Below are 55,870 nucleotides of genomic sequence, written 5' to 3'. Positions count from 1 at the left end.
CATAATGCAGAGGTTCTCAAACTTGGGGTCCCTTATATTGAAATGGTGTCCCTTGAGAAAGTCTTAAATCTTATTAAACAAAAAGGCAAGAAAACATTTCACGTGGGATCCCCTATATTTTTCTATGGTCAATTTGGGTTTGCAAGCAGAACAAGATTGTAACCCCTGGCCTAATGATTGCTGTCAGAATACACTATGGTCCTTTGCTCTGAATAATGCAGTAGGCCTACTATTCCTAATGCAAAATACATTTTCCTCCTAATTATATAACTTTATTTTTCCTACAATTTTTGAAATATGAGTGAGGATTGTTAAGAACAAATGACCGGAAGAGGTTCAAGAAGGTAACAGTATATTTAATGGAGTTTATTTCAGTCTACATGTTGAGTTGACCAGATTTGACATAATACAAAGATAAAGATAGCAGTTACAAAAATAGCTTAATTATTTTACAACCAAATACACAACCAAATAAACAAACTCATAAAATCGACCTAATACTGTAATATTTTTGTTATAAAACACGCTAAACTGTACTGAGACATTGTGTCACCAATGGATGGCAATTATTCCTTAATTAAATGAGAAACTGAGGATATCTGCCAAAGAAATAAACCTGTAATATTGCAGAGAAACACCAGTTTGTTAAGGTAGTGTACCACACACATTGCTGCATATATCCAACATCAAAGGCCCAATGCAGATGTTTTTTTAATCAATATCAAATCATTTCTTGGTAACAATTAATTACCTTACTGTAATAGATTTTAATTAAAATGGGGAGAGGTTTAAAGTCTACTTTGTATTGGTCTATTAACCAATTTACCAACCTCCCGCCCATGAAAACCTGCTAAATAGAAAGGTCCTGTGTAGATTGTATTTTCAATCAGGAACTATTAGGAAATAACACTGATAAAATGTGTTCACACTTTCACAGTGACTGCACTGGGCCTTTAAATGAGAGGGTTGAAGGAAACAACAAATATGATTGTGCACTACATCCCAGTTTCAAATATAACACTTTGTGAATTAAAATACTGAAAATGGTACATTAATAAAGTACAATATAATGAACTAGTTGTTTATTATCTTATCTTATAGCATAAATGTGCTATAGTGAAACCCACAAGACAAGTTACTTTTATCTGCCGTGTGCTCTTGACATTGAAATTGAGGTGTGTGTGTGTGTATGTGTGTGTGTGTGTGTGTGTGTGTGTGTGTGTGTGTGTGTGTGTCTGTGTGTGTGTGTGTGTGTGTGTGTGTGTGTGTGTGTGTGTGTGTGTGTGTGTGTGTGTGTGTGTGTGTGTGTGTGTGTGTGTGGACCATACAGGAAGACTTGAGAAAAACAGAAACGCAGAGTGATCGAGCACCAAGTAGATAGATTTCCAAAAGAGAATTCATAAAGTCAGAAAGAGTGATCGAGCACCAAGAAGATACATCTCCAAAAGACAATCCATAAAGTCAGAAAAGAAACATGTAAATCAGAAAAAATGAAAAAATGTCATTCATGATGTGATAATGTATAAAAAAAAAAAACAAGTAGGTATAGTTAAACCAACCGTCAATGATGACCTTTTTGTCATGGTGTGTCAATGTGGATCAATGAGTAAAACTATTATTAAATCAATGACTTTGGGTACATTATTGTACTTCAGTCTGTGAACTCTTGTCTTATATGACTAAACTCGTTGGTTAAGAAAAACAAACAATACAATTTTAAGTCAGCAGCAAGAATTCATACTGTTGTTGAGAAAACAGTATTTCATCTAAATGTCTCTTTAGCTAAGGTTAAGTGATAATACTTAAATATACGTCTTCAACACTGTACTGTCAACGCTGTCAGAAAATACTGATGTGATATTTCTCATTGGCATCTGATGAATGCCAAATACAAATCACAAAGTGACTTAATATTCAAATGAACTTCATATTCAACTTCATTGATGGATTACTCCATATTTGTTAATACTGCAAATGGCTCCTTCAGTTCTGACTTTGAATTGAACACAATGAACTTAGTATGCATCTGTATATTATACAAACACGTCCATGCACAGGAATGCAAAGGTAACTGAACTAGATAAAATCAAATAAAACATCACACTTGTCATCACTCCCAGTAGTGTCACCCACTCACAAAAAAGAAACATCTGCATAAAGAAACAATGCCTTGTGGCATTTTACATGGAAAGACTGTTAGAGATTGTTCTTTGCAAAGTAAATACCTCAGTAACTTATTGCCTTTGTGTGCTGGTATGGGGGAAGCTACTATATATAATGATGTGACTTGTTGATCATGCACTTTATTAAATGGAAACACTAAAGTAAAGAAGAGCAACAAATTAAATTGTCATATTCCATATCATAAAAACACTTTCATCATATCCGTCGGGTGAATCCACAGACATCATATATTATTATTATTATTATTATTGTGTAATCATAGGTAAATCCTTGCCTCTATAGCCCAGAACCAACTGTGAGTGTGGTAAAAAACTACAACAGCCAATGGGTGAGATTCCTCTTCAGGTGAAAGTGTAAATGAAGTGTTCTGTGTCGCCCTCTAGTGGTATTTTTCCATAATGCAGGATCTCAGTATTCTTCAATGAACTGAATTGCACGGAACTGTTTCATGACTCTCTCAATAGAGGTTGTCTGTCCTCTTTGCTCCCATGACTGTCTGTCCTCTGTCCTCCAGGCCCTCTGGGTAGAGAGAGAGCGAGACGCTTGCGTTTGAGCTTCTGTCTCCTCCTCTCCTCCTCCTTCTCCTCCTTTAAAAAACAGAGAGAGGAGAAGAGCACTGACCAACACTCCTCCATTTACCACACCAGGAGGTCTGTCCATCCGTGGGGTTGAGCAGGGCTGCGCGAGCACACACTCCCATGCAAAATTAATGACCAGGCAGCAATATGGCAGACGAGACTCCATTAGTAAGACCACTCTCCCTATCCATCCACTTTCCAGCATGTGTCTGTATGTCCGTTAGGTTGGGAGTCTGTTTGCTGCTTTATTTCTCTGTCTTGATGTTTCTCAAAGATGTCTGTGTCTCATTGACTCCATTTTACTTTATATCCAGAGTCTATGTTTACAAAAAATATCTGTATCGATCGATATATGCGGTCTGGTTAATATTGTTGACTCAAAATAACAAACAAAAAAATCTCTATATATTATATAAAACGTTTCCATAAAAAGGCAAAAAAGAACATAAATGCGATGTAGTATTCAGTTGCAATATATACCATATCAATATGTACAGTGGCCATGCTTGATGTTAGTCATCACTGCAAGAGAAGGAGAGTAGGGATTAGTGGGGGTCACAGGTCAAGAACAACACTAATGTTAGCAAATCACTACAGCTCTATAATACATGCTTCATTCGTCATCTTATAATCACACTCATAAGATGATGATTATATAACATACATATTATAATCATACTCACACCCCAATAACATTTATATATTGGGTTTAATACATGCTTATTGGCACAGTAAAAATAATCTAAGTTGGGCAATGAACATTGCGTTGTTCATTGTTGTTCATTGTTTATTATCTTGAAGCTCTGGTTTGATAGAGAATGTACCCTCATCACATTGCATGTGGTTTTGAATGAATGTACTACATAACTCAGGCAGGTATTAAGCAACCCTGGGTGTTAGAATCTACCCCCACTCACCTTGTGCCAACATCCTGGTATGGGCAGTCCATCCTGTCCCTGGGAATAAGAGAACAAGAGAGAGGGGTGGTCAGTGGGGCAGTTTCACGTAATGTAGGGGGAAAACACTACATTTTAGTTGAGTTTATTAGGATCCCCATTAGCTACTGCACATGCAGCAGCTACTCTTCCTGGGGTCCACATAAAACATACAAATAACATGACAAAGTACAGAACAGTTATAGCCAAGGACATTAAATTCAATATACACTGTATATACACGGTATATATACAGCATAGGAGCAAATAATAATAATAATAATAACACATATAATGAAATAAGAGTTATATCGTGGAAAGACACCAAGAAACAACAAAAATACTATTTACACACGGTTCGTACTGTACATATTCATATATACAGTTAAATTAGATATTTAGAAAGAGGAGAGCTGCTGTGATACAGTATTTTTTTAATCTGTTCTTTAAAGCTAAACTTGCTTTTTGCCTCTTATGGCAGAGCATTCCAAGATGACATGGCTATAGATAACTGAGTGACACATTAAATCTGTTTACGGTTTGGGTACAGTGAAGAAACCCATAGTGGTGTGTCTGGTGAGGTATGTATGTCTGTTTGAGGTGTATGCAAATAGGTTATACAAGTAGTTCGGCATTTTCAACACACACATGTCTCTTAAAAAGACTAGAAGAAAGGTAGTCCATTTCTCCTCAACCGTCAGCCATGGAAGACTATCATGCATGTTGTTATTGTTAGATCTATGTGTGCAGTTAAGGCCGAGGCATGCTGCTTTATTTTGAGGCAGCTGCAACTTCGCTAGGTCTTTCCTTGCTGCACTTGACCATATTACTGGACAGTAATCAAGATGGGAGAAATCAGAGCCTCAACAACTAGTACAGGTGGTGTTTGTGTAAAAAAACAGACATACCTCACCCCATCTTCGCAACAACTTTGTCAATATGTCTTGACCATGATAGCTGGCTATCCAATGTTACTCCTTGAAGTTCAACTTTTTCAACTTCTTTCAACGGTCACACCCTTTATGGACCGCTCCAGTTGAGGTTTAGGTCTAAGAGAATGCTTTGAACCAAATACAATGCTTTTGGTTTTTAGATGTATTTAAGACCCGTTTTATTGGTCGTTACCCATTCGAACACTGACTGTAACCCCTTGCCAAGAGTCTCAGTGAGCTCACTGGCTGTAGGTGCTGATGTGTAGAGTGTGCAATCATCAGCATACATTGTTTTTTTAGCTTCTAAAAGCACAATACCATCCCACATGCAAGTCAGCACATTAACAACCAACAACCACACCAAGACAACAACACAACTCAGCACAATCTTTATAAGAAAAACAACAATATGGAGCTGGAATTATACTGATCTATGGATTCCTGTGACCATCCTGCCTACTGATGTAAAAAAAAATAATACAGAATTCAGATAGCAAACACACAATGGAATAGGACAGCGGACTAAGGGAAATAGTGCATGTGATAGAAAAGGGAAAAAGGCAGACACACAATGCAGGAAAGAGGTGGAAAGGTGGAAACAGGTAGAGATACTGTACCAAAGGACAGGAGGCCTCGAGGCCAGAAGGAGGAAGAGGGGGAGGAGCGGACTGTACCTCCTCGTCAGAAAGTCCTTTAGTCCCACTAGAACCCTGTCAGCAAGAGCCAACCTAGTGTTACACACACTCTGAACGTACATTACCCCCATAGACACAGAATAGCATATACAGTGCCTTCAGAAAGTAGTCATACCCCTTGACTTATTCCACATTTTGTTGTATTACAGCCTGAATTCAAAATGGATTAAAAATATATATACACACACTACACGATAATGACAAAGTGAAAACATATTTTTATACATTTCTGCAAAAAAAATAAAAATGTAATACATAAATATCTAATTTTCACAAGTATTCACAACCATGAGTCAATACTTTGTGGAAGCACCTTTGGCAGTGAGTACATCTGTGAGTATTTCTGGGTAAGTCTGTAAGAGCTTTCTACCTCTGGATTGCGCAACATTTGCCCATTAATCTTTTCAAAATTCTTCAAGCTCATTCAAATCGGTTGTTGATCATTTCTAGACAACCATTTTCAGGTTTTGCGATAGATTTTCAAGTAGTTTTAATTCAAAACTGTAACTCGAGCCACTCAGGAACATTCACCGTCTTCCTTGTAAGAAAACTCCAGCGTAGATTTGGCCTTGTGTTTTAGGTTATTGTCCTGCTGAAAGTTGAAATGATCTCCCAGTGTCTGGTGGAAAACACACGAGTAGCGGACTACATTGCAACTGTTCGCCAATCCTCTAGGATTTTGCCTGTTCTTAGCTCCATTCCATTTATTTTTTATCCTAAAAACTCCCCAGTCCTTAACAATTTCAAGCATACCCATAACATGATGCAGCAACCACTATGCTTGAAAACATGGAGAGTGGTACTCAGTAATGTGTTGTATTGGATTTGCTTCCTTCTTTTCACTCGGCCAATTAGGTTAGTATTGTGGAGTAACTACAATGTTGTTGATCCATCCTCAGTTTTCTCACAGCCATTAAACTCTGTAACTGTTTCATTGGCCTATGTTGAAATCCCTGAGCGGTTCCTTCCTCTCTACGACAACTGAGTAAAGAAGGACAGCTGTGTCTTTGTAGTGACTGGGTGTATTGATACACCATCCAAAGTGTAATTAATTTCTTTCTTTACCCATCTAGCAATAGGTTCCTTTTTTTGTGAGTCATTGGAAAACCTCCCTGGTTTTGTGTTTGAATCTGTGTTTGAAATTCACTGCTCGACTGACGGACCTTACAGATAATTGTATGTGTTGGGTTCAGAGATGAGGTAGTCGTTCAAAAATCATGTTAAACACTATTATTGCACACAGAGTGTGACTTGAGTGTGATTTGTTTAGCACATGTTTACCCCTGAACTTATTTAGGCTTGCCATAACAAAGGGGTTGACATTTCAGCTTTTCATTTTTGAGTCATTTGTAAAAATGTCAAAAAACGTAACGTTCCACTTTGACATTTTGGGGTATTGTGTGTACTGTAGGCCAGTGGGGGGAAAAAATCGCTATTTAATAATGCTTTTTAAATTCAGGCTGTAACACAACAAAATGTGGAAAAAGGTCAAGGGGTGTGAATACTTTCTGGAGGCACTGTAGTAAGAAATCATAGAAATAGAGATGGAAATGAAAAAAGTAAATAGTAAAGTATCTACAATTGTAATTACATAAAGTTGTTGCATATTTTATCAAGTCTGGGTCAAAGGAGCTAAATGTCCATAGGCTCATGGATGAAAGGTCACGGTTGAGTGTGACATACCACAGGACAGGGCTGGTCCAGTCCAGGAGGACCCTGCTCCCCCTTACCGCCCTTCAGACCTCTCTTCCCCACCGTCCCCCGGTCACCCTGTAGAGAGAGAGAGAGAGAGAGAGAGAGAGAGAGAGAGAGAGAGAGAGAGAGAGAGAGAGAGAGAGAGAGAGAGAGAGGGGGGGGGTCAGACATGCAGTGTTGGGGAGTAGTTCCACTAAATACAATTCAACTAGTAATTCAACGACATGTTGCAGTACCTTGGTTGAAGTTGAACTAAATTATAATCTTTGTAGTCTTTTAAGTAGTCAATAATTTTTTTTGCCTGCAATGGTGAAGGGAACTACTGGAACTAAACACTTGTCACGCCCTGGCCTTAGTATTCTTTGTTTTCTTTATTATTTTAGTTAGGTCAGGGTGTGACATGGGGAATGTATGTGTTTTTTGTAGTGTCTAGGGTGGTTGTAAGGTTTAGGGGGTTTATTAGAGTAGTTGGGTTTATGTTTAGTATAGTAGTCTAGCTGTGTCTATGGTTGAGTGTAGGTATCTAGGAAAGTCTATGGTTGCCTGAATTGGGTCTCAATTAGAGACAGCTGGTTATTGTTGTCTCTGATTGGGAGCCATATTTAAGGCAACCATAGGCTTTAGCTGTTTGTGGGGAATTGTCTATGTCGAAGTGTTTTGTGTCAGCACTGATGTTTGTATAGCGTCACGGTGTTCTGTTTGTTGTTTTGTTTTTTCCTTCTTTAAAATAAAAGAAGATGTACTTTCCACGCGCTGCGCCTTGGTCCTCTCTCAGTCCCGTTGACGATCGTGACAACACTATATTTTCAACCAAAAATATAGGCTTTTCTCGCAAAAACCCCACAACATTTGTATTATATGACATTTCAGATTTAGATATGATAATTTTTCACGAGGTAGATTTAATGTAGTGAACTACTTTTTCAAAGTAACTTCAGCTAACCAACTATATTTCCCTTACTGTAGCTCAACTTCTTCCAGTGTGAAGTAGTTGGTGGCTTGATAAACTATATTTTCAGAGTACCTAACCCAACACTACTCTGACATGTCTACCTCGGATCAGCCTCTCAGAATATCACTAAAAATAGCAACCCAGAAAAGGACAAAGAAATTGCCATATTAACATATGTAGCCTGAGAAACAAGGTTCATAAAATTGATAACTTACTAACATCAGAAAACATACATATTCTGTCCATCTCTGAAACACACTTAGATAATTACTTAGACGATGCAGTAGTAGCTATACATGGTTATAGAATATATTGGAAAGATAGAAATGCAAATGGAGGAGGTGTTTGTATGTATGTCCAGAGTCATATTCCTGTTAGGCTGAGAGAGGATCTCAAGTCAGATGATGTAGAAGTAATATGTCTACAGGTTCATCTGCCTCACTTAAAATCTATTCTTGTGGGAAGATGCTATAGACCACCGAGTGCTAACAGTCAGTATTTTGGACTATACGTGTGAAATGCTCAATAATGTATGTGATATTAACAGAGAAGTATATTTTGGTTGGTTGTCATCAAGCTGTCCACTCAAAATAAGTTTCAAGCTGTAACCAATGCCTGCAATCTGGGTTAGGTTATCAGTCAACCTACCAGCGTATTTACAAATAGAACAGGAACTAAATCATCCACGAGCATTGATCACATCTTTACTAATGTGGCAGAAATCTACTCGAAAGCAGTATCCACACCCATTGGATGTATTGATCATAATATAATAGGCATATCTAGAAAAAACTAAGTTCCGAAGACTGGACCTAAAATTGTGTATAAGCGATCATGCAAGAGGTTTTGCGATGATTCCTATGTCGAAGATGTGAAAAATATTCGATGTGTAATGAGGAACAACCTGATGCTGCACTTGAAGCATTTATGAAACTGCTTCTTCCGGTTACTGATAGGCATGCACCCATCAAGAAACTGACTGTTATAACTGCCAAATTCCCATGGATAAATGATGAATTGAAAAACTGTATGGCTGAGAGGGATGAGGCAAAGGGAATAGCAAACACAGCAGACTGGCAAACTACAGCAAATTGAGAAATCACGTATCTAAACTAAACAAAAAGAAGAAGAAACTATACTATGGAACAAAGATCAATTATATAAAGAAGGATAGTAAAAAGCTCTGGAGTATTTTAAATGAAATTCTAGGTAAAAAAGCGAACTCAGTTCTATCCTTTATTGAGGCAGATGGTTTGTTCATAATAAAATATTATATTGCCAATTACTTGAATAACTTTTTTATTGACAAGATTAGCAAACGTAGGCTTGACATGCAAACAACAAACGCTGAGCCTTCAAATTCAAGCATAACTGACCAAATAATGAAAGACAAGTACTGTAGTTTTGAGTTCCGCAAATTGGGTGTGAAAGAGGTGATTCTTTTTTTTGCTATCTATGAATAAGGACAAGCCACCTGGTACCGACAACATGGATGGTAAGTTGCTGAGGTTGGTAGCGGAATACATTTCAACTGTTTGCCACATCTTCAATTTAAACCTAGAAGATGGTGTGTGGCTCAGGCCTGGAGGGAGGGAAAGGTCTTTCCGCTGGCCAAGAATAGCAGAGTACTCTTATTGGTTCAAACAGCTGACCAATCAGCCTCTTACCAGTGCTTTACAAACTTTAGAAACAAATTGTGTTTGATCAAATACAAAGTTATTTTTAGCCAGGTCACCCATGATACAAGTCAGTATTCGACATCCATCCGTGTCTGAGGACTTCAGGAGATGACATGGAAACCGACCACTAGGGGCAACAGTGAGCGCTGTTACCGTCAAGTAGGTTTAGTTTTTTCTAGCGCATTGTGGACGGGGATGGCAGATGGGCGTAAGCCTCTGCCTGTGATTCCAAAGGTTGCAAGTTTGAATCCAGCGATAGAAAATTGTTTTTGAGACCTTAACCCTTACCTTAACCATTCGGAGTTAATGCCTAACCTTAAGATTTCAGAGTTAAAATGCCTAAACTTAACCCTAACTTAAAAAAAATACCTAAACTTAACCTTAAACAACTTTGAAATTTGACGTTTGGGAAACATGGATGAATGTCTAATTCTGATGTGAGACTGTGAGAGCTGGTTGGTTATTTTACAGAAAACAAATTAACAACAGACTTTCAGCATGCTTATAGAGAAGGGCACTCAACATGCTTGGCACTGACACAAATGACTAATGATTGGCTGAAAGAAATTGATAGTAAGAAGATTGTGGGAGCTGTTATGTTAGATTTTAGTGCAGTTTTTGATATCATTGATCATAACTTATTGCTGAAAAACTTGGGTGTTATGGATTTGCATCCTCTGCCTTATCATGGATTGAGAGTTACCTATCTAATAGAACACAGAAGGTTTTCTTTCATGGAAGCCTCTTTAATGCACATTTGGTTGAGTGTGGTGTACCGCAGGGCAGACGGCTTGGGCCATTATTGTTTTCTGATTTTACTAATGACCTTCCACTAACCTTGAATAAAGCCTGTGTGTCTATGTATACTGACACTGAGTTTACAAAACATTAGGAACATCTTCCTGATATGGAGTTGCACCCCCTTTTGGTCTCAGAACACCCTAAATTTGTCAGGGCTCTAAAGCAGTATCCACACCCATTGGATGTATTGATCATAATATAATAGGCATATCTAGAAAAAACGAAGTTCCAAAGACTGGACCTAAAATTGTGTATAAGCAATCATGCGAGAGGTTTTGCAATGATTCCTATGTCGAAGATGTGAAAAACAATTGATGTGTAATGAGGAACAACTTGATGCTGCATGGACTCTACAAGGTGTCATAAGCATTCCACAGGGATACTGGCCCATGTTGACTCCAATGCTTCCCACAGTTGTGTCAAGTTGGCTGGATGTTTTTTGGGTGGTGGACCATTCTTGATACACGGGAAAATGTTGAGCGTATAAACCCCAGCAGCGTTGCAGTTCTTGACACACTCAAACCGGTGCGCCTGGCACCTACTGCCTGTTCAAAAGCACTTTAATCTTTTGTCTACACCATCGGGCCCCATCCAGAGTGTCCAACACCACCCTGCACCATCGGGCCCCTTGCAGAGTGGACAGAACCCCCTCACCCCACTACCCCCCATGCTAACAGCACAACACCTGAATCAGAAGAGACCAACAGTCCAGCAAGACAGCTATGCAGAAGTGCCATGTAGAACAGAGCACCATGCTGTAGCTGAGCTAAACCAGTTTCTAATAGAAAGAACAATTGGTTCAAAAGAAAATAACCTAATTAATGAAAAAGCATCTAATCAATTGCATTGTTTCAATTACCTCCCCAAATCATCCGACTATTATCTTTTTTCACAACTGCCGCCAGTTTGACGCCAAAACATAGACAACAAATACATATTGACATAGTAAAATAAACAAGTGTTAAAAAATATATAAAGGATATTTCATGCTGAAACTCTCATATTATCACCAAAGGTATTCACTAAGGGTGCGTTCATAAATTCACTCTGGCTATTAACTCCAATTTCAGGGCGCTCTCGTCTGAGTATGCCAGAGCGTAGAATAACTGATGAATTTACAAACGCTGAATGCTCAACACCTGTTGAATATGGCCAGCGTCAGTAAACGTTGCCAGCAGCACAGTTACAGACACCAATGCTCTGGATGACATGAAAACATCCTAACCAGCTCTGCTAGGGTGAGAGAAATGGTCAGAGTGAGGTGTTCTCTCATTTGTGTCTGGAAGTAGCAAGCAAGCTAGCCAATGTTAGCCAGTTCGATTAGGTGCTTGACTGCCGATGTGAGGTCAGAACGCTCGGATCAACCCTACTCCTCAGCCAGAGTGCGCTCTGAACACTCCGAGAGCACACTAAGTGCGCTCTGGCACTCCAGATTGAATGTACGGACACACCCTAAATTGACGGTTTGTATTTAGCATAATGTTTAGCAGCTTTGTCATTTTCTATTTAAAATCAATTCATATTTCATATATTTTTACATGTGATGAGGCCAGAAAGAGGGCCAGAGTAATTACAGACTCCTCTGATAATCTGAAGTACCCAAAAGGGCCATTAGATGTCTTGTGATAGATTACATAAAGTATTTGAAAGATACCGAAATTCTGGTAGTTTACTGGTAAACTACAGTAATATACCCTCCCTTTGCAACCCTAGTTTTATAAGAGCTACCCTCACGAAAAAGGTTTAAACTAGCTCATATAAATATATGTAGCCTTAGAAACAAAGTTCATGAGATTAGTAATTTGCTAACCTTAGACACTCATATTTTCTTCATTTATCTTTATTACTTGCGTTAAAGGCATAGCTTACAAAGGCAAATGGTTGTTTATTGGTACTTTGGGACTTTGACCCCAGATTGGGAGGGTGAATGATGTAGACTAGCATAGTGGTTGTCACATCACAGAGACTTCAAATACTGATGAGGGAAAACGGGATTTCGAACATGTATTGGCTAACCCACCAACTTTAAATTGACAAGACCTGCTTCAATGATGGCAGGTAAGCATACAGGTGCAGCAACACTGATTGTGATGTGTATGCATAATAGCAGAACTGTGGGCTAGAGAAGGGAAGAACATGCTCCTCTCACCTTGTCTCCTCTGTCTCCCCGGTCTCCCTTCTCTCCAATCAGGCCTGGGAAACCCTGTAGAGGGAGGAACAGGTTAGTGTGGGCTGCAGTGAATTCCCCAGTCACATAGTCTGGTAGGTCAAAGTTCAAAAACACTATTTCATACTTACATCCATTCCAGGCTCCCCAGACTTGCCCTGTCAACACACACATCATTGAACGCATCAGTACCACCATGACCAAGACCATGAAAAACCATGACATGCAATGATCGTAAGCCTAATATGCTAAGGTTATTTGATAATGAGGGCGTCACCCACCTTCTCTCCTTTGGTGCCTGGGAGACCCACCAATCCTGTGGAGCCGGGGGGACCCTGAGGGCCATCAATACCCTGGGGAGGACAGACACGTTAGATATCATCACCATCATCATCACCATCATCAGCAGCTGCAGCTCATAATCTATGATTCTACAGTATCACTCACCCTCAGTCCAGCAGGTCCAATGTCTCCCTTCTCCCCTTTAGCTTTGTCTCCAGGCTCTCCCTGCAGGGGAACACATTATACTCAGTACACTCTACAACACTCAAGAGCACGTACAGATTATCTATCTTGTTGCCTAGTCATTTTATCTCTACCTATATGTCCATATCAACCTCAATTACCTTGTACCCCTGCACATAGACTCGGTATAGCCAAGTTATCATTACTCATTGTTTGTTTCGTTTGTTTCAATTATTTTCTCTCTGCATTGTTGGGAAAGGTCCGTAAGTACAGTGGCTTGTGAAAGTATTCACCCCCCTTGGCATTTTTACTATTTTGTTGCCTTACAACCTGGAATTAAAATAGATTTTTGGGGGATTTGTTTAATTTGATTTACACAATATGCCTACCACTTTGAAGATGCAAAATATTTTTTATTGTGAAACAAACAAGCAATAAGACAAAAAACAGAAAACTTGAGCGTGCATAACTATTCACCCCCCCAAAGTCAATACTTTGTAGAGACACCTTTTACAGCAATTACAGCTGCATGTCTCTGCAAGCTTGGCACATCTAGCCACTGGGATTTTTTTCCATTCTTCAAGGCAAAACTGCTCCAGCTCCTTCAAGTTGGATGGGTTCCGCTGGTGTACAGCAATCTTTAAATCATACCACAGATTCTCAATTGGATTGAGGTCTGGGCTTGGACTAGGCCATTCCAAGAAATGTAAACGTTTCCCCTTAAACCACTCGAGTGTTGCTTTAGCAGTATGCTTAGGGTCATTGTCCTGCTGGAAGGGTAACCTCTGTCCCAGTCCCAAATCTCTGGAAGACTGAAACAGGTTTCTCTCAAGAATTTCCCTGTATTCAGCGCCATCCACAATTTCTTCAATTCTAGCCAGTTTCCCAGTCCCTGCCGATGAAAAACATCCCCACAGCATGATGCTGCCACCACCACGCTTCATAGTGGGGATGGTGTTCTCTGGGTGATGAGAGGTGTTTGGTTTGCGCCAGACATAGCATTTTCCTTGATGGCCAAAAAGTTAATTTTAGTCTCATCTGACCAGAGTACATTCTTCCATATGTTTGGGGAGTCTCCCACATTCCTTTTGGCGAACACCAAACGTGTTTGCTTATTTCTTTCTTTAAGCAATGACTTTTTTCGGGCCATTCTTCCATAAAGCCCAGCTCTGTGGAGTGTACGGCTTAAAGTGGTCCTATGAACAGATACTCCAATCTTTGCAGCTCCTTCAGGGTTATCTTTGGTCTCTTTGTTGCCTCTCTGATTAATGCCCTCCTTGCCTCATCTGTGAGTTTTGGTGGGCGGCCCTCTCTTGGCAGGTTTGTTGTGGTGCCATATTCTTTCCATTTTTTAATAATGGATTTAATGGTGCTCCGTTGGATGTTCAAAGTTTCTGATCTTTTTTTATAACCCAACCCTGATCTGTACTTCTCCACAACTTTGTCCCTGACCTGTTTGGAGAGCTCCTTGGTCTTCATGGTGCTGCTTGCATGGTGGTGTCCCTCGTTTAGTGGTGTTGCAGACTCTGGGGCCTTTCAGAACAGGTATACTGAGATCATGTGACAGATCATGTGACACTTAGATTACACACAGGTGGACTTTATTTAACTTTTGAAGGTAATTGGTTGCACCAGATCTTATTTAGAGGCTTCATAACAAAGGGGGTGAATACATATGCACACACCACTTTTATGTTTTTTATTTTTTATAATTTTTTGAAACAAGTTATTTTTTAAATTTCACTTCACCAATTTTGATTTTATTTGTATGTCCATTACATACAATGTCCATACAATGTCCATACAATAAAAATCCATTTAAATTACAGGTTGTAATGCAACAAAATAGGAAAAATGCCAAGGGGGATGAATACTTTTGCAAGGCACTGTAAGCATTCCACTGTTAGTCTACACCTGTTGTTTACGAAGCATGTGACAAATACAATGTGATGACAGACATTACCTCTATAGCCCTCTTTTCTTACCTTAGGGCCAGGCGTTCCATGATGACCCTGGAACGCATAAAGATATAATTTCATGTCAGTCTTATGTATCTGAAATGATTCAGCCACATCATATTGGGGAACAGAGGGGTGAAACTCTTTAGGTGACACACAGACACTCTCGTATAGTGACACTCACCATGTACCCTGTAGGTCCAGGGGGTCCTGGGGGGCCGGGAGGGCCCGGCTGAGAAATCATCTGAACCTGAATAACAGAACAACAAACACATTAAAGATGATGAACATATCAATGGTTGTATCTCAAATGGTGTCCTTTGAGACACAGACAATATGTAATTCAACTGTCTGCCAAGGTATGCTCCACATGAAGCAGTGTTCAATGCCAATATGATACAGATTCAAAAACAACTATTGAGTGTGTGAATACCGTATACACCAGTGTGCTTTACTTACCAGGTTATCTTCCAGCCTGGAGTCTCCCTTGTCCCCCTTCTGTCCATCCATCCCCTGAGACAGACAGAGAGGGGGATTTAAATCTCTTTACAGTAGGCTACTCAACAATATGTATACACCTCTAATGAAAGGGGTTATTACTTTGGATTCCCGTCTATTTACTTACCCCTGGCCCAGAGAGACCCATCTCTCCTTTCTCTCCTTTCTCTCCGATCGACCCCGTCTCCCCCATATCTCCCTTCGGACCGTAAGAGGAGAGAAGGTTAGAGGTCAAAGGTGAGAGGTGAGAGATTCAGGACAACTGATTAATCATGTTCATTATCATTCCAGATAATAGGTGAATTAAATATATCACGTGCAACATTTCTAAACATTGGAGTGATACAGTGATTCAACGTGGGTTATAAAAAAAACTGTCAAAGGGACATTAGAGTGTCTATACCTTCTCCCCATCTAGTCCAGATGTCCCAGGCAAGCCTAGCTCTCCCTGGAGTAGTGAGGAAAAGACACAAGTTCAAACTGACAATTTACCTTCAAAGAGTATTGACTTCCATTGATTCAGACACAATGGATAGAAGAGATGGCATGTGTATATAAATAAGACCCTACCTTTCCCCCTGGGGGTCCTGGGGGCCCCGGTAAACCTGGTGGGCCCTAGGAAGGGACAGACAGACAGAGAGGTCACACAAAATACAAAACATCAGCCAGGCAAGTCGATCTGTCTCAGTAGTCTGTTAGTAGAATTACAATAAAATCCATGGATAAATCTACGTATATCCAATTTCATCACTCTTCATCAGGCAGTCAAACAGTGATTGTTTGTTGAGTAGGTCCGCTCAGACAAGCATAATAACTCAGAGTCAGTGGATTATGTATGTATTATCCTTAGAGTAATTGTGGGATTCAAGACGCCAGTGTAGGGCAAAAACAGAAAAACATTGTGGATGGATGGTGGATTTCACAACACAACACTCTCAGTAAACTAACGGATCATTATTCTCCTTTCTCTGATGAGGACCAGCTTTGCTATGGATGCTTTGGTGCAAATCGGCAATAAAATTGATCTATTGGGTCAGGTTATGCGGTTGGCTGAACACAATACCTTGGCATCATGTCACACTACATGGCTGGTATATTATTAACCCCGGGTTGAACTCTCAGAGAAGGACTCTGGAGTCTTGAGCAAACAATAGGAAAGTGGATCAAGTCCAGCAAGGAGCTGGGGATGGCACACACACACACACGCACACACGCACACACGCACGCACGCACGCACGCACGCACGCACGCACGCACGCACGCACGCACGCACGCACACACACACACACACACACACACACACACACACAGACCAAAGACCTCCAGCACCCACCAGCAGTAAACCTAAAAGAGCCTGATACAGCCCTATTGACCTAGCCAGAGCTATTACCATAGCATCCATAGCATCCTAACCTCTTCTAACCACATAGTTAATGGGGCAGGATGGAGTCAACCTCTCAGGGCAGGAGAATGGAAAGCCTGGACTCAGACTGACATTTTCTCACTGCAGCATGGACGGTTCCTGGGTTAGGGCTGAGAAGGCTGACCCTAGGCCTTGGAGCTAATACATGGTTCTATTTCTGTATGCTGTATGTGAGGGACATGGAGCCATTGTGCCTCCTGTGGTGGTGCTTCGCCACAAAGCAGAGGTTGTGTGTGTGACCTCTTGAAGCAATAAAAGATGGAAATCAGATTAATTCCCAGAGATGTATTATACATGTTGATTTCTCCATGCCCTCTCTTCCAGGTTTTTGTTTTGTGTTCTGGCAAAACTATGGCAACGGGAAAGGGTTTACAAACAACTATTGTTCCAAGTTACTCCATCTCCTGAAACGATGGCCACCCACGCGGATCATTTGAACGCTGTAATAAACAAATGAATGAATTCTGAAGCGCCAATTTCATCACCCAAACGTGGATGGAATCAATATGGCACATCATGAAGCAAGTGAAATGATTCAAAACGGATTTGGGTTTGTTCAATAGTTCACCAGTATGTAAACTGATATAGATAGGCTTCAGAACACTGATAAGATCTCAGGTCTATGTTGTGACCAGCTCATGTGTAACTCAGTCATGTCTAAAGCATAGCATGTGCATGGGCCTACTCTAAACCTGGGGACCCCTGTAGATAGTGTCGATGAATCCGAAGCACACGCCAGTGAAGAGATAGGGATCTCTTATTAGCATGTAGCATGGGGCACAGCATGAAGAGCAGATGTTTGTGCCTTGACTGTGAAATGAGTTAAAAGACATCTCCCTCTCTCTTTACTATGCGTCCCGACTGGAGTGAGCAAGAAAAGTGCAAATCGGATATTATATCATTCTAGTTCTTTCAACCCAAGCAACATCACAGATCACACCACCACATAGCAGGGTTAACGTCAAGCCGCATATCATGTGAGGCAACAATAACACAGCATGGAACAAATACATTTGAAAAGTGAAATGAATGATGTTTTGATTCTGCATGATTGAGAATGTCACTATGTAATATCAGAGGTTGTGTTCCAGCTGTGAGGTATTTACGGTAGCTTGGTGTTGCATCCTGTGTATATATATGTATGAGGGGACAGTGGCTGGTTGCAGGACACTTTGGTTTTATGTCTCTGGTTAGTTGGTGGTTGTGGGTGATGGAGTAGTGATATCTAATATGTCTGATGTCAGGGCTGTGGGATCGAGTGTCCTCCTTACACAAAACACTCAGGGATTGTTCCACTCTGGTCTTAGAAGCTACATGTGTACACGGGCACCCGTGTGTATGCTCACGTGTATGAGTGCATGCGCCTATGTCTATGCATTAGTGTGTGTGAGAACACACTGACTACACAGACCACATCGACAAAGCCGTGATGTGACAGTGGTTTACCCCAACACTGATGGTCTGGATGGCCTGTCAGGAAGGAAGAGCAGCATGTTAAGTCTGTCGGGATAACTCTATGATACTCTATGGGCCTTCAAACACATTGTCTAAGTCTCTGACTGGGTGGTCTCACCTGGAAGGCTTCTAGTAGCTTCCCATTGAAGTCAATGACCTCAGTGGAGCCAGGAACCCCCTTTTCACCAGGATAACCCTAAGAGGAGAGGGGAAGAAAAGAGAGAGAGAAAGAGAGAGAGAGAGAGTCATCGAGGGAAAGAGAAAGAGAGAGATAGAGAGAGATATATTGAGAAAGAGAGAGAGAGATAGAGATTGAGAAAGACACAGAGGTATTGAGAAAGAGATACAGAGAAAGAGAGAGAGATATAGAGATAGAGATATTGAGAAAGAGGTAAATATATTGAGAAAAAGATAGAGAGAGATATTGAGAAAGAGATAGATATTGATAAAGAGATACAGAGATAGAGAGATATTGAGAAAGAGATAGAGAGATAGATATTGAGAAAGAGATAAAGATATTGAGAAAAAGATAGAGAGAAATATTGATAAAGAGACAGAGAGATAGATATTGAGAAAGAGATAAAGATATTGAGAAAAAGATAGCGAGAAAGAGATATATTGAGAAAGATATATATATATATAGAGAGAGATTGAGATGCTCATGAGGATCAAATAATCACACAAAAAAGTACATAAAAAGGTAGCCTCAGACAACTGTGAACATGATCTTTGGTGGTGATTAGGCTGTGTACACATACCAAGTCTCCCTGGGTGCCTTGCTCTCCGATATCTCCTTTGTCTCCCTACAAAATACACACAAACACAAACAAAAGCCTTTGTTTGAACAAAAGCCTTTGAATTGGCTGTGTCCATACAGGAGAAACAACCTCTCATGTATTTATTTATGTGGAGGTGACAGGATATGTCTCACCTTAAACCCTGGGAGTCCGTCCATGCCCCTCTCACCCTTCTCTCCCAGCAAACCAGCCTCCCCCTGTTAAACAGAAAAAAACACAAAGCTTAGGTGTAGCTAAGCCACTTCACAATAATGTGTTCAGTACAATATCCTATAAAAGTGTAGGCCTGCTATAGTCGGTCAGTTCCATCTATGGTGGTATAGCTGGAAGGAGGAAGTGGTGAAAAACAACACCAGAGGAACCGAGAGGGATTAACACCATAGAACAGGCCTGTGTTACAGACTGTAGAAAGGCCAGGCCAGCAGGCCCTCTTCTATTCCTGGCCATAGCAGTTTGAGCTGAGCAGTTCGTCCCCAATAAAAACGTCAGTAACCACAAACAGCAGCTCACTTCAACTCACTCCCAGACAGCACGCACGCACACACACACAGACACACACTCGCACACAAACACACACAGACCGAAGCTGATAGAGAGGCAGTCAGTGCCGAGTGCCTGGCATCTGTCGTCGCTGGAGTCTTTTAAAAAGCCCATGACATCACTGCAACAGAGGAGAGCGTTTAGCACTGGCTAGAGGCCTAACTCGGAGGAGAGGGAGAGATGGAGAGAGAACGAGAGAGAGAGCAATGAGGGTACAAATGAAAGTGAAAGCAATGTGTTTGATGTCTCAATCCATGCCACCCAAGACCTGTTAAGAGCGATAAACTCCAGACAGAAACAAGTGAAGAAAGGGGAATGAAAGGGATAGATACGAGAGGCAGGGAGAGAGAGAGAGAGTGAGGGAATAAAACACAGTCTGACATAGAGATGAAAAGAAGAAGAGAAGGAGGTTTAGGCGTAGGAGAAACTCTGAGCGTGGTCATGTAATAAGCAGCTAATAGTGTTAGCAATGGCTAACTCCTTAATTAGCGTTAGCATCATCTTCACCTTTGACCCTGGGGGTCCCTGTGGCCCTGGGTATCCTGGCTCGCCATCTTCACCCTGAGAGCGCACAAGGGGTCAACAAAGGTAATCACACAACACAAACCTGTACCCTATTGTATGCATAAGCATCCGGGCAGATATACTGTGAACTCCATGCATATCGAGTGTACATTTATAGTGTATTTTGTGGTATGTGTAGGGACATAGAGACATGACTTACCGCCTTTCCAGGTACACCTGCTTGTCCCTGTGAATGACAAAGAGATGTAGTTGGCGCATAATCTCTAAACTCGCCTGCAAGTGCTAGTGCCCAAAAAGAAATAACACATCACATAAACATTTGGATAACAGACTCACCTCCACACCATCGTGACCAGGGAAACCCTGTGGAGAACCAAGCAGAAAAAAATCACACATCCAGGTCTCCATTAGACATTGTGCATTCTGAGGAGTAGCCACAGGAGGTCAGTGTTTTATCATCCTACATAGAGTCATGGTTATGTGCCTACTATCATGTCACGCATGTCCAGCTGTTTTTGGCTCAATCTTCCTATGCTGGAGGACATGTACCTCTGCTCACAATGAACCACATGTGTGAGACATGTTTTGTATGTCCAGCTGTTTTTGGCTCAGTCTTCCTATGCTGGAGGACATGTACCTCTGCTCACAATGAACCACATGTGTAAAGACATGTATATGGCTTTGGGCATACATAACCCCTCATTCCTTTTTCTATAAGAAGACATTCTATGACCTCATCTACACAATCAGGTACCATACACAAACAAACACAGAGCATCTTCCTTTTCAAACTTCTTGGCTGGAATCCAATGGTGATTAGAATGAATCCACCAAATGCAACTTTTGACTGTGTGTGTGTGTGTGTGTGGTTTTACTCTCCTTGTGTGGACCAGAGGTCCTCACGGGGATAATAGAACAAGGACATTTTGCCCATCCCCACAAGGAAAAAGGCTATTTTAAGCTTAGGGGTTAGGTTTCGGGTTAGAAATAGGGTTAAGGGTTACATTTTGGGGTTAGGTGTTAGGGTTTCAAATCGAATCAAATCAAATCTTATTTGTCACATGCGCCGAATACAACGGGTGTAGTAGACCTTACAGTGAAATGCTTACTTACAAGCCAGCCCTTCACCAACAATGCAGTTTTAAGAAAAATAAGTGTTAAATGAAAAAATAGATAAGTTAAAAATAAAAAATAATTAAAGAGCAGCAGTAAAATAACAGTAGCGAGGCTATTTACATGGGGTACCAGTACAGAGTCAATGTGCGGGAGCACAGGTTAGTCGAGGTAATTGAGGTAATATGTACATGTAGGTAGAGTTAAAGTGTCTATGCATAGATAATAAACAGAGAGTAGCACCAGTGTAAAAGAGGGGGAAGGGGGACAATGCAAATAGTCTGGGTAGCTATTTGATTGGCTGTTCAGGAGTCTTATGGCTTTGGGGTAGAAGCTGTTAAGAAGCCTTCTGGAACTAGACTTGGCACTCCGGTACCGCTTGCCGTTCGGTAGCAGAGAGAACAGTCTATGACTAGGGTGGCTGGAGTCTTTGACAATTTTTAGGGCCTTCCTCTGGCACCGCCTGGTATAAAGGTCCTGGATGGCAGGAAGCTTGGCCCCAGTGATGTAATGGGCCATACGCACTACCCTCTGTAGTGCCTTGCGGTCGGAAGCCGAGCAGTTGCCATACCAGGCAGTGATGCAACCAGTCAGGATGCTCTCGATGGTGCAGCAGTAGAACTTTTTGAGGATCTGAGGACCCATACCAAATATTTTCAGTCTCCTGACTGAAAAATAGCAGTCTCCTGCTTTGTCGTGCCCTCTTCACTACAGTTTTGGTGTGTTTGGATCATGATAGTTTGTTGGTGATCTGGACACCAAGGAACTTGAAACTCTCAACCCGTTCCACTAAAGCCCTGTCGATGTGAATGGGGCGTGCTCGGTCCTCCTTTTCCTATAGTCCACAATCATCTCCTTTGTCTTGATCACGTTGAGGGAGAGGTTGTTATCCTGGCACCACATGACCAGATTTCTGACCTCGTCCCTATAGGCTGTCTCATCGTTGTCGGTGATCAGGCCTACCACTGTTGTGTTGTCGGCAAACTTAATGATAGTGTTGGAGTCGTGCCTTGCCATGCAGTCATGAATGAACAGGGAGTATAGGAAGGGACTGAGCATGCACCCATGAGAGGGAGGTGGCAGAGGGAGGTGTTTAGTCCCAGGGTCCTTAGCTTAGTGATGAGCTTTGAGGGCACTACGGTGTTGAACACTGAGCTGTTGTCAATGAATAGCATTCTCACGTAGGTGTTCCTTTTGTGTAGGTGGGAAATGGCAGTGTGGAGTGCAGTGGCGATTGCACCATCTGTGGATCTGTTGGGGCGGTATGCAAATTGGAGTGGGTCTAGGGTTTCTGGGATAATGGTGTTGATGTGAGCCATGACCAGCCTTTTTAAAGCACATAAAGTGCTACGGGTCGGTAGTCATTTAGGCAGGTTACCTTAGTGTTCTTGGGTACAGGGACTATGGTGGTCTGCTTGAAACATGTTGGTATTACAGACTCAGTCAGGGACAGGTTGAAAATGTCAGTGAAGACACTTGCCAGTTGGTCAGCGCATGCTCGGAGTACATGTCCTGGTAATCCGTCTGGCCCTGCGGCCTTGTGAATGTTGACCTGTTTAAAGGTCTTACTCACATCGGCTAGGGAGAGCGTGATCTCTAAGGTCGTGATCATTCAGAGCTGATGCTCTCATTCGTGTTGCTTGCCTCAAAGCGAGCATGAAGTAATGTAGCTCGTCTGGCAGGCTCGTGTCACTGGGCAGCTCACGGTTGTGCTTCCCTTTGTAGGTTTTAAGGGTTAGGGTTTTGTGGTTATGGTTAAGGTTAGCGTTAGGTTAAGGGTTAGGTTTAGGGTTAGGGGTTGGGAAAATATGATTTTGAATGGGAATCAATTGTTTGGTCCCCACAAGGATAGTAAAACAAACATGTGTGTGCTTGTGTGTCAGGTGGATGAATTGTATGCTTGGTGTAGAACCATGTGTGTTGAAATCATCCATGGAGAGGCCAGGCCTGGAGAGTTGTTCTGTGTAAGTAGCCCCTCATACAGACAGACAGCTCTTTGTCTCTTAAGCACACTGTCTGTTTATCTACACACTCAAGCACTTACTGCTCTCCATTAACAAATATTATTATGAATGTGAAGTTACGCTGACTCTCTCCTCATATTTCCCATTTTCTCCATTGCCTACTTGAGAACAGGGATGTATTCCATCTGGCTTCCTTCTCCACTCTAAACGTATGGGTGCAGGCATGTTCGCACACCGCCCCACACACTCTCCCCTCACCCTTCACCTTTGGACCGTATCGTTTTCTTGTTCCCCTCTCACCCATAACTCTTCTCTTCTTTCCACTCCTGTCTCTTACCTTTCGATGCCACCGGGCAATCTTTTCTCAAGTCCTCTGCCCCCTCTCCTTTACCCTCCTTCTCTTATTATCTGATGCCACAGAACAGCCTCTGTGCTTTCTCTCTGCCCCCCCCCCCCCCCCCACTCTTTCTCCCACTCTCTCCCCCCCTCCCTCCCTCTCTCTCTTTCTCTCTCTCTCCCTGTCTCAGTAATGAGGAGGGTTTGAGGTCATTCACTAGGGAGAAAGAACAGAACAACAGATCCACTCTTCATTCTCTGCTTTTCTCACTCATACATCTGTCTACAACATGGACAGGGCTAGCAGCCTCCACGTTGCTTTGTTTAGTTGTTTTCTGCTCTGCAACGGGACTATGTTCAATAAAAGGACAAGCAATTTGTTTACACCCCCGTTTATGACTCAAGTCTGTTTTTTTTGTCCGTCCCTGCACTCTGCTCCATATTTGTTTTGTAGCCAGCCCTCCTCTTGCCCTGTCTAACCGACATTTTTCATCACAGTCCAGCTTTGACACCATGCCAACTGCCAATATGGGTAACAGTGCATTCGTTTGTGATCTTGGATAAACACAAATAACCTAAACCCCTACCCCGGCTCCTCGTCCCACTGATCTCCAACCACAGTTTGAGGCAGTGGCTCCAGATGAAATAACCCCAGGCTGGTTTAAAGTTAATCTAGAGAAACAGTGGTGGCCCAAGGCTAAAGATCTATTGTTTGGTGAGGCAGTAAAACTGTGGATGAACCCAGAGAGAGTGCCATATCTGTTACAGGGGCACAGAGTGATAGAGCTGGGGTAGGGCCGACTGGTGGGAGACTAGGGCTAGCTGGATCACTTTGTGGCCTTCTGTTACAGAAACCAGATGAGGCCAGGAGCAAAGCGTTTATTTTGGGCTGTTTTAAGTAAGCCGCAGCTCGCTGGCAGCCACAGTAGGCTCTGTCGATGTGGGTTCACTGCACTCTTATTACACCCTTTCCCCTCACTATCCTCTCACTGTCTCTCACTGTCTCTCACTGTCACGCCCATGTGGTCAACACGACCAGGTCAACACTATTGTGGTCAACAGAGCTATTGATGACAGGTGTTGGAGTGACCAGAAACTTAGTGGCGGCAACCTAGTTCTCCATCATCAGCTGCATGGAACTAAGAGAGGACGCAGTATTGGTAAATAGAGGAAGACAGAGAGAGCGAGAGGATAAAGGGAGGAGAAAGTGACGGAGACAATGGGAAGTTATGTGTGTGTGTGTGTACGTGGTGTGTGTGCATGCATATGGGTTACATTTGTATATTCTACCTTTACCTGTATGTGTGTGTTTATATGTGTGTGTAAGGTAATGCTGATACCTGTTCTCCAGCGGGGCCGCGGGGCCCGTCCTTGCCTGTGTTCCCAGGAGGGCCTCTGGGGCCCGGGGACCCTTGGTCACCCTGCAGGACGACAACAAAGGGATAAGAGAGGGACATCCTGATAGAAGAAATTAGAAAATATGGTGACAAACACACACACACACACACACACACACACACACACACACACACACACACACACACACACACACACACACACACACACACACACACACACACACACACACACACACACACACACACAAATGTTTTGTTTTTCTCTCCAGAATGGTAAATACATTATTTACCATATGACACACACAAACACACCCAAACATACACATGTAAACTCTCCCAGGCACGAGATATGTTAACTAAGTATTAAACACAACATCAACTGAACTGTGAAATGAAGTGTTTAATTTAATTGCTCTAGCCAAAAGGAACCACATCACATGAAAGGGTATTTTACCAATGGAATTACAATTTACAAGGCAAAAACGTCCTTCCTCGCCAGTTCAGAATATCCCTTAACCCACTTAGCGCTACATCCCACTTAGGCATCTCCTTAGTGACTTGCCTAGTTAAATAAATGTAAAATAAAATTCAAATAAAAACATACATTTCCACACCAGTATTTTCACACTGTGGTGAAGTAATCGAATCTAATGGTTAAAGTAAACCCTGTTCATGTTAATGTTTCCCTGCTTGGTTCTTGTATAACTAAATCCATTCCATTAAACCAGAGTCATCTCATGGTATTCACATGGATATTCCCAGCATTCTCAATCACCGACATAATGTATGTGCTGGTCTGGGCCTGTGTGTTGTGGTGAGATGTGTGAGGGAAGGGCCTTTTCATTTCGACTGATTCTATCAAGGTCTTCATCCACCAGACTCTCGGCCCGTTTCCCTGCGTAGACGATTAACATAGTTCTGGAAGGCAGAGGACTCCACCAACAAAGCTGTTCTATTCCCAATATAATGAAAAGCACACAATCCTAAACCCGCTCTAACATGTGGCCCTGTAGTTTTCCTGATATGTTTTCTATTGGTTTTGTCATGTTACGAAATAGGCACCATGGAAACACCACACCACACACACACACACACACACACACACACACACACACACACACACACACACACACACACACACACACACACATTGAACAGAACACAGCACATGTGCATGAGGAGATAAATGAACTGAGAGAAAGCAAAAGAGAGATGACAACGGAGAGAGCGATATAATGAAGAAAAGGGTGAGAGATATAATATCAAGCAGTGAATAAGAGATATCAACCAGCAGTGAACGGGTTAAAGGTGGTTAGAGGTGCACACATGCCTTAGTGGAGGTGTACCTTCATCAAGCGTCTCTGAAAGTTGGACTGGTCACCAGACATAAAGCCGTGGTCATAGCGGGGAAAGACCATCTGAACCAGGAGAACAGAGGAGGAGGAAGAGAGAAAAAAGGAAGAGTAGGGATGGAGGGAAGCACAGAGAGGGTGCAGAGCAGAAGATTGAAAGAGAAAGTGACAGAGCGGTGGATAGAGAAAGAGAGATAGAGGGAAAGGAAACAGGAAGAAAGAAAAATCAAGAAATCAGTGATTAAATAAGTCAGAGACCGATTTCAGGCTGAAGTTCCCCTCCATTCTCCAAGGAGAGACAGAGTGAGGTGCTGAGAAGTGAGAGACTGACAGAGTAAGCTTCCAGGTAAGAGGTCAGGGTTGAGAGGTCAAAGGTGACCCAGCAACTGTAGTCCAGCGGAGAGAGACAGGCAGGTCAGCGGAGGCCTGCTGGGAGAACAAGGCTACGGAGGGGCACGAGGGACAAACCTTAACGGTGAGGATCTGATTACTGTGCAGGCCTGCGTATGAGTTGTGGGAAGGAGGGCCCTGGGGGAGGAGGGGGGAGGAGGGGGGAGAAACACAGAGGAGGGTGAGTCACCTGTCGGAGGAATGGTGGAGCACCATGTGGCTAAGGTAAATGTTCAACAGGTGTGTGTGACAGTCCATTCGCCACATGGGTGTCTATAATGTTAAAATGTGGAAGGATTGATCTGTATACTACCGGTACTCATATCTCTTCACACCCAGTTAGACAGAGCTGTAGAGTACACTAAATAGTCATCAAATAGCACCAACTTTAAATAATAATGTTTAGTCGGGGCTAGGACTTTTCTATAATCTATCCATTCACTCTCCAGGAAATCCATATCTAGGATTTAGGATATGTGAACCAGTCTGTACCTATTTGCTGTATATGTCCCTTTCTTTCTTTGTAAACCAATATCTGTGTGACTCACTCTATAATAATGCATATCTTTAAACCCACAGAGGAGGTTGTGTTTGGAGGCTCTGTTTTGTTGAGCCCAACAGACAGTAACTATGATAATTTCCTCTCAAGCAGAACAGAACACAGAGAGTCTGTCGGCAGATAACTCATATGGAGACCAGCAACTCTGTTTGAGTTCCCTCACAAAGCAAATGGATGGGAGAGAGGGATGATAGAGAGGGATAGAGAGAGTTGGTGGGCGAGGGGAAATAAAAGGGAGAGAGAGAGAGAGAGAGAGAGAGAAAAGATAGAGAAAGCAAAAGCCGAACAGAGACAAGAGGGAGAGAGAGAGAGAAAGAGGGAGAGAGAGAACGAGAGAGAGATATGCCAGTCTGGTCATGAGTTTTCTGTTAGTGGGCTGCGGCGATCGTTGTACAGCTGAGGTTTCCGACACCACAGCCTCTCTTTCCCCCCTCTCTTCTGTCTCATTCACTCACTCATTCCTACCGTGAAGACCACATTTGATCATCCCTTATAGCGCAGTCTCACTATAGACTGAAAGGGTGTTACACACTCATCTCCCCTACACCTCATGCACACTGTACAACCTGAGTTCTTTCTGACCACATGGCTCAGTGTGTGTGTGTGTGTGTGTGTGTGTGTGTGTGTGTGTGTGTGTGTGTGTGTGTGGAAAGCTCTGGGTCCTACTCTTCCAACATCAGGCTGACAGTAAGACAAAAAAATCGTCTAGCTTCTAAGCTCCTATCCACCATGCCCTCTATCTCCCCCACACTGAGGGAAAGAGAGAGGACAGCTTGGGTTGGGATAAAACCCCACCATGGGGGGTCTTTCATCGCAGTCTGAAGATGAACCTAAATACACAGTTACTTCCTGTTGGGACGCAACAGTCAAGAGTCTTGTCTTAAAGATGGAGAGCCTCTTGAGCTAGAATGTTTGTCGCCTTCTTCAAAGGTGCTTTGAACAGCCTCGAGTAAAATCATCGTGATATCTTTCTGTGGTAGAGTGGTGGCTGTTTTTCTTTTTGTTATTGAGCATATTTTAATGTCTCTGCCATCCTGGGTTATTGAGTATCTTTTAACGTCTCTGTCATCCTGGGTTATTGAGCATCTTATAATGTCTCTGCCATTCTGGGTTATTGAGTATATTTTAATGTCTCTGCCATTCTGGGTTATTGAGTATATTTTAATGTCTCTGCCATTCTGGGTTATTGAGTATATTTTAATGTCTCTGCCATTCTGGGTTATTGAGTATATTTTAATGTCTCTGCCATCCTGGGTTATTGAGTATATTTTAATGTCTCTGCCATTCTGGGTTATTGAGTATATTTTAATGTCTCTGCCATTCTGGGTTATTGAGCATCTTATAATGTCTCTGCCATTCTGGGTTATTGAGTTTCTTATAATGTCTCTGCCATTCTGGGTTATTGAGTATATTTTAATGTCTCTGCCATCCTGGGTTATTGAGCATCTTATAACGTCTCTGCCATCCTGGGTTATTGAGTATCTTTTAATGTCTCTGCCATCCTGGGTTATTGAGTATCTTTTAATGTCTCTGCCATTCTGGGTTATTGAGTATCTTTTAATGTCTCTGCCATCCTGGGTTATTGAGTATCTTTTAATGTCTCTGCCATCATGTGTTATTGAGTATCTTATAATGTCTCTGCCATCCTGGGTTATTGAGTATCTTTTAATGTCTCTGCCATCATGTGTTATTGAGTATCTTATAATGTCTCTGCCATCCTGGGTTATTGAGTATCTTATAATGTCTCTGCCATCCTGGGTTATTGAGTATCTTTTAATGTCTCTGCCATCATGTGTATGTGATCTGAGCCCACTTTTGAGCCAACACTGGCAGTAATGATGACAGATCGACAGGAAGTCACACTGACAGTGATGCATGACTACTTCCTGTTTTTGTGTGTCTCCTCTTATCCTCTCCAATGGGGGCAGAGGTAGAGAGTACAGAGAGAGAGTTGGCATCAGAACCCAGTGTTGACAGAGTGTGGGGCAGGGGATTGATAATAATATATACCATTCAGCAAATCATTTTGTTCAAAGTGACTTTGTCGTCCGTGCATATACATTACATAGAGGTGGCCCCAGCAGGAATCAAACCCACAACCTTTGACGTTGCAAGTGCCATGCTCTACCTACTGAGCCACACAGGACCACATTGGTTAAGTGTGTACTCCTACTGTCTACATCAATATATTATCAGGTCCTGTTAACACAGACAACAAATGCAAATAGTTGATATGTATACCCCAAAACTCTCATTCAGTAGCATATACTGACTGAGAGTCCCATCCTGCTAATTGGCTGACACTTGTCACCTAATCTATCAACACCCAATCAACGAGCAACGTGCCAAGCTGCAAATACTGTAGCAGTCTGCGAGCTGCTTTGTTTTGGAAAAACTTGTGCTTCTAAGCAATCCTTTCTGGCTCTAAAGTTACCCAGGCAGATCGCAGTTACAGGCGCCGCATCCAAGTACACTATTTATCCCTTGGCGCAATAGCTAACGCATAATGCCAAAGGGATTCATTACCACACAGAGAATTACCTCAAGATCTTGCAGGATTGGCTGGTGGGCTGGGAAACCAAAGGGACTTATGGCTAGATAAAAGTCAGGAATTTCATCAATGTTGCTGACCGCGTCGTAAATACCACTGGGTTTGTCCTTCGTTGACATGTAATAGCAGTATCTCACATTATCTCACAAACACCAGTGTGGTTCAGAATGAGATGTGAATGAGAGACAGTGGGGTTGCATCCCAAATGACACCCTAGTCCCCATATATGGTCAAAAGTAGTGCACTATATAGGGAACAGGGTACCATTTGGAATGCATCCTCTGACAGAGGATATATAGATATATATATAGAGCAGTAGCTGAGTATATAAAGAAGGGCTCTTACCAACCGTAGGTAGGAGACAACGTTTGACCGTAACCTGTCACCTAACCCAGAGTAACCTCATTAAGCACAGTGATAAGATATACAGTACTGCAAACCGTTAATCTAAGGCCCTGACTTCTTACAGAATGGTCCACACCAGATATCCCCAGGGGAGCAGTTTTTGGACCTGCACTGAGTAAAGTAGGAGATAATTATATAGATGTTAAATACAGGGATGGATGATAGCACATCGTGAAAAGGCAACAATGACAGCATTCTCCAGATGCAGAGAGAGGTTACCCCCACAATGTAAAAAGAGATGGTTTGAGGAGACCGGTCCCCTCTGGATGCTAGTTCTGGCTCGGAGTCCTAGTTTTGGGGTTTCCACGGTGAAATATAAGTATTTCCATCACACTTAAATGGCTTCATTTCTTATATTTGACTGGAACAGGGGGAGCTTTTAAAGCCTCATCAGAAGAGGAAGAGTGAGTTCTGGGTCTGGCCGTCATGCTAGCCACGTTGGGAAAACACGTACACACAAACGCAGAAATTCACGCACCCACACACACACCGCCTCGCCTAAATGATCAGAGGAATTATACAGCGTGTTAACGGTGTGTGTAAAGACCGGTAATGTCTTTCTGTGCATATACATGTGTTAACAAGGCAATGATGAATGATGAGAGTGGAGTGTTTTTCAGATGTTATAAATACTCCACAGAGCCAATTCCCCTCCACCCTCTCCCCATCGCCTTTTTTCTCCATTTGGGATGGTCTATTACCCTAATATGCAGGGAGAGGGGGAACGGGAGGGAGGGAGGGAGGGGAGACAGACGGAGCCAGAGAACAGATGATAGAGTTTGGGACGTGAACAAGAGTTGGAGAACACGAGTTGAGGTGCTGTATTCAAACAAACGCCCTCGTTGCTTGAATTTCCTCAGGTCAGGTGCATACATACAGTATACTGTACGTACAGTTCATTCTGACTTTTTCCACATTTTGTTACATCACAGTCTTATCCTGAAATGTATTAAATTGTTAATTTCCCCTCATCAATCTAAACACAATACCCCATAATGACAAAGCAAAAACAGTTTTTTTTTTAAATACACAAGTATTCAGAACCTTTACTCAGTACTTTGTTGAAGCACCTTTGTCAGCGATTACAGCCTTAGCGTCCCTGCACAGGTCTCTGCAGAGATGTTCGATCGAGTTCAAGTCCGGGCTCCCATCAAGGATCTCTCTGTACTTTGCTCCCAGTCCCTGCCACTGAAAAACAGAATCTTGTTTCTCACGGTCTGAGAGTCCATTTAGGTGCCTTTTGGCAAACTCCAAGCAGGCTGTCATGTGCCTTTTACTGAGGAGTGACTTCCGTCTGGCCACTCAACCATAAAGACCTGATTGGTGGAGTGCTGCAGAGATGGTTGTCCTTCTGGAAGGTTCTCCCATCTCCACACAGGCCACTGTGTTCTTGGGGACCTTCAATGCTGCAGAAAATGTTTTGGTACCCTTCTCAAGATCTGTGCCTCGACACAATCCTGTCTCGGAGCTCTACGGACAATTCCTTTGACCTCAAGGCTTGGTTTTTGCTCTGACATGCACTGTCAACTGTGGGACCTTATATAAACAGGTGTGTCCCTTTCCAAATCATGTCCAATTAGTTGAATTTACCACAAGTGGACTCCAATCAAGTTGCAGAAATATCTCAAGGGTGATCAATGGACCTGAGCTCAATTTCGAGTCTCATGGCAAAGGGTCTGAATATTTATGTAAATAAGTTATTTCTATATATATATTTTTTTAATACATTTGCAAAATGTCTAAAAACCTGTTTTCGCTTTGCCATTATGGGTTATTGTGTGTAGATTGCTGAGAAAAAATACATTGTTTAATACCTTTTAGAATAAGGCTATAACATAACAAAATGTGGAAAAAGTCAAGGGGTCTGAATACTTTCTGAATGCACTGTACATCCATAGCTCTATACATACCCTACATCATTCGCTTCAGCAGTCAGAGAGAGTGAGGGAGATAGGGAAACAGGTTTAGAGAGGGAGAGAAACTTACCCTGGGCCCAATGTCTCCCTGGTCACCCTGTAGAGGACACACAAGAGGAGAACAACCATCAACACAAAATAAGATAATGGCTTTATTATCCCTGTGGGGAAATTTGGGTTGCTGCACTGTGCAGACATAAATACACATAATCAAATATAGAACAAGGACTTGCTGACAATACATACAGGTAGAAAAGGTGCAATTCATGAGAGGTCAAGGATTCATCTGTACAATATATATCAGTACATTCTGTCAACTAAATTTCAACTGTAGGCCACCTTCCTACTGGTGGTTGGTTTAAAACATTCAGAAGCCTTAATGCTACTTAGACAAAGGATTGCCTGGCTCTATTTGCTTTGTACCCTGGGGCCCTATAACATCACCCCGAGGGGAGTAGTTCAAACCCCTGGTAAAGAGGATGTCTGGGGTCCATCTGTACCTTGTGGGCCTTAGTGAGGGCTCTCTTGTCATAGATAACCTCCAGACGTGTCTGCTTGACACCCATCACCTTACTCGCAGAGCTAGGAGCAGGGCTCTCTAAAAACGTGATTTTCCCGTGTTATACATATTTCCTAATAATAATACTGAGAAGTTGTGCAAATTATGATAATGCACTTTTAGTGTCAGAGCTGTTTGAAAAGACCACCTGAAATTGTAGTTTGTTTGGCTCGGTTGGATTTTTCAACCGTCTGGTGACATCATAAGTTAATAGACCAATAACAAAAAGAGTTTGCCCTCTTCTCTGCCTATAACGGCTAGTTTTCAGGTTACACACCCCTCCCATTAGGCCCCTCAGACCACTTCCAGACAGTCCGAGCAAAATTCTTGCTTGAGATATTGCACTTAGCTAAGAAGCAATTTTCCTTCTTTTTGACCATTTGAATTGAAAACGATCACAGTAAGGTTGTTCATTGTTACCCAGAAAGGATTTGATATTGCGATAAAAACGTTTACAATGGACCTTTAAGACACTTTCGATGAAGGACTTGTAAAACAGTGACAATAAATCAACATTAAAAGAGGTTCGCTTCCTTAAAAAATAGAGCCTTAACTGTCCTTTCTTATAAATCTGTTCTGTGCATTTCCCCCACTGCAGCGTGTGGTGTAATACAACACCCAAGAATGTACAGTCCTCCTCCACCACCTCTATGTCTTGTCCCTGAACAACAGTCATGGGGTGGGTGCTACGTTTTTTTCTAAAGTCATTATTCATTTCGGTCACACACATTTCGGTCTACATTTGGAACAGTTGACAGCAGCGAAACGACACAATTAGCGGCGATGCTACAGTAAGTAAACCAAAGCCGCCATCTGCAAAGCCAATGAAATATGGATTTATGGATCATCTCCCACAAGGGAAACTGTGGAGAGGAGAGGACACGTGCTGAGTGTTGCTGCTGCTCAGATGAGGGGGATTTGGGCTCTGTGTTCTCATAACAGGGCTATGGTGATTACAGAACGGCAGCCAAATTTCCGGAACCTTTCGCATCATCCGTCATTCCAAATTGCTGTTCATCAGCGGGAATAATATTCCCGACAGGATCTTCTTCACCACACGTGTGTTGTTCCTGTGACCACGCTTATACGTTCCACGCACGCATATGACACACACACACACGCGCGCGCGCTAGCATGTACAAACACACAAACACAAAGTCACCCACACACACACCAAGTCACCCATTGGTCCAATACAGTGCTATCCATTTCAGACATATTGGGCTGGGCAAAGTGTGAGAGTGTGTGAGTATCATTGAGAAAGAGATGGATGGGATCTCAGCAGTATGCCACAGTACAGTGCTACAGGGCTGTAAACCGGTTCATGTCCTGACATGAGAGATCTCTGACTGCAGCTAATATATGAGCTCTGTACAGTACATGCAGGCCAGGTAATCTATGCGCTGTTGGATAGGAGACATATGAGAATGTGTGTGCGGGCGGGTGATTGAGAGCGTGTGCGGGTGTTTTGTGTAAAATTTGATAGAAGGTTTGATAGAAGGTGTCTGAGAACGTGTGTGTGTCCATCTGTCAGTCAGTGTGCACAATCCGTGCACAGGACGTAATTCCCAGGTGCACAGCCTTCTGGATTCTGCATACAGTACAGCTGGGAGTGAGGTAAAGTTCTATATTTGAACATACCTTATCTCCCTTGAGTCCCGCTGGTCCCTGGAGAAAAAGGAGAGATAATGAGAGAAAAATCAGTTATTACAAATCTGTGTTTGATGCTGTTCAACTGCGGGAAGAAATATATGTCCCCACAGGATTTTTTTAACCTTCTGCTTAATAAGAAGACTCTGGGGTGATCTAACTCCAACAATAAGACACATATCTCCCTGATTCCCTATTAACAACCAGGGGATGGCATTCAATCGAACAGAATGTGATGATTTTGCCCCAGATATCCATGTCACTCACAGAAATACACCTTGTCGAAAGTCACGGGGAGTTGAACAGTTTCGTCTCTGAACGCGAGCCAGCGTAAAAACGACCTGAGCTCTTTTCGCAAACATTTAGCGACTTTCGCTAATGTTTGCCGACTGAGTAAAAAGCCTCCGGGAAGTCCTGTTGAAGGGTTTCTGAGGTAATGAGAAATACAATTCAAAGGCCAAGACATCCATTCTTCCACCCCTCCCTCAGAGAAGGACTTTTCCATGTAATGAGGTAGAACTGTGTCCTTCGGTATGGAGACTGGAGAGGAACCATTCGCTATTATCGCTAAGGGGTCGGCAGCCACAGCGCACTGAAGCTATGCTTTGACATGCTGTGTGTGTTAAGGATGATCTGACTGGTTGACTGGCTGAGTAGTTCCCCTATGGACAGTGGCCTCGTAGATGAGCTAATCCTCACTACGGGCCATCCTCTCGCCCACCTCTCAGTCACACTGATCTATCTGATGACAGGTGGCACTGGGACCGTGAATGTGGCTCCTGACCGCAGACCGCGCTATGACCACAAACCCACTGTGATTGACCGTACTGGAGAGCTGTAGGGGACATCTGCTAATAATGTCCTCCAGGCCGGCAGGCTGAGCAGAGCTCAGTGTGTGTGTGCATGTGTGTGTGTGAGAAAGAGTCTTTCTGTGTTTCTCTCCTACACTGGGTATGCTGATGTTTCAGTCGTAAGACAGGAAAAGGAAGTTCATTTTTTTTTTTTTCACCTTTATTTAACCAGGTAGGCAAGTTGAGAACAAGTTCTCATTTACAATTGCGACCTGGCCAAGATAAAGCAAAGCAGTTCGACACATACAACAACACAGAGTTACACATGGAGTAAAACAAACATACAGTCAATAATACAGTAGAAAAATAAGTCTATATACAATGTGAGCAAATGAGGTGAGATAAGGGAGGTAAAGGCAAAAAAGGCCATGGTGGCGAAGTAAATACAATATATAGCAAATAAAACACTGGAATAGTAGATTTGCAGTGGAAATATGTGCAAAGTAGAAATATAAATAATGGGGTGCAAAGGAGCAAAATAAATAAATAAATAAATAAATACAGTAGGGGAAGAGGTTGTTGTTTGGTCTAAATTATAGATGGGCTATGTACAGGTGCAGTAATCTGTGAGCTGCTCTGACAGCTGGTGCTTAAAGCTAGTGAGGGAGATAAGTGTTTCCAGTTTCAGAGATTTTTGTAGTTCGTTCCAGTCATTGGCAGCAGAGAACTGGAAGGAGAGGCGGCCAAAGGAGGAATTGGTTTTGGGGGTGACCAGAGAGATATACCTGCTGGAGCGCGTGCTACAGGTGGGTGCTGCTATGGTGACCAGCGAGCTGAGATAAGGGGGGACTTTACCCTGCGGCTATGGAACCCTGACCTGTTCACCGGATGTGCTACCTGTCCCAGACCTGCTGTTTTCAACTCTCTAGAGACAGCAGGAGCGGTAGAGATACTCTTAATGATCGGCTATGAAAAGCCAACTGACATTTACTCCTGAGGTGCTGACTTGCTGCACCCTCGACAACTACTGTGATTATTATTATGTGACCATGCTGGTCATTTATGAACATTTCAACATCTTGGCCATGTTCTGTTATAATCTCCACCCGGCACAGCCAGAAGAGGACTGGCCACCCCTCATAGCCTGGTTCCTCTCTAGGTTTCTTCCTAGGTTTTGGCCTTTCTAGGGAGTTTTTCCTAGCCACCGTGCTTCTACACCTGCATTGCTTGCTGTTTGGGGTTTTATGCTGGGTTTCTGTACAGCACTTTGAGATATCAGCTGATGTAAGAAGGGCTATATAAATACATTTGATTTGATACCTAGCAGGTTCTTGTAGATGACCTGGAGCCAGTGGGTTTGGCGACGAGTATGAAGCGAGGGCCAGCCAACGAGAGCGTACAGGTCGCAGTGAGTGGAGAAGGGGGGAAAGTGTGAGATGAAAAGAGGGGGTAAAGCGTGGGGAAAAGAGGGTGTAGTGTGAAGGGAAAAGAGGAGGTAGAGTGAGGGGGAAGGGGGTTGGTGTGAAGGAAAAGGGGGGATAGAGCGAGGGGAGAAGGGGGGATATTGTTAGGTGAGATGGGGGATAGAGCGAGGGGGAAAAAGAGGGGATAGTGTGAGGGGAAAGAGGCGGTAGCGCCAGGGGAAAAGAGGGGATAAGGGTGAGGGGTAATGCGATTCCCCACTTGTTGACAGGGAGAAGCTTAACTCCTGCTCTCTTCCATTTCCTTCAGGCCCAGAGAGACAGAGAGGAAGAGAGGGGAAGAGTGGGAGAAAAGGAGGGAGGGAAGATCAGGGCACCAAGCTGTCTGGACCTCCAACCTCTCACTCTTCTTCTTCTGTCTCTTTTTCTCTCTCGCTTGCCCTGGACATCTTTTATCGTTCCTCTCTAACTCCTTATCCTCCACCTATCCTTCATCTTTACCACCTCTCTCTCCTTATCCCCCTCTCTTCTTCCATTTCCACCTTTCTCTTCCTTCCCTCTTCCACTCACATCCATATCTCCTGTCACTCCTCCTCTAAGGTGTGGTGTGCTGTGAGGTCGCCCATCAGCAAAAACACAGTAAGAAGGTCTGTGCCACACCTGGTTGACTTTAACGGCAGAGCTCTGATTGCTGTGAAAGCCCCTTTAAAACTTCTTATGGCTGGGGGCAGTATTGAGTAGCTTGGATGAATAAGGTGCCCAGAGTAAACTGCCTGCTACTCAGTCGTAGAAGCTAAGATATGCATATTATTAGTAGATTTGGATAGAAAACACTCTGAAGTTTCTAAAACTGTTTGAATGATGTCTGTGAGTATAACAGAACTCATATGGCAGGCAAAAACCTGAGAAAAAATCCAACCAGGAAGTGGGAAATCTGAGGTTTGTAGGTTTGCCTATCCAATATACAGTGTCTATGGGGTCATATTGCACTTCCTAAGGCTTCCACTACATGTCAACAGCCCTTAGAACCTTGTTTGATGCTTCTACTGTGATGGAGGGGGGAATGAGAGATGATTGAGTCAGGGGTCTGGCAGAGTGCCACGAGCTCACTCAGGCACGCCCCCGTGAGAGTTAGCTGCGTTCCATTGCATTTCTACAGACAAAGGAATTCTCCAGTTGAAACATTATTGAAGATTTATGTTAAAAACATCCTAAAGATTGATTCTATACATCGTTTGACATGTTTTTACAAACTGTAATGGAATTTTTTGACTTTTCGTCTGTGTCACGAATCCCGCCGAAGATGGTGCCTCTTCCTGTTCGGGCGGCGCTCGGCGGTCGTCGTCACCGGCCTACTAGCTGCCATCGATTCTCTTCTTTTTGTTTCTGTTAGTTTGGGCTGATTGGGTGCACCTGTTTTGAGTTTAGTTTTGTGGGTAGGCTATTTAAGGGCAGTAGGCCCGCTGGCTTTTGTGCGGGCTTGTTATTCTGTTTGTGGTGTTTGTATTCGTGTGGATTTTGTCCTTGTTAATTGTGGACTGGATGTTGACGCGCCCTTTTGTTGTGTGGCGTAGCCGTCTCGTTTATATTCTATTTTGGAATATTAAAGTATATCCACTTGCTCGAAACTACCCTGCTCTCTGCGCCTGACTCCTTCATTCACCATTGGAAACGTAACAGAAGCCCGCACCTCCCATGGAGTCAGCAGAAGCAGCGACCACTCCTCTTCCATCGATGGAGGAGCGTGTCCTCCATCACACCGCCGTTCTCCATAGGATTGGTTCGGCGATGGACATGATGATGGAGAGGATGGAGCGATGGGAGAGGAGTGGTTTCCCGACGTCTACCCCAGCTCCTTCACAGATGTCGCAACCCACTCCTTCCACGTCAGCGTCGGGTTCCGGCGCGTTGCGTCTCGCGTTCCCGAGGGAGTACGACGGCGTGGTGGCTGGGTGCCAGGGGTTTTCGTTCATCCGACTCCCTCGGGAGAGGAGAGTGTTAGCCTCCTCATCTCCTGTCTGACGGGTAGAGCCCTGGAATGGGCCAACGCGGTCTGGAACGGCCCAGACTCGGTTCGGGACCACTACCCAGAGTTCACCCGCCGCTTTCGGGCCGTATTTGACCACCCTCAGGAGGGCCGTGCGGTGGGTGAGCGACTGTTCCACCTCAGACAGGAGACGAGGAGTGGGCAAGACTTTGCGTTGGAGTTCCGGACCTTGGCTGCTGGTGCGGGGTGGAATGACAGGGCCTTAATAGACCATTACCGTTGCAGCCTCAGGGAGGACGTCCGTCGGGAGCTAGCTTGTCGGGACACCACACTCTCCCTCGATGAACTGATAGACATGTCGATCTGACTAGATAACCTGCTAGCTGCCCGCGGGCGTTCAGAGGGGGCCCTGTCAATTCCACCTCCCAGCCCTCCCGCTCCAACTCCGATGGAGTTGGGAGGAGCTGCATCTAGGGGGACCGGAGGAGGTGGCTCCTCTTGCACCTACTGTGGCCGGAGAGGACACACTTCGGACCGGTGCTGGAGGAGTCCATCTGGGATTCGAGATGGCAGGCGGAATACTCCTCGGCCACCCCAGGTGAGTAGGCACAAGACTCACCCAGAGCTCCCTGTTGGTCACATGTTTTTGGTTATTTTTTTCCCTGCGTTTTTCCCCTCTCTTCAGCATAAGGCGCTAGTCGACTCAGGCGCAGCTGGGAGTTTTATGGATCGCGGACTCGCCCGTAAGTTGGGTATTCCGCTAGTGCAGATAGACCCACCTTTCCCCGTGCACTCCTTAGATAGGCTTAGGCTGGTCAGGGAGGCCACGATTCCGCTGGACATGGTAACACAGGGGGATCATAGGGAGCAGATCAGTTTTTACCTTATTGATTCACCTGGGTTTCCAGTGGTGTTGGGGGTTCCCTGGCTAGCCATTCACAATCCTCTCATTTCCTGGAGACAGGGAGCTCTTCAGGGGTGGTCAGATGAGTGTTCAGGTAGGTGTGTGGGAGTTTCCATCGGTGCCACGTCGGTGGAGAGTCCAGACCAGGTTTCCACTGTGCGCATTCCCCCAGAATATGCCGATTTGGCTATCGCTTTTAGTAAGAAAAAAGCGACCAAATTACCACCTCATTGACGGTGGGATTGCGTGATAAACCTCCAGGAGAACGCTGCACTTCCCAGGAGTCACGTTTACCCATTGTCACAGGAGGAGACGTTGGCTATGGAGACATATGTCACGGAAGCTCTGAGACAAGGGTTCATTCGGCCCTCCATGTCACCCGCCTCCTCGAGTTTCTTTTTTTGTGAGAAAAAAGGAGGGAGGACTGCGTCCGTGCATTGATTATCGAGGTCTAAATTCAATCACAGTGGGATTTAGTTATCCGCTACCTCTCATCGCTACGGCGATGGAATCATTTCACGGAGCGCGTTTTTTCACAAAACTGGACCTCAGGAGCACGTATAATCTGGTGCGTATTCGGGGAGGAGACGAGTGGAAAACAGCGTTTAGTACCACATCAGGCCACTATGAGTACCTCGTCATGCCGTATGGGTTGAAGAATGCTCCAGCCGTCTTCCAATCCTTTGTAGATGAGATTCTCAGGGACATGCAGGGGCAGGGTGTGGTAGTATATATTGATGACATCTTGATCTATTCTGCCACACGCGCCGCGCATGTCTCCCTGGTGCGCAGGGTGCTTGGGCGACTGCTGGAGCATGACCTATACGTCAAGGCTGAGAAATGTGTGTTCTCCAAACCAGCCGTTTCCTTCCTGGGTTATCGCATTTCCACCTCGGGGGTGGTGATGGAGTGTGACCGCGTTAACGCCGTGCGTAATTGGCCGACTCCGACCACGGTAAAGGAGGTGCAGCAGTTTTTAGGGTTTGCCAATTACTACCGGAGGTTTATCCGGGGTTTTGGCCAAGTGGCGGCGCCCATTACCTCACTGCTGAAGGGGGGGCCGGTGCGTCTACGGTGGTCGGCCGAGGCAGATGGAACCTTCAACCAGTTGAAGGCACGGTTTACTGAGGCTCCCGTGTTGGCGCATCCGGACCCTTCGTTAGCGTTCATAGTGGAGGTGGATGCGTCCGAGGCTGGTGTTGGAGCCGTGCTATCACAGCGCTCGGGCACGCCACCGAAGCTCCGTCCCTGTGCTTTCTTTTCTAAGAAGCTGGGTCCGGCGGAGCGAAACTATGATGTGGGGGACCGGGAGTTACTAGCTATGGTAAAAGCCCTGAAGGTGTGGAGACACTGGCTTGAGGGGGCTAAATACCCTTTCCTCATCTGGACTGACCACCGCAATCTGGAGTATATCCGAGCGGCGAAGAGACTGAATCCGCGTCAAGCTAGGTGGGCCATGTTCTTTACACGCTTTAGATTCACGATCTCTTATCGACCAGGTTCCCTCAACACTAGGGCCGACGCGCTGTCCCGTCTCTATGACACTGATGACCGGCCCATCGATCCGACTCCCATCCTTCCAGCCTCTTGTCTGGTGGCCCCGGTGGTATGGGAGGTGGACGCGGACATCGAGCGGGCGTTGAGGGTAGAACCTGCGCCTTCCCAGTGTCCGACTGGCCTTAGGTACGTACCGCTTGGTGTCCGTGATCGATTGATTCGGTGGGCTCACACACTACCTCCTTCTGGTCATCCGGGGATTGAGAGGACAGTGCGGGGTCTTAGGGGGAAATACTGGCGGCCCACCTTGGCTAAGGACGTGAGACTCTATGTCTCCTCCTGCTCGGTATGCGCACAGAGTAAGGTTCCTAGGCACCTGCCGAGAGGGAAGTTACAACCCCTCCCGGTTCCACAACGGCCATGGTCTCATCTATCGGTAGATTTTCTGACTGATCTTCCCCCATCTCAGGGGAACACTACCGTTCTGGTCGTTGTGGATCGGTTTTCTAAGTCCTGTCGTCTCCTTCCATTGCCTGGTCTCCCTACGGCCCTACAGACTGCGGAGGCTCTATTTACCCACGTCTTCCGGCACTACGGGGTTCCTGAGGACATCGTATCTGATCGAGGTCCCCAGTTTACGTCCCGGGTGTGGAGGGCGTTTATGGAGCGTCTGGGGGTCTCGGTCAGCCTTACCTCTGGGTATCACCCCGAAAGTAATGGGCAGGTGGAAAGAGTGAACCCGGAAGTGGGTAGATTTCTGAGGTCGTATTGCCAGGACCGGCCAGGAGAATGGGCGAGGTACGTCCCGTGGGCAGAGTTGGCCCAGAACTCACTCCGCCACTCCTCAACTAACATGTCGCCATTTGAATGCGTACTGGGGTACCAGCCGGTCCTGGCTCCGTGGCATCAGAGCCAGACCGAAGCTCCTGCGGTGGAGGAGTGGGTACAGCGCTCTAGGGAGACCTGGCGGGCAGTCCAGGACTCTCTCAGGCAGGCCAGTGAACGGCAGAAGAAGAGCGCTGACCGCCACCGCAGTGAGGCCCCTGTGTTCGCACCAGGGGACAGGGTCTGGCTCTCGACCCGAAACCTGCCCCTCCGCCTGCCCTGCCGGAAGCTGGGGCCGCAGTGTGTGGGGCCATTTAAAGTCCTGAGGAGGATAAACGAGGTGTGTTATAGATTGCAACTCCCTTCTTACTATCGTATTAACCCCTCGTTTCATGTGTCTCTCCTCAGGCCGGTGGTAGCTGGTCCCCTTCAGGAAGGTGAGGTACCGGAGGTCCCTCCGCCCCCTCTGGACATCGAGGGGTCCCCGGCGTACACAGTACGAGCTATTCTGGACTCGAGACGCTGGGTGAGGGGCCTGCAGTACCTCGTTGACTGGGAGGGGTACGGTCCGGAGGAGAGGTGCTGGGTACCGGGGAGGGACATTTTAGATCCTTCCCTCTTGGTTGATTTCCACCGCCGCCACCCGGATTGCCCTGTGCCTCGCCCTCCGGGTTGTCCTCGAGGCCGGGGTCGGCGCGCTGCGGGAGCCGCGCGTCAGAGGGGGGGTACTGTCACGAATCCCGCCGAAGATGGTGCCTCTTCCTGTTCGGGCGGCGCTCGGCGGTCGTCGTCACCGGCCTACTAGCTGCCATCGATTCTCTTCTTTTTGTTTCTGTTAGTTTGGGCTGATTGGGTGCACCTGTTTTGAGTTTAGTTTTGTGGGTAGGCTATTTAAGGGCAGTAGGCCCGCTGGCTTTTGTGCGGGCTTGTTATTCTGTTTGTGGTGTTTGTATTCGTGTGGATTTTGTCCTTGTTAATTGTGGACTGGATGTTGACGCGCCCTTTTGTTGTGTGGCGTAGCCGTCTCGTTTATATTCTATTTTGGAATATTAAAGTATATCCACTTGCTCGAAACTACCCTGCTCTCTGCGCCTGACTCCTTCATTCACCATTGGAAACGTAACAGTCTGGCCTGCGCGTCATCAATTTGGATTTTGGAACTAAACGCGCAAACAAAAAGGAGGTATTTGGACATAAATTATGGGCGTTATCGAACAAAACAAACATTTATTGTGGAACTGGACTTCCTGGGAGTGCATTCTGATGAAGATCATCAAAGGTAAGTGAATATTTATAATGCTATTTCTGACTTCTGTTGACTCCACAACATGGCGGGTACCTGTATAGCTTGTTTTTGTGTCTGAGAGCCGTACTCAGATTATTGCATGGTGTGCTTTTTCCGTAAGCAAATCTGACACAGCGGTTGCATTAAGGAGAAGTTTATCTAAAGTTCCATGTAAAACACTTGTATCTTTTATCAATGTTTATTATGAGTATACTTGTAAATTGATGTGGCTCTCTGCAAAATCACCGGATGTTTTGGAGGCAAAACATTACTGAACATAACGCGCCAATGTAAACTACGATTTTTGGATATAAATATGAACTTTATCGAACAAAACATACATGTATTGTGTAACATGAAGTCCTATGAGTGTCATCTGATGAAGATCATCAAAGGTTAGTGATTCATTTTATCTCTATTTCTGCTTTTTGTGACTCCTCTCTTTGGCTGGAAAAATGGCTGTGTTTTTCTGTGACTAGGTACTGACCTAACATAATCAGATGGTGTGCTTTCGTCGTAAAGCCTTTTTGAAATCGGACACTGTGGTGGGATTAACAACAAGTTTATCTTTGAAATGGTGTAAAATACTTGTATGTTTGAGGAATTTTAATTATGAGATTTCTGTTGTTTGAATTTGGCGCCCTGCACTTTCACTGGCTGTTGTCAAGTCGATCCCGTTAATGGGATCTCAGCCGTAAGAATTAAAGGACAACCCCAGCTTGACATCTTCTTTAGCAGGAAACAACTGATTAATGATGTTTGGAGAGTGTTATTCAAACCGCTCTCAGTGCTCTGCAAGTGTTTTATGTCTCAGTGGATAAATGAGTCCTCTCTTCGTGGCCAAGGCTGAGCAAGGTGGCCGTAGTAATGACTTTTTAAAGAGCCTCTGTCGAAAGTCATAAACTCTCTTTCTCTCTTTTTCTACCTCTCTCCCGCTCTCCTAACCCATTCTCTTCGCCTCTGCTGTTTCCCCTATCCCCAATCTCCATTCTCCCTGAGTGAGTGTGTGTGGGTAGAGCAGTGTGTTGGGGAAGTGTACCGCCAGGGACTGGCTGATAGATGGGCCCCAGGGCTGGAGTGTATAGGGGTTTCAGTGCTCTGTCCTCAGGCAGAGCTGGGCCATGACTCCCAATGAGGTCTGGAGAGGCTGGAACAACTTTTGGATGGATTACATGATTACTACTGATGGTAACCTCGCCAACTCACTATAGACGTATTTTCCAACTAGGACAATAAATAACGATTGATGACGTGCAGAAACGAGTCACCTGGCTTACAGATTCCAATACTCACCTGTGTTCACAGACTTAAACACATGAACATGTGTAGAATATTATATTATATCCCTGTAACTTTTACGTGTTTCCCACTTCCAACAACATGACAACCACTGCAGGAATGAGAGGAATGAGCTTACCTGACTTCCTTTAGGACCTGGGAGACCCTACGAAGAGGAGAGAGAGTCAAAGTTAAAATCAATAAAAGATTGCAGTAAAATTAGAGCATGTTTCATTCAACTGTCAAATAGATACTCACTGGTTTGCCATCCATGCCAAGCGGGCCCTACAGAGAGATGTGGAGGGAAAGAGAAAACAAGAGAAATAGAAAATTAAAAGAGACAGATTAACCCATGTGTTCTGAGCAGTGATTGCCCCAGAGATCCATTAGAGAACAGCCTATAAAGTGTGAGTGTGTGTGAGTCAATGAAGTATAAAATGAGTCAATGGCTGCTTGTAAATCTCACTGATGACTCCGAGGACACTGTTTCTGTTAGCCAAATCAACAATGATGTCACCCCTCTAGTACAACATTCTCTCTGTGTGTCTGTCTCGTATAAAACTATTGGAAGACACCACACACACACACACACACACACACACACACACACACACACACACACACACACACACACACACACACACACACACACACACACACACACACACACACACACACACACACACACACACACACACACACACACACACAGAGTTGGGTAATGCAACTGAGGTCATAAACAAATAGACATAAACAACAGTAAATAACAAAAGTGTTTCATGAACACAAAGTGTTTGATGAGTGAGCCAAAGGTGGAGGAGGAAAGGAAAAAGACAAAAGGGGAGTGTTTAAACACATTATATATCCTGCGCCATTTGGTGTGTGTGTGTGTGAGGAGGGTGAGGGCTGACGGTGTGTCTGCTTCTATGGACTGTGGGTGGACATGTCCCAGCTGTGTATAGCACACCTCCAAACCACCCACTCACACACAGGCACGCACACACTCACAAACAAATGTCCCGACTGCACCCAGCACAAAACACCCACAGTATGTGTCCCAGAGTACATCACTTCATATAGTCTGCATTACTGCAGAGTGCATCACTTCAAGCTCTGGCCTGTGTAATATATATAAACTGAGAGAGGTACAAGTTATGGCTGTCTTTAGTCGCTGTCCACTCTCACAGAGGTGCTGAAATAGGAGGCAGACCTGGGCCATGTTTAGCTGCCAAACGTTGTCGAACAGCTCTGTCCCCTGACCTCTGAAGACTTACAGCGGGAAGAATAACAAATGTTATCATCATCTCTCTGTTTTTCCAGCCCCTAGAGTACCTTGCACAGAAGCTTCTCGAAGCGAAACCCAACGACTGCGTCTGCCTTCATGCTTTGATGGATGGAGGGAGGACAGGAGGATAGGAGGGTGCAGAGGGAGAAAAAGTTATATTTTTGAAAAGAGGACTATATAAGTCGTTTTTACTGTTCATAGTCTTGCTTTGGTCTCATAATGAGATGGCATGGTCGAAGATAAGCTATGAATGTCTTCCTGTAAAACACAGGGTTTTTTGAAGACCTATAATGTCTCCTTGATTACATGGGCCCTTATGGTTTAGTGTTAAGGACATTTTTGTTTTTGTGCTTTTCTAATAACCGTTTTCTGTGTTCATTCAAGTGACTGCCTGAGTGTATCCTCACTATCAGTATCTTCAATTTGGCAGTACGCCCAGACCCTTGTTTTGAGAAAAAATATTTCTCAGTTTCAAGGTCTCAGAAGAAGCTTGTGAGGTATCGGTCGGTCACAAGAATGAAGCAAACGTTAATGATGAATTAATTATGAATAAGCTAAATCATGCAAATATGACTTGTCTGCAGTATAGAAGAGAACTAACGGGACTGCCCCGTGAGAGCTCCTGATCGACATGTGTACAATGGTGCATTAAGTTGGTTGGAACCTCTCCAGTGCGCTGATAATAAACAATGATTAATTTAAGATTGACTTCAGGTGTCCCTGTGTAGCTTTGGGCTGTAAGGTTCTATCTGCAAGAAGATGATTCTGAGATAACTGGCTTTAAAGTTCTGAACCCTCATTGGTTTGAATGGTGGCAGCAATTTTTATATTGTATTCCTTTGATCTTAACAACACGAATTTGGTTATTTAGAGTACTACATAGGTCCAGTTCAAGTCGGAAGTTTACATACACCTTAGCTAAATACATTTATACTCAGTTTTTCACAATTCCTGACATTTAATCCAAGTAAATATTCCCTGTTTTAGGTCAGTTAGGATCACCACTGTATTTTAAGAATGTGAAATGTCAGAATAATAGTAGAGAGAATTATATATTTCAGCTTTATTTTCTTTCATCACATTCCCAGTGGGTCAGAAGTTTACATACACTCAATTAGTATTTGGTAGCATTGCCTTTCAATTGTTTAACTTGGGTCAAATGTTTCAGGTAGCCTTCCACAAGCTTCCCGTAATAAGTTGGGTGAATTTTGGCCCATTCCTCCTGACAGAGCTGGTGTAGCTGAGTCAGGTTTGTAGGCCTTGCTCGCACACACTTTTTCAGTTCTGCCCACACATTTTCTATCGGATTGAGGTTAGGGCTTTGTGATGGCCACTCCAATACCTTGATGTTGTTGTCCTTAAGACATTTTGCCACAACTTTGGAAGTATGCTTGGGGTCATTGTCCATTTGGAAGACCCATTTGCGACCAAGCTTTAACTTCCTGACTGATGTCTTGAGATGTTGCTTCAATATATCCACATAATTTTCCCTCCCTCATGATGCCATCTATTTTGTGAAGTGCACCAGGCCCTCCTGCAGAAAAGCACCCCTGCAACATGATGCTGCTACCCCCATGCTTCACGGTTGGGATGGTGTTCTTCGGCTTGCAAGGCTCCCCCTTTTTCATCCAAACATAACGATTGTCATTATGGCCAAACAGTTCTATTTTTGTTTCATCAGACCAGAGGACATTTCTCCAAAAAGTACAATCTTTGTCCCCATGTGCAGTTGCAAACCGTTGTCTGGCTTTTTTATGGCGGTTTTGGAGCAGTAGCTTCTTCCTTGCTGAGCGGTCTTTCAGGTTAAGTCGATATAGGACTCATTTTATTGTGGATATAGATACTTTGTACCTGTTTCCTCCAGCATCTTCACAAGGTTCTTTGCTGTTGTTCTGGGATTGATTTGCACTTTTCGCACCAAAGTACGTTCATCTCTAGGAGACAGAACGTGTCTCCTTCCTGAGCGGTATGACGACTACGTGGTCCCATGGTGTTTATACTTGCGTACTATTATTTGTACAGATGACCGTGGTACCTTCAGGCATTTGGAATTTGCTCCCAAGGATGAACCAGACTTGTGGAGGTCTACAAATAGTTTTCTGAGGTCTTGGCTGATTTATTTTGATTTTCCCATGGTGTCAAGCAAAGAGGCACTGAGTTTGAAGGTAGCCCTTGAAATACATCCACAGGTACACCTCCAATTAACTCAAATGATGCAATTAGCCTATCAGAAGCTTCTAAAGCCATGAAATCATTTTCTGGAATTTTCCAAGCTGTTTAAAGGCACAGTCAACTTGGTGTATGTAAACTTCTGACCCACTGGAATTGTGAACAGTGAATTATAAGTGAAATCATCTGTCTGTAAACAATTGTTGGAAAAATTACTTGTGTCATGCACAAAGTAGATGTCCTAACCGACTTGCCAAACTGTAGAATGTTATCAAGAAATTTGTGGAGTGGTTGAAAAACTAGTTTTAATGACTCCAACTTAAGTGCATGTAAACTTCCGACTTCAACTGTAGATATCATTGAACAGAATAAGGCTATGTCAATAACTCCATTTTGACAAAAAATGCAGATATAACCTTATAGTTACTGGCTTATAATTGTAAAACCAGGGAAATGGTCTCAGAGGTCAATGATTTCAAGCATGCAAGACTTAGAAGCAAAACATAGTAGAACCTACATCCCACTAGGACTGGAGCTGTGTGTCAGAAGTGTAAGCGTGTGTGTGTGTGTGTGTGTGTGTGTGTGTGTGTGTGTGTGTGTGTGTGTGTGTGTGTGTGTGTGTGTGTGTGTGTGTGTGTATGTGTGTAGTAGTATTAGTAGTAATGCAGGGCTGAATGCTCTACAAACCCTCATTTCCTTCAATGATCACCACTGTGGTACATAACACGGACGTGCACGGCAGACAGTGGCTTCATCACCCTGTGAAACACACCTCCCTGTGTGTGCGTGTGTGTGTATGTGTGTGTATGCGTCTGTCTGTCTATCTGTGTGTGTATGTGTGTGTGGGTGATACGTCTGGGAACGTTTAAGCAGCCCTGGCCCCCCTGAGACTCGTCAGAATGAGTAGATGAGGTGCGCACAGTGAGGTCACCGTTGGCAGGAAGACTGAATCAGACCAAAGGACGACTGATTTACGATCCCCAACAAGCCACACAACAGCATGTGAACAAGAAATGTGTGTGTGTGTTGGTTCTCTGTGTGACCGTATTGTGAGTCGGTCTACGTCTGTGTGTTCTACATCTCTGTGTGATCTTATGTGAGTATGTCTACGTCTGTGTGTGTGTGTGTCTCTCTGTGTCTGTGAATGTCTACCTCAAACAATTAAACCTGTAATCTTTGTTGACAGTTACACAGTATTTTAACCTTCTGAACTCGTGCCACTGACGTCCAAACTGGAATATTAGAACAACTACGAAACAGCGGATAATATCTATTTGAACAAAAAAGTTTAAAAAGTCTATGTGATCGATAAGACCTTTTATAGAGGTCCACTTCCATCCTGAATGGGGACATCACTAAGTCCAGATATATCTATATCAGAGGAGCATTATGGGCCAGTGGAGGACTGTAATGTCAGGATAAGGTGGGGCAGAGCCTGTGGTTGTGTGAGTGTGTGTGTGTACAGTAGTTTTCACCGTGTGAGGTTGGACCACTTTTGGAAAACTGGCAGACCATTTCTACCCCCGTCTCACGAGGTAAAACCAACACAACAGACGGCGAGGCGGAAAAAATAAAAAGCTGGAATGCAAATAAAAATAAAAATAAGACCGAACAAAAAGGCAGCGGCAACACTGCCAAGATCTCTTCATCTCATACCACAGAGGGAATGAGCAACAGAGACTGAGAGAGAGAGAGAGAGAGAGAGACAGAGAGAGAGAGAGAGACAGAAGGGAGAGACAGACAAAGAGAAGAGAGTGAGAGGGAGAGAGGGAGAGAGAGAGAGAGAGAGAGAGAGAGAGAGAGAGAGAGAGAGAGAGAGAGAGAGAGAGAGAGAGAGAGAGTGACAGAAGGGAGAGAGAGACAAAGAGAAGATTGAGAGAGGGAGAGCGAAAAATAGGCCTCAAATTACCACTTCAACCTCAAATGGGGAGAAGGGAATATGGAATAATGTATTTTGGTCTGTGGGTTTTTGTCTGTTTGTATCCATAGTGTCCTTGGCCATCTTGCCCCTTGTCCCACAGCAGATACTAATCAGGGAGGATTCTGGGAGCTGTGACTCTGCCTACATAAGCATTCCTCCCAATTAGACGGCTTTTAAACACATTTCTGGAAAATGACTTTGGCTGCAGGGGGTTTGGGTGTGTGTGTGTGTGTAGCAACGCCCCTCCTGGTTTCAGCATAGTATAGAAGAGGTATGAACTATGTGTTTAATACGCTCCCTGTTGTTGCAAGGCCTAATTATCCTGTTAGGGTTCAGAGCTGTGAGAGCTGAGGCCTGGTTGTGAACATGAAGGAAAGCTACACGTCTACACGGAGCAGACAGACAACACATGGTAACACATTCATAATTAGCGTGATTGAGCTTAATTGATATTGGGACACCAGAGAGACAGGGGAGGGAGACTATGCACTAATGAGGTGTGAGAGGTGTTTTTTTCTCTCTATTTCTCTCCCTCTTTCCCTCTCTCTCTTTCTCTCCCTCATGTATACTTGTCACAGGAGGAGACAAGGCATGTCAATCACAATGCAAGGTAAGGTAAGGTGAGGTGAGACGGAGAGGGAATGAAAAGAGAGAGATTGGAGACCCAAAGCAAGGGATCAGAGAGAAGGAGAGAGGGATCCAAATAAGGGAAAAGAGGACCAGTCACATCTGGATCTAATGCACAAATCTAGCCATCCACCCTCTATGTCTCCCCTCTTCCCTGTCGGTCTTTCTCTCGCTCTCTTTGCCGCGGGGGAAACCTTTTATTGAACTATATATGTTAGGGATACGCAGGCGGAATTAGTGATACATGACAATCATTCTCTTATTTCCAAAATTCGAAAGGAGCATTTCTTCGATAGCTGGCATATCCCGAACTGAAGAACACTATAAAGCATACCAGAGCTGCACTTTGGAGAGAAAATCACTGACATGCTGGATGACTGATCCTTTTGATCTGTGCAGTGGCCTCGGAAGAAGAACAATACGATTGCTTGAGTGTATGAGCTGTATAACAAACCTTGTCCATCAGTCTGAGAAGTGACACACGAATAAATAATGTTGTCGGGGCATATGAATGAGTGTGTGTCTGTGCATGAGTGTGTGGGCATGTAAGCGTATGCATGTGTGTGTATTGCAGTGAAAGAGAGCATGTGTGTGTGTGTGTGTGTGTGTGTGTGTGTAAGTGCATGCACGTGTGTTTGTGTGTGTGTAAGTGTATGCACGTGTGTGTTTGTGTGTGAGCGGGAGAGACCATGTGTGTGTGTCTGTGTTTACTCGTCCATGTTGTTCTCAGACATGCAGGTTTTGATTGTTTGACAGTGGAGTGACTGTGTTGAAACTCTACCTCACAGGCTATGATTTATGACAGAAAGAAGTGACAGGGGCTATAAAACTTAAGAAATTGGCATGCACTCATGCACACACACACGCACACGCACACGCACACACACACACACACACACACACACACACACACACACACACACCCTGACTTATGTCAGGGATTGCACAAACAGACTTGTCATTAACTCTGTTTACCATACTGCTAATTCTTCTAGCCAACCAAGCACCCAAATGAATTAATGAGCTGAACGGATGTCAGCCATGTGTCTCTCTCTCTCCCTCCATCTCTCTCTCTTCCTTCTCTCTGTTTCTCTTTCCCTCTTCACTCTCTCAATTCAATTTTAAAGTTAAGTGGCTTTATTGGCATGGGAACAGATGTTTACATTGCAAAAGCAAGTAAAATAGATAATAAACAAAAGTGAAATAAACAATATAAAATTAACGGTAAACATTACACTCACAAAAGTTCCAAAAGAATAAAGACATTTAAAATGTCATATTATGTCTATATACAGTGGCGTGCGAAAGTATTCACCCCCCTTGGCATTTTTCCTATTTTGTTGCCTTACAAACTGGAATTAAAGATTTTTTGGGGATTTGTATAATTTGATTTACACAACATGCCTACCACTTTGAAGATGCAAAATATTTTTTATTGTGAAACAAACAAATAAGACAAAAAAACGGAAAACTTGAGCGTGCATAACTATTCACCCCCCCAAAGTCAATACTTTGTAGAGCCACCTTTTGCAGCAATTACAGCTGCAAGTCTCTTGGGGTATGTCTCTATAAGCCTGGCACATCTAGCCACTGGGACTTCTGCCCATTCTTCAAGGCAAAACTGCTCCAGCTCCTTCAAGTTGGATGGGTTCTGCTGGTGTACAGCAATCTAAGTCATGCCACATATTCTCAATTGGATTGAGGTCTGGGCTTTGACTAGGTCATTCGAAGACATTTAAATGTTTCCCCTTAAACCACTCAAGTGTTGCTTTAGCAGTATGCTTAGGGTAATTGTCCTGCTGGAAGGTGAACCTCTGTCCCAGTCTCAAATCTCTGGAAGACTGAAACAGGTTTCCCTCAAGAATTTCCCTGTATTTAGCGCCATCCACCATTCCTTCAATTCTGACCAGTTTCCCAGTCCCTGCCGATGAAAAACATCCCCACAGCATGATGCTGCCACCACCATGCTTCACTGTGGGGATGGTGTTCTCTGGGTGATGAGAGGTGTTGGGTTTGCGCCAGACATAACGTTTTCCTTGATGGCCAAAAGCTCAATTTTAGTCTCATCTGACCAGAGTACCTTCTTCCATATGTTTGGGGAGTCTCCCACATGCTTTTTGGCGAACACCAAACGTGTTTGCTTATTTTTTTCTTTAAGCAATGATTTTTTTCTGTCTACTCTTCAGTAAATCCCAGCTCTGTGGAGTGTACGGCTTAAAATGGTTCTATGGACAGATACTCCAATCTCCGCTGTGGAGCTTTGCAGCTCCTTCAGGGTTATCTTTGGTCTCTTTGTTGCCTCTCTGATTAATGTCCTCCTTGCCTGATCTATAAGTTTTGGTGGGCGGCCTTCTCTTGGCAGGTTTGTTGTGGTGCCATATTCTTTCCATTTTTTAATAATGGATTTAATGGTGCTCCGTGGGATGTTCAAAGTTTCTGATATTTTTCTTTAACTCAACCGTGATTTGTACTTCTCCACAACTTTGTCCCTGACCTGTTTGGAGAGCTCCTTGGTCTTCATGGTGTTGCTTGCTTGGTGGTGCCCCTTGCTTAGTGATGTTGCAGACTCTGTGGCCTTTCAGAGCAGGTGTATATATACTGAGATTATGTAACACTTAGATTGCACACAGGTGGACTTTATTTAACTAGTTATGTGACTTCTGAAGGTGTCACAACTTCTGCCGAAGTCGGTTCCTCTCCTTGTTCGGGCGGTGTTCGGCGGTCGACGTCACCGGTCTTCTAGCCATCACCGATCCATTTTTCATGTTCCATTTGTTTTGTCTGGTTGTCACACTCACCTGGTTTCAATTCCCTAATTACATGTTGTATATGTTCCCTCTGTTTCTCCCATGTCCTTGTCGGGAATTGTTTATTGTAAGTTTGTGTGCCTATGTGTGACTGGTGCGATACGGGTTTTGTGCCCATGTGTTTTTTTGTTTTTTTTGTATACCGGTAGTTATGAATATTCAACGGCTCCGGCTATATACCAAGTTCTGCTCTCCTGCGTTTGACTTCCCTGCCACCAGTTACGCACCCCTGACAGAAGGTTATTGGTTGCACCAGATCTTTATTAGGAGCTTCATAACAAAGGGGGTGAATACATATGCACGCAGCACTTTTCAGTTTTGAATTCTTTGAAGCAAGTGATTTCTTTTCTCGAGAATTTATCAAAATTGGATTTGTTTTCAAATTATTTGTGGTCTGTGTAATCTGAGGGAAATATGTGTCTCTAATATGGTCATACATTTGGCAGGAAGTGAAGAAGTGCATCTCAGTTTCCACCTCATTTTATGGGCAGTGTGCACATTTCCTGTCTTCTCTTGAGAGCCATGTCTGACTTCAGCGGCCTTTCTCAATAGCAAGGCTATGCTCACTGAGTCTGAACATAGTCAAAGATTTCCTTAATTTTTGGTCAATCACAGTGGGCAGGTATTCTGCCACTGTGTACTCTCTGTTCAGGGACAAATAGCATTCTAGTTTGCTCTGTTTTTTTGTCAATTCTTTCCAATGTGTCAGGTAATTATATTTTTTCCCCTTCATGATTTGGTTGGGTCTAATTGTGTTGCTGTCCTGGGGCTCTAAGGGGTCTGTTTGTGTTTGTGAACAGAGCCTCAGGCTCTTCTCCAGGTTAATATCTCTGTAGGTAATGACTTTGTTATTGAAGGTTTGGGAATCGCTTCCTTTTAGGTGGTTGTAGAATTTAACAGCTCTTTTCTGGATTTTGATAATTACCGGGTATTGGCCTAATTCTGCTCTGCGTGCATTATTCGTTTTTATTACATTTTACACCGCGGATATTTTTGCAGAGTCTCAATTTGGCGTTTGTCCCATTTTGTGAATTATTGGTTGGTGAGCGGACCTCAGACCTCACAACCGTAAAGGGCAATGGGTTCTATAACTGATTCAAGTTTTTTTGCTAGATCCTAATTGGTATATCGAATTTTATGTTCCTTTTGATGGCATAGAAGGCCCTTCATGCCTTGTCTCTCAGACCATTCACAGCTTTGTGGAAGTCACCTGTGGGGCTAATGTTTAGGCCGAGGTATGTATTGTTTTTTGTGTGCTCTAGGGCAACAGTGTCTAGATGGAATTTGGATTTTTGGTCCTGGAAACTGGACCTTTTTTGGAACACCATTATTTTAGTCTTACTGAGATTTACTGTCAGGCCCCAGGTCTGACAGAATCTGTGCAGAAGATCGAGGTGCTGCTGTAGGTCCTCCTTGGTTGGGAACATAAGCACCAGATCATCAGCAAACAGTAGACATTTGACTTCAGATTCTAGTAGGGTGAGGCCGGGTGCTGCAGACTGTTCTAGTGCCCTCGCTGATTCGCTGATATACAGTACCAGTCAAAAGTTTGGACACCCATACTCATTCCAGGGTTTTTCTTTTATATTTACTATTTTCTACATTGTCGAATAATAGTGAAGACATCAAAACTATTAAATAACACATATGGAAATCATGTAGCAACCAAAAAAGTGTTACACAAATCAAAATATATTTGAGATAATTTTTTTAGATTCTTCAAAGTAGCCTTGATGATAGCGTTTGCACACTCTTGGCATTCTCTCAACCAGCTTCATGAGGTAGTCACCTGGAATGAATATCAATTAACAGGTGTGCCTTGTTAAAAGTTAATTTGTGGAATTTCTTTCCTTAATGCGTTTGAGCCAATCAGTTGTGATGTGACAGTGTAGGGGTGGTATACAGAAGATAGCCCTATTTGGTAAAATACCAAGTCTATATTTTGACAAGAATAGCTCAAATAGGCAAAGACAAACGACAGTCCATCATCACTTTAAGACATGAAGGTCAGTCTATCCGGAAAATGTCAAGAACGTTTCTTCAAGTGCAGTCGCGAAAACCATCGAGCGCTATGATGAAACTGGCTCTCATGTGGACCGCCACAGGAAAAGGAAGATCCAGAGTTACCTCTGCTGCAGAGGATAAGTTCATTAGAGTTACCAGCCTCAGAAATTACAGCCCAAATAAATGCTTCACAGAGTTTCTAATATCAGACATATCTCAACATTCAGCTGTTCAGAGGAGACTGTGTTAATCAGGCCTTCATGGTCGAATTGCTGCAAAGAAATCACTACTAAAGGACATCAATAATAAGAAGAGACTTGCTTGGGCCAATAAACATGAGCAATGGACATTAGACCGGTGGAAATCTGTCCTTTGGTTTGATGAGTCCAAATTTTAGATTTTTGGTTCCAACTGCCGTGTCTTTGTGAGACGGAGAGTAGGTGAACGGATGATCGCCGCATGTGTGGTTCCAACTGTGAACAATGGAGGAGCAGGTGTGATGGTTTGGGGGTGCTTTGCTGGTGACACTGTCTGTGATTTATTTAGAATTGAAGGCACGCTTAATCAGGATGGCTACCATAGCATTCTGCAGCGATACGCCATCGCATCTGGTTTGCGCTTAGTGGGACTATCATTT

At 43.8% G+C, this 55,870-nt stretch overlaps 1 protein-coding gene and 1 long non-coding RNA gene across 2 annotated transcripts; both read right to left on the bottom strand.

Annotated features, from left to right (window-relative positions):
* Nucleotides 1-1,319: 1,319 nt before the first annotated feature.
* Nucleotides 1,320-7,082, bottom strand: LOC120047503. The gene is made up of 3 exons (XR_005476890.1): nt 7,008-7,082; nt 3,680-3,718; nt 1,320-3,284 (listed from the first exon to the last, which is right to left on the bottom strand). It is a non-coding gene; the product is annotated as an uncharacterized LOC120047503 (long non-coding RNA).
* Nucleotides 7,083-12,570: 5,488 nt separating this feature from the next.
* On the bottom strand, nt 12,571-32,789 carry LOC120047084 (collagen alpha-1(XXIII) chain-like). The gene is made up of 20 exons (XM_038992629.1): nt 32,724-32,789; nt 32,294-32,320; nt 26,871-26,930; nt 25,033-25,113; nt 20,616-20,642; nt 20,479-20,505; nt 20,262-20,315; nt 19,349-19,411; nt 19,176-19,220; nt 18,536-18,613; nt 16,110-16,154; nt 15,943-15,987; nt 15,667-15,738; nt 15,501-15,554; nt 15,226-15,291; nt 15,069-15,095; nt 13,066-13,125; nt 12,900-12,971; nt 12,750-12,776; nt 12,571-12,654 (listed from the first exon to the last, which is right to left on the bottom strand). The coding sequence occupies exons 1-20, from the start codon at nt 32,787-32,789 to the stop codon at nt 12,571-12,573; spliced, it is 1,080 nt and encodes a 359-aa protein (XP_038848557.1).
* Between the last annotated feature and the right edge of the window lie 23,081 nt (nt 32,790-55,870).

The sequence above is a fragment of the Salvelinus namaycush genome, chromosome 5, assembly GCF_016432855.1.
Source record: "Salvelinus namaycush isolate Seneca chromosome 5, SaNama_1.0, whole genome shotgun sequence".
Lineage (NCBI taxonomy): Eukaryota > Metazoa > Chordata > Actinopteri > Salmoniformes > Salmonidae > Salvelinus > Salvelinus namaycush.
Note: the sequence above shows the minus strand (reverse complement) of the source record. Positions and strands in the feature narration are given on the sequence as shown.

Excerpts from the sequence above, each read along its gene's own strand:
- LOC120047084 (XM_038992629.1), bottom strand. The coding sequence starts at position 32,789 with ATGGGTGTCAAGCAGACACGTCTGGAGGTTATCTATGACAAGAGAGCC. Across the intron at positions 15,292-15,500 it reads CCAGGCTGGAAGATAACCTG|GTTCAGATGATTTCTCAGCC; the intron begins GTAAGTAAAGCA and ends TCTGTTATTCAG. Across the intron at positions 12,655-12,749 it reads CTGGGGAGCCTGGAATGGAT|GGTTTCCCAGGCCTGATTGG; the intron begins GTAAGTATGAAA and ends CTCCCTCTACAG.